Genomic DNA, 72,089 nt, shown 5'->3' with positions numbered 1-72,089 from the left:
ATGGATGTTGTCAACCTTGTTTATTACAAGAGTAATCTATATCGCGTCACCTATACCATAAATTGAAATTACCAAAATTGTGTTGTAATAAAATTCGAAGATTTTATTAGATGATAACACACTCAACAAACACACACACACACAAACATACACACACACACACACAAACATGTGCTTAATAGCATTATATAAATAATCAGGGAAAATGATTTTTGTAGGATAATTAACATTCTTAGCTCGGTTTGGTTTCTACAACTAGAACACTTGCAAAATACATCTTAAGTCCACTCCGGGAGGAATGGGGTGGGGCTCCAGAAATTCAATATTCCGGGGAGAGAGGCGGGCTTATTGCTATCATGGAAATTTCAGGCTAAACTAAAGTTTTTAACCCCTTACGGTCGGGCCCCTTGCCGCACCTTAATCGGTTGGGGGGTGGGGGGGGGCGCTCAACGCCCCCCCCTATTATCTCAGTTCCTATTAGAGCTAGAGGGCTAAAAAAATTTGTGCAAGTCCCCTGTATAGTAATGAATTTCCGACCTCAAGTGAGTCAAAGTCAATTTTCGCTTCCTTCACCTTTTCATTTAACAACCTTTGTTTTTAGGTCCTTTTTCACTTAAAAATTTCAAACGGCTGTAATTTTCTTATTTTCGAAGCTAGAAGAACAATTTTTTTACAGAAAATGTTTATCTTTATGTAAATTTTATATTAGAATTATCAAAACATAAATTTCAGCGGCCGCAGCTGTACTTGGCAGCTGCTTTCCGCCGCAGTCGGCGGGAAAACGGCGGCGGATCTTTATGAAATTTTAATACGTTATGTAGACATGTGAGAAAAGCTTAAGTTTAAAATTTGAAGTCTCTAAGTAAAAAATTGCGGTCACAGGAGCCTTTTAAAGCTTTTTGGAGACCTGGAGGATCAGGACCTGCAGGATCATACCTGGAACCTGAAATTGACTTGAACACCTGTATTTCATATAAGGATGTACTACTAGAGGATAATTTAGTATTTTAGTAAGATAAAATGCTTTGTCAAAAAAAAATTTGCTCTTTACCTGGATCACCCTGCCAGGTTTGCCGGCATCCTGTGCCCGCCAGGATGGAGATATTCAAAAAATTCCAACTCTCAGTTATGTATTATACCCATACTTAAATAGTCAAGCAGTTTGGGCTCTTTATCTTTCACACACAGAAAATGAGAAAAAACCGGAAGGGGGGGCGTTCAACGCGTTCAATCGTTAAGGGTTAAGCGTAGAAGATTCTTTTTTTTATATTATCTCTCAAATAGCGGCTACGCCTCAAGGGCCAATTCAGGGGGGCTTAGGGTTAAATTTGGTAACCTTTTTTATTATAGATTTAAAAAGGAAAAATTTCTATAGGGTTTTTTTTTATAAGGGCAATTTCTCTTTAGAGTTTTAAGAAACCTTCCCCCCCAAAAAAGTTACACACCTTCACAAGATCTAGAAAAAGCTTTACTTTATAAAGGGCCCATGTCAGTCTAGTGGTTAGCCTTACTAATTTATAAAATTGGAAATGGGATAAGAAAAGGTTTGGTGATTATTTGAATAACTTTTTTCTTTTAAAATGACAACACTTTATCTAACCCAACCACCCAAAAGTAAAAAAATCTTTTCTAAATTGGTGAAATTTTCACAAAACTGGACACCTAGATGTATATTTGATATTAGAAATATATTTTAATTTTAGCAACGAATCTACTCTATAACTGACTGTACATTTAATTGATTCAATAAAAAATTCAATTTTATAAAAATATTTAATGTATTATTTTTTAAAATAGTGCATCTATAAAACAGCTAAATAATTATTTGTTTAATATTATGCAAATTTGTGTATCTTATTAAACATAATATATTACCACAATGAATATAAAAAATACGTGGCTATTATTACAAGGGAAAATTTTCGTCAATTTAGGCTGCTAATATAGATATCATTTATTGGTATATTCGTCCATCCAATAGAAGGGGAGGGGATGTTGTAAAGAAGGTGGATGGAGGGGAATTGTTAGTTTTGCCAGCTACAAGTTTCACTTTATTAGAGAATATGATAATCTGGTGTAATATCCACGTAATAATAAATCTATTACTACCACTTCTATTGTTAGTAGCAAAGCAAGGTTTAGTGATTTTCTACTTTTTTTCTATTAGTTTCTTTGGGTATAGCGTGTTCCTTTCGTAACATCGCACCATATGGGGCGATTCTTCGTATTTGTCACAGTAGCTTTTCTCCTATTTCTAGCCTTTGCGGGGGGGCACTAACCCTGCGGGGCCAATTACCTAACCCTGTGGGGCAATCACCTAACCCAATATAACCTAACCTAACCTAAAATATTCTATAAAAAGCCATTTCAAAAATATGACAAATCGCCCCATATGGGGCGATGTCACAAAAGGGACTATTCCCCTTTTTTTTCACTCTATTATGATTACTGAACATCTGTTTTCTAACTCACTTTGTCCGTTTACATCCATTATTTTTTTATGATTTGCTACTTATGAAAGTTTCATTATAAAATGGAGTAATAAGAGACTGATGACCAAACCGTGTATATATAGAGAAGCTGCGCTCCTTCTACTAATGATTGTGCGTCGGTCATAAAGATAATCCTACTTGTAAAAGGACAGCTGTCTCAGGACCAACCCAGCTTTAGTGCCAACCTCAATATTTCCTACGGACCGCCAGGGGAAGGGGGTTTAATCATGTTGAAGACTTCTAATTTATATTTTGCTTATTCAGTAATAACACTCGACAAGTATTAATGTTTGTTTATCCTTCCATCTGATTTTAGAACTTTATTTTATGAACATTGTCATCATAGTTTATAACAAGCAATTTTTAGAATTTTTAGTAAAGCTTTCTGTTTACTATATGTTTATTTTCAAAACTTTCCCAATATTTCCATAAGAATAATGAATGATAGAAAGCAAACCTCATAGAAGTTCTTATCTTACTTTGCTTGTTATGTTTCTTTTTCTAATAATATCTATCTATGGTCCTCCTGATCATAATCAAGGTATCTATCTATCTATCTATCTAGCCAACTATATATCTTACTCTACTTGATATGTTTCTTGTTCTTATAAAATCTATCTATGGACCTCCTAATACTAATCAAGGTATCTATCTATCTATCTATCTAGCCAACTATATATCTTACTCTACTTGTTATGTTCCTTGTTCTAATAATCTAACTATATATGGACCTCCTAATCCTAATCAAGGTATCTATCTATCTATCTATCTATTTTTCTTTGATTGTTATGTTTCTTGTTCTAATAATATCTATCTATGGACCTTCTAATCCTAATCTATCCAGCAATCTCTTTGTAATAATTATTTATACAGGGTGAGTCAGAAAAAACTGAGTTTTCCGATTTTCTGATACAATTAATAGGAATATAGAAAAAACAATTATAGGTTCTTGTTCTCTATAAAAATATACATTAAACTTAGAAAAGGTGTTTTTGAAAATCTCTGAGAACAACGGCGCTTTTTAGGGCATAAAGATTTCAAAAAGTGTGTGTGATGACTTTTTCGGAAATTATTTTGTACTTTTTAGGTAGATTTATTTATAATAAAAAATGTTTAACATTCTAAAAAGATAAACAAACATATTTTGTGATTATTATAATTTTATTCAACAGATTGGAAATATTTAACATCTTAAAAATACAATTTATTTAAATTAAATTATCATATTATAAATCAAACGTTTTGTTGTAATCTATTGTTAAGATTTAACCACCCCATGACCGGAAAACCAGCTCATGACTGGAAATATTTAATCTTGTTTCCTAAATTCCTTCCCTTTCCCCCTGAATTTCCCTATATTTGGTGCAAGACTGCATTTAATCTCCAAAATTTCCGCCCCCTTTTGACAAATTATACTTGTGTGTTATAATTCATCATAATAACTTCATTTAAATAGGGTAGGGTTTCTAAAAGGCATTTTTTTTTTGAAAATTCAAACCTTGATAACTTTTTTATTTTAAGAGATTTTTTTGTCAAATGAAAAGGTTTTTTTTCTTTTTACTATAAGCTACGTTAATATAGAAGATTCTTTTGAACCACATGCATCACAATCAAGAAATATGAAAAAATGACAAATTGCAGTATTCTAAAAATGCTTTTGTGAGGAGCCAAAAAGCATTTCACCTTTAAAACTCATTTAAGTACTTTTCTTAGACCTTTTTCTAAATAAATATTGAAATTTCAAGATTTTTTTATACAAAATAGATGAGTTATTTTAATTTTTATTAATCAACATTTTTCACACAAGGCATTTTTTGACACCATACACCTATCATAGAGGCCGCATTTTTAGAGATAATGAAAAACACCTTTTACAAGTTTGATGTGCTTTTGTACAGAGAACAATGACATATAATTATTTTTTCTGTATTCCTTCTAATTGTTTCTGAAAATCGAAAAACTCAGTTTTTTCTGACTCACCCTGTATATATATTAACCTTATGGTGAGTTCAGAACATGCTTTCTCTAAATTGAATTAGTAACTTCCCATAGTAGAAAATTTTAAAATTACTTTTGGTGATCAAATTTTACTTTTTTTTAGAGTACCTTCACCTAACCCCCTTTATTGCCTTATTTTGTCTTTCATGTTAAATGTTTTAAGAAAAAAAAGTTAATATAGTAGTTATTCTCTATTGTTAAAAAATATTACTTTAGCAAAACAAAATAAGCAATAAGTAAGCATGTAACCACACTTTTGACATTGTAGAAGTAGCAATTATTTCAGATAGCTAACACTGTTATAATAATTTTACAGGCTTTTTATATGCTGAAGTTGAACATTAAATCTTTGAACAATAAAATTATATAATTCCAAATCAATTTGTAATTCTTGTTTTAGTTTCTGTATGACTGTGTCGCTCTGCTCAGGATGCGGATTTACATTTTTTCTTAATTTGTCAGCAGAATAAGATTTTGATGCTCCCTTGAAGTAGCCTGGATCATACAGTATATATTATCAAATAAAATCTTCATATTAATTTTATCAGAAAATATAATATAAAAAAAAGATTTTTGTATTTGTCATAATATGTTCTTTTGTTTATTGTGCCCCCAGCATATAGATAGGCGTAAGGAAAGCAGACATAAATAGCCAAAAACATCCTAGGACCTATTCAAAGCTTTCATATAATAGAGTCATTTCAAGAGTTATCAAAATATTAAGTCACAAACTAATAAAAACAAGGATGACAACATCCATAAAAGCAAGGCTCTGAAACGATATGACAGACGAACATTAACTTTTGTTGAGTGTCAGAACTGAATATACAAAATATGAAAATATAAGGTTTGACAAAATTATACGTAAATTTATTGCAAAACTTCTTAAATACAAAATTCTGTTTAAAAACATACATTTTTAATACTTGATTATAGAGATACTTTGCACATAATATTGTACCTTATTGTAATAGGAATCAGTAATCAAAAAATTAGATCAATCGGAAGTTTTTATCACATAAAAAAGTGTTATTAAAAAAGTAAAAAAATCAACATGTTTAAAATGGACGTACGGACATTCTGGTAACGATTTTAGAGTTGCTACGCTTTCTAAATCGTACTTAACTACTAAAGGTATCACCATGCAAAGTTTGAAATCAATAGGACAATTCTAACATGCCTAAATTAACGAATAAAAGCTAACTATCTTGGACGGACGTACGGACGGACCGACCCTAATTATAGAAAAGCTTCACTTTTAAAAACTACTTCCTAGAGACCTAATGTCATGTAATTCTGCTTCTATTTCAAGTGATCATCTAGAGAACCCAAGTCATCATCTGCGTGTAATTGGATGCAATTCTCTGATATCCATTATAGGATATTAAGTTAGGTAACAGACAACAAACCTTAATCATAAAATATAACTGTGTTCCTGGGATATAATGTTCAAGTAAGAGCATGGTGTTGGCAAAATCTTCCACAATCCCTACCACACTGTATTCTTCTTCTATATGCTTCTTGGCCAACTGAAGAGCATCTAGGGAATGGCTAAACAAAATAATAATTCATTTTATGAATTTTTTCCATAGAAATTAAGGTCTTTATTAAATGATTGTATTAGTTAATATTCTCTAACTTCTTTCATCAACTTTTTGCAAAAAAATTCCTATCATTTGTTTCTTTTGATCTTATTTTTGATTTTAAATATTATCTAATAATAATTTGAGAAACACACTTAAATTATTTTATTAAAATAGGGAGGGGAGATATTGAAGTTCAGCTCTATTGAATAAAACAAATTAATGATATTTTACCTATTTCCACACTCCCAAGCAGTTCCACAAAAATATGTTGTCATCAGTTCTTGAGATTCTCCAAACTTATATAGTGATATTTTTATACCAGGGAACGTCCCCTCCAAAAAAAAAAATAGTTAAGAGTTCAGAATTAAGTGAGTCTGGAATACAGACAGACAATATATTATATTTTAGATAATATTGTTTATAATAATATAAAAACATAGCCAAATTTACCAAAACTTGAAATTTAATTGTATATGTAGTAAGGCAAGCCTCTCTGAGTGAGTTATATAGCATCTTCGCTCCCAAGAGTAGGGATAAACTTAATGCATGTTGTACTGCAATTAAATAAGGACTTGTCAATTATAAAATAAGATTAATGGATTTTTGTAATGCACATGATTTTTCCCTCATCCCTGCCAGAGTCAGGGACAGGGGGATTTATTATCTAAACCTCTGTAATGATCTGAATATTACTTATATTGATTGTAATGATTTGTAACTCATTGTTCATTGTAGTTAGTTCCCTTTAGACGTTTTGATCAAATACACTATATCTTATACATGAACCTGTCTTTGGTTATTCAAAGCAGCGAAGCTGAATACAATATGGTTATAACTATTACACATCTAACCACCCGCTAGTGTCTTCTGTTGCCGAACCTGCCCTTAGTAAGCAGACGTAGCCGCCAGTCTCCTTACTACATATAAAAGCTAAAATTAAACTAAAAGAGTGTATATAAAGATTTTGAAAAAATATTATTCCTGACACTCTGGATCATCAGAAAATAAGCACTCTTCAAGAGTTTTATTGAACCAAGCTTGTGCTGGTCTCTCCAGGGCATACCTCCATAATCCCTCTGATCTCATGAAGTAAAACTGTAACATTACCAATAATAAACACTAGCTAGTGAAGCCTCCTAAATTGATAATCACTGAGGTGAACTTTTCACTTACTATGTTTGTAATTACCCCATCTAAAGTATTATTGGCATTTCCTTTGAAATCATTCTTTGAACTGGATCTCTGACAACATTCATATATATTGGGTTGAAATTAAACTTTTTAAAGTCCACATAATAAATATGGCTGTTCCAAACTAATTTGTCTTGTGTCAATAATTGTATTTGTCCAATAAGATCTTGGATCTCTTGATCATCTAGAGCATGGTTCTGAGTAACAACATACATATCAAATTCATTTTCATCTGATAGATCATTTATGACTTTTGTAACTGAAGAGGATCCACATTTTGGCACGCGGTTGTAGACTAGATATAATGGATCTTTTGTCTTGGTTACATTATCACAAGTTGGTATAATAGGTACTTCTGGTATAGTAGGCAGTGGTATGTTTAGCAGGGGCTGATGGCTATCATTCTTCCTTTTTAATTTTATAATGGTTGCAGATTAAATTTTAATGAATGGATTTGTTAAAAAAATTGTTCGTCAGTCATTACTATGGAATACTATGAAAAGTAATTTGATGTTCATAGCTGCCAATCAAGAACCAATCATCAATGGATATTCCTTTGAAATATGTGCATCAAGTCTAGGCATTCTTTCTTATGAAGGCTGAACATGTCTGCTCCATAACTTATGTTGTCCTATTTTCCTTTTAAATTTTTTTACTTTTACTACTTATGGATGTTGTCATCCTTGTGAAATTACACTGAAATTTAAAAAAATAAATGTATGTAAATTATCCACCATTATCCAGACCTTGCTAATCTAAAAATATCTACTTCATTCCATCCACCACTGAGGTAATTAGCTGGCAGGGTTTTGTTGTAAGGCTTCTTTGCCTAGTAAAAAAGGATGACAACATCGATAAATAGCAAAGCCAAGAAATATTATTCATGAGGTCATCAAGAAAACTTAAATAAATGTTTAAGTATAATTATACTTAATATAATAATTATTGATAGGATAAGTTTTATTCAATTTAACAAGCTAATCCGATACAACAAAATAAATTAAATTATAAATAAGATGCTTGCTCAGTGATATGGACAAACCAAGAACATTCTGATTTCTATCTTATATAGCATTTAAGCAATCATGTTTTAACCACAAATGTTTCTGACTGAAAGACAGTTTATAGATGATTTTTTTTCTAATTTTTGTGAAACAAAATAGTTGAATTTTACCTGTTTAATGAGATGTTTTTTCCCATCTTTAATATTGATATTGATATTTTCTCTTAGTGTATTCAGTCTGAAAATAATAAAAAAAAATGAACTGCCATTTAAAATTTTTTAAATGTCTTTTTGGCTAATCCAACTTACTTTGAGACATCTTAACCCTTAACGGTTGGGGGGGGGGGGGGCGTTGAACGCCCCCCCATCCGGTTTTTTCTTTCTCATTTTCTGTGTGTGAAAGATAAAGAGCCCAAACTGCGTGACTTTTTAAGTATGGGTATGACACATAACTGAGAGTTAGAATTTTTTGAATATCTCCATCCTGGCGGGCACAGGATGCCAGCAAACCTGGCAGGGTGATCCAGGTAGAGAGAAAAAATATTTTTTTGACTTAAACAAAGCATTTTATCTTACTAAAATACTAAAATATCCTCTAGTAGTACATTCTCATATGAAATACATGTGTTAAAGTCAATTTCAGGTTCCAGGTATGATCTTTCAGGTCCTGATTCTCCAGGTCTCCATAAATCTTTAAAAGTCTCCTGTGACCGCAATTTTTGACTTAGAGACTTCAAATTTTAAACTTAAGCTTTTCTGACATGTCTACATAATTTATTAAAATTTCATAAAGATCCGCCGCCGTTTTCCCGCCGACCGTTGACTGCGGCGGCTGGCAGCTGCCAAGTACAGCTGCGACCGCTGAAATTTATGTTTTGATATTTCTAATATAAAATTTACATAAAGATAAACATTTTCTGTAAAAACATTCTTCTTCTAGCTTCAAAAATAAGAAAATTACAGCCTTTAAAAATTTTTCAGTAAAAAAGGACCTAAAAACAAAGGTTGTTAAATAAAGGGGTGAATGAAGTGAGAATTGACTTTGACTCACTTAAGGTCAGAAATTCATTATCAAACAGGGGACTTGCACAAAATCTTTTTAGCCCTCTAGCACTAATAGGAAATGAGATAATAGGGAGGGGGCGGTGAACGCCCCCCCCCCCCCCCGACTGATTAAGGTGCGGCAAGGGGCCCGACTGTAAAGGGTTAAGATTCTGAAAATGTCAAGAAACGGTCCCAGCCAGGGTTTAAAGGAAGCCTGCAAGAAATACACCGATTTAACTGCTGAAAGACTGCCACAGGTAGACCCAATACCCCAAATTTGAAGCCTTTAGCTTCAAAATCCAAAAAAGTTATAGACAATTTAATGACATTTTTAGTTACATGAAGATTTTGAAAGATTTTCTTTACTAATGATACATTTTTAAAAATTAAACTACATTGCATAGAAATGAAATTATAAGCTTATTTTTGCCAGAAAGTTAGTTTGCCTGTAACTGATAAGATTTTTGCAATAAAACACCCATTTTTATAATCAAAATAATTTTCAAAAACTCAGTTTAACTTGCGTTGTACCTAGAATACTGTAGTATTTCTAGCCAATCAGCCCAACAACCAATCACAGCTGAGCTTGCATTAGTTTCATTTGTTTCCGCTATGATTATAACGCTTACAAACACAAATTAAACCAATTTTTTATAGAGATTTTGACTATAAAATGTTGTGTTTTTATTGTAAAAATGTAATCAGTTACTGGCAACCTAAATTTCTGACAAAGATGAGCTTATGATTTTGTATCTATGCGACGTAATTTAATATTTCTATTATTAGAAATGGAAATCTTTCAAAATTTTCATGTAACTAAAAATGTCATTTTGAAATGCTTAAATTTTTTTGTTATTGGAGCTGGAGGTTTCAAATTTGGGAATTCAGCAGTTAAATCGTGGTTTTTCTTGCAGGCTTCCTTTCAAGAAAGAAAAAAAAATTTGGTTCCCTTTTGGTACCATGGCTATTGGACCTAACTCTACAGTGGACAGCAGCCTTGCAATTTAAAATCTTCTCTTCTTCAACAACTAGCTCACAAGTAATACTCAATATACCTATAGCTTAAAGTATAAAACATCAGAATTTGAAGCATTGCTGCTAGAAGAACTAGTGTTTTCCTTTTGGTCAATTTCACATCCATTATCTTTCACTATCATTCTGAAATTTGATGGATGGATCATGATCAATTTGTACCTCGATTTCATAGTTTTCAACTAATTTTGCCTTAAAAATCAGTTTTACCAAAGTGCCTTAATTTTGAAGATTAAACAGACAAACAGACAGACAAACAGACAGACAAACAGACAGACAAACAGACAGACAATCAGACAGACAAACAGACAGACAAACAGACAGACAAACATACAGACAAACAGACAGACAAACAGACAAACAAACAGACAGACAAACAGACAGACAAACAAAAAGACACGCAAACAGATAAACTGGCACTTGATAAACAAACAGACAGACAAATATCCATTAGAAAAACAGACAAAAGGCATTCAAACATCAATCAGACAGTAAAATAGACAGACAAACAGATAGACAAAAATACAAGCAAACATATGTACTAAAATATAAACAGACACCTAAGACAGACAGACTAAATATATGCAGAAACTGTAATACTAATATTTAGTTTATATATTCTTACTATAAAGGTTATTCTGTTCATCCAGTTCTAATGAAGATTAACTTTAAACTGTGTTAAACAATTACTAATCATGTTACTTTCATACATGTACGATGACTAGCAAATTTTGCTATCTATCTATCTGCTTGAAGATAGCTAGGTGGATATCTAGCTAGCAGCTAGTCAAAAGAATGATTAATTATCTATCTATCTATCTATCTATCTATCTATCTATCTATCTATCTATCTATCTATCTATCTATCTATCTATCTATCTATCTATCTATCTATCTATCTATCTATCTATCTATCTATCTATCTATCTATCTATCTATCTATCTATCTATCTATCTATCTATCTATCTATCTATCTATCTATCTATCTATCTATCTATCTATCTATCTATCTATCTATCTATCTATCTATCTATCTATCTATCTATCTATCTATCTATCTATCTATCTATCTATCTATCTATCTATCTATCTATCTATCTATCTATCTATCTATCTATCTATCTATCTATCTATCTATATATCTATCTATCTATCTATCTATCTATCTATCTATCTATCTCTCTATCTATCTACCTATCTATCTATCTATCTATCTATCTATCTATCTATCTATCTATCTATCTATCTATCTATCTATCTATCTATCTATCTATCTATCTATCTATCTATCTATCTATCTATCTATATATCTATCTATCTATCTATCTATCTATCTATCTATCTATCTCTCTATCTATCTACCTATCTATCTATCTATCTATCTATCTATCTATCTATCTATCTATCTATATATATATACTAGCGGCTTCGCCCCTAGCCTCTAGGGGCTATGCCCCAAGAGGTGATAAAAAAAAATAAGGCAAAAATCGTAAAAAGAATAATGAACAAAGGAAATCTTCAGCAAAAAAAAAGAAAAAAAAATGGGGGGGGGGGGGGGGTTTGGTTTTTTGGGGGGTTGGGGGTATCCCACCCCCCAAGAAAATAGCTTAAAACCACCACAGGACCAATAAGTAGATACCCTGAAGAGTAGAATTCGATCGGTTCAGTGGTTACCGAGATCTTAAGGGACAGACAGACAGACGGACAGACAGACATCGTTCTACTTTGTATTATAGATATATCTATCTATCAATCTATCTATCTTTCTATCTATCTATCTATCTATCTATCTATCTATCTATCTATCTATCTATCTATCTATTTATCTATCTATCTATATATATATATATATCTATCTATCTATCAATCAATCTATATATCTATCTATCCATCCACGGTATAAAGTACATTGAGCATGACTCAGCAATTTTGTTATAAGTTGTTTTTACGAACAATGGATGATTAACTATAATAGTTAAGGAAATATGCTGTAATAGGGTTTCCCAAGCCTTACATAGTCCTTTATAACTCTTGGGCTACGCCCCTAGAAGAGGGTTAGGAGTACTATTAAATGAATATAAATTATATAAAGAATATAGAGATGTTTTGCTTAACACATTGATGTTTGTTGTCCTAGGTACAAGTTTTTAAAAAATCGGAACATCGGAAAGTGTCATGTGTAACGTCATAAAATTACTTCTTATAAGGAAGGATGAGAGGAGAAGTGGAAAAGGAAACCAATAAAAAAGAGATGGATAGATAGTATTTTTATGACGTTACAGATTTTTTTAATACCTGTTCCAAGGACAACAAACATCAATGTTTTAAGCGAAACATCTCTATGTTAAAATTTGAGTTGTCAACAAAAATCAGAATAATAGAATAATTTTATCACATACAAAGTTGTTGCAAAAGGTTGAAAATCAATAATTTTTAAATGAACGTACGGGCATTCGGGTAAAGATTATTAGAGTTGCTTCGCTTTCTAAATCGTATATAAATATTACAGGAATCAGATGTACTGAATTTTAGTTTCCAAAAGTGTATCTAGCCTCTGCGTCCTATCTCAATATTTACTACTAGCTAAAAAAGCTTCAAACTTCCAAAAAAAAAAAATTTAAATTTGAAAAATTAAAATTTTGAATGTATAATGTATAAATAATGTATACATTATATTGCTTTTCCCTTTGACCGGAGTAGCTGAAAATAGCGTTTGCAATAATTGGGTTATATACTGTACAACTTTGGAAATTAGTCAAGAAATAGGCAATCCATTTTCAGCACATCAGGAATCATTATGCCAAGTTTGAGTTAAATAAAGATAAAGGATAAGAGCTATGGACGGACTGGCCCTAATTATAGAAAAGCTTTGCTATAAATGAAACAAATTTAATTAATTCATTGTTCACAAATGACTAATGTATAGTAATTTCATATAATTTTTAGACCTTCAAATATCGGCCAGGGATCTAAAGGGACAAGACATTATCCGATAAATTGATGTACATCCCCAATAATGATACACAAAATTACCCCTTCTGTAGATAACAATTATTGGTTAGAACGCTGTGACACCCAACTTAATGAACCAACTAATCAAAATTCAATAAAAGTCCCAAAAGTTTTAAAGCTAACGATAAGAAAACGTTAATATGTCAACACTTTGGGACTGGTGTAATAAGCAGCACATTGCACATTCCCTCAACTTCGCCATGATGATTCCTGTAACAATAAGGCATTTTTTAGAAAGGGTTGCAACTCTATAATTATTATCAGAACGTCCGCAGGTCAATTTTGACAAGTTTTCTGAAAATTCTCTATAAACAAATCGTAAAATGTAAGTATGTCCACATTAAGCATTTTGAATTCCAGCAATTTTATTTTCTGCTTATTAAACTCTAATACTCTGTTATTTTTTCATTACAAAGCTTCGCTTTTATGGATGTTGTCATCTTTGTTTATATAGCATTTTAGAAATCCCCGCCAATACGCTTATCATCAGAGAAAGAGAGAGAGAGAGAGGGCCAATGAGCTGTTTATTACACTATTCCCATAATTTTTATAATCACGTTTTCTTATTTGTTGGCTAGACAACTTTAGAGACTTTGTGAATTTGTTTGGTTGATTCAATAAGTTGAGTGTTCAAACGTTGCAACCATTGATTTTAATTTACAGAAGGGGTAATTTTGTGTATCATCATTGAGGATTTACATCAATTTATCAGCCATTGTCTTATGTAATCAGAATCAGATCCCTTGCTAATCATGAGCATGATTAGCAAGTTTTCGGTTACGACTAATTCATAATTCCCTCTAGCTTGAAAAATATTTTCAATCATGATATGCTACTTTTCTGTAAAAGTTGTATCTTAAAATTAACTAGCTAGCGGCTTCGCCCCTAGCCTCTAGGGGCTATGCCCCAAGAGGTGATCAAAAAATTTGTTTTGGCAAAATTCGTAAAAGGACCAAGGAAATCTTCAGAAAAAAAAATGGGAGGGATTTTTTGTTTTTTGGGGGGTTGGGGGTGTCCCACCCCCCAAGAAAATAGCCTAAAACCACCACAGGACCAGTAGGTATATTCCCTGAAGAGTAGAATTCGATCGGTTCAGTGGTTACCGAGATCTTAAGAGACGGACAGACAGACGGACAGACAGACGAACAGACAGACGGACGGACGGACATCATTCTACTTATTCTGTATTATATATTACAGCACAGCTTCCCTATAAGTAGGATAGGGTTATTCATACCAGGGATCTAAAGGGATTAGACAATGGCCGATAAACTGATGATACACAAAATTACCACTTTTGTAGATTACAATTAGTGGTTGGAACTTTTGGACACTCAACCTAATGAACCAACTAATCAAAATTCAATAAACGTTGTTAAACCAACAAATAAGATGATGTTATTATAAAACTTTGGGGACTAGTTCAATAGGATGCTAAGTTCAATGTATTTAGAAAAATATCCGTTTCATACGGACATGTCTAAAATACAGAAAAGCATTTCTATTAATAATTACAAATTTTTGCTACATAAATCACTTTCTATTAACTATATTTTTACAAGGATAGGCCAATTATTAATAAAAATTATCTTTAGAAAATTTCTTTAAGGTATATCTATGACTTTACTGGGTAATAATTATAAAAAAATTGGGGTGTAGGAAATAAGTGTATCGCTTTACACCCCCCTAATACAGCCAATGGGGATGGGGTTATATATATTCTCCCCCCTTGCACTGAAATTGCACTCCTCTTCTTGTCTATAATTTACCCCGTAAAAGCTCGCACCTCTCTACACCCCCCCCCCTTCGATTTTGAAATAAAAGGGGTGTAAAAGAAATATTTATTTCTTGATGTTGTATGTAAAATTTGCAACAGGTGTCAAAAAGCCACACTGTAAAGGAGAAGTAGGCAAGACAATAAAAGCCTACTAATTTATTTGAAAGAAAACCTTAAAGGAAGCCTGCAAGAAATACAACGCTTTAACTGCTGAAAGACTGCCACAAGTAGACCCAATACCCCAAATTTGAAGCCTTCAGCTTCTATAACAAAAAAGTTCTAGGCATTTTAAAATGACATTTTATATACAATGAAACTTTTGAAAGAATTGCAGTGGTAATGTTAGAAATTTTGAAATTAAACTACGTGGCCTAGAAACAAAATTATAAGCTTATTTTTGTCATAAATTTAGGCAACCAGTAACTAATTATATTTTTACAATAAAAATACCCATTTTTATAATCAAAATCATTAAAAAAAATTAAGTTTAACTTGCGTTGTACCGAGTGTACTGTAGCCAATCAGAAGGCTGAATAAGCTAAACAACCAATCACAGCTGAGCTTGTCTTAGTTTCCCCCTTTGTTTCCGTTTGATTTTCGTTTAAAAATGCAATTTAAATCGAATTTTTTTCATGGATTTTGACTTTGAGATGTGGTGTTTTTATTGTAAAAATGTATTCAGTTACCTGCAATCTAAGTTTCTGACAAAGATAAAGTCATAATTTTGTGTCTAGGCGACGTAATTTAATATTGTTTTTTTCTTTTATAAGCATTGTAAATCTTTCAAAATTTTCATTGTACATAAAATGCTATTTTGAAATGCCTAAAACTTATTTGTTATTGAAGCTGAAGGCTTTAAATATGAGGTATTGGGTCTACTTGTTGCAGTCTTTCAGCAGTTAAAGCGTGGTATTTCTTACAGGCGTCCTTTAGTTAATCACTCTCAGTGATAATCCACTTTTCATTAGTATCTAATTTTCTAGCTTTGTGTGTGTGTGTGTGTGTGTGTGTGTGTATGTGTGCGTGTCTGTGCACTTATGCATTGTCTTTTTGTGTCCATAGAAAAAAATGTTTACATTGTACATATCAATAGCTTAGAGATCAATAATAAAATGATTCTTTGCCTGTTGGCTTTTTACTTGAACTTATATCCAAAACCTTTAGCCAAAATGCCCTTATCTAAATTCAAAGACAGCTCTAATAGTTGATTTGGGCATATTATAATCGTTAAATCAATAACTAGCAATGCATGATGATTCCTGAAATAATCAGATACAATTTGGAAAGTGTACCATTATCATTTCCATTTTAGACATATTATTTTTTTAAATGTTGATTCTTAGGTTGATTAGGCACTATATTACAAGTGATTTATCTTTGAAATCATGATCTTATTTAACATACAATAATATTTAAGAAGTTTTAAGACATTTATACACAGATTTGTCTAAGCTTCACTTTTTATGGATGTTGTCATCCTTGTTTTTAAAAGCGAAGCTTTTCTATAATTAGGGTCGGTCCGTACGTCCGTCCGTCCGAGATAGATAGCTTTTATTCGTTAATTTAGGCATGTTAGAATTGTCCTATCGATTTCAAACTTTGCATGATGATTCCTGTAGTAGTTGGGTACGATTTAGAAAGCGTAGCAACTCTATAATCATTACCAGAATGTCCGTACGTCCATTTTAAACATGTTGATTTTTTTACTTTTTTAACAACAAATTTTCAAGTGTTCTATTTATCCGTTTGATCTGATTTTTGGTATATTGATTCCTGGGACAACAAAGAACAATATTATAAGCGAAGCAACTCTATAATCAAGTCCAAAATGTAAGTATGTCCATAAACATTATCGTATTTTTAAGCAGTTTTTCAACAAATTTACTTACAATTTTGATTCGACATTTATACATTTATGTTCCGATTTTTCAGTTCAGATACTATACAAGTGTGAATGTCCGTTTGTCCTACCGTTTCAGTGCTTCGCTTTTATGGATGTTGTCATCCTTGTTACTAGAATAAATCAAGGAACTGCAATGTCTATAAAGTTTTGGCGATTTCTCTCAAAGTCCCCCTACCACTCTTTTTATTTTTCAGTAATTGAATAGGCCATAATAGTTTCAACTTGCTTTTAAACAAGAATGACACCATCCACAAAATCTTCTAATAAAAGTTCTGAAATTACGGAGGACAAACGAACAATGTAGGCCCTAAGTTTATAAACAAAATTACATGTATATTTGTTGAAAAATTGCATAAATACAGATAACTGTACTTACATTTTCAAAAACTTATAATAGAGAGTGTACTTTATTATCATGAGAATCATTATTCCAAAAATAAGATTAAAAAGACTTACTGGTAAAAACTTTAAACTTGCTACGCTTTATAAATATTCCTAGCTGTCATCACAGGAATCATCATGCCAGATTTAAAAGGATCCGGTTCCAAACTATTAACAAACGATATAATCCTACAGAAGGGGGAATTTTGTAAATCATCATTGTTGATATACATCAATTTATCGTTCATTGTCTTATCCCCTAAGATCCCTGAGTGTTATAAACGTTATCATCTTTTTAAAAAGTGAAGCTTTTTTATAATTAGGGTCGGTCAGTCCGTCCGTAACGGAGAGCTTTTTTCGTTAATTTAGGCATGTTTATACAATTATCCGATTGATTTCAAACTTTGCATGCAGTAGTTAGGTACTATTTAGAATGCGTAGCAACTCTATAGTCATTACCAAAATGTCCGTATGTCCATTTTGAACATGTTGATTTTTAACTTTTTTACATCAAATTTATGTGATAAAATTATCCGATTGGTCTAATCTTATTTTTTGAAAACTGATTCCTAGGACAACAAAGAAAATTGTTATAAGCGAAGCATCTCTATAATCAAGTCCTAAAAATTCAAGTATGTCCTGAAACAATATTCTGTATATAAGCAATTTTTTCAGCAGATTTACTTACAATTTTGTTTCATTCGACTTTTATACATATATATTCTGATTATTCAGTTCTGACACTTTTCGTTTGTCCTACCGTTTCAGAACTTTGCTTTTATGGATGTTGTCATCCTTGTTTATTTTTGTACAATTAGTGCAACAAAAAGCACACAATTGGTTTGATGACAGATAAATTAAGGGTCTGATTTGTACCATGTGAATTTTTTTCGAGTTTTACAATTATTTAAAAAAAAATTACTTATTTTTTAATGTACAAAAAAATGACAAGCTACCGACTAATAATTATTTGTACACTTTAAATTTGAGTATATATTCTCGGACTACTGGGTAATTGTCACCGATTTTTTTTTCTCTGTGTAAGCGCAGTTTGTTCATAAAAGATGTGCAAAAGTATGGGGTAAATCTTTAACTTTCTAAATTGTAAAATATAGTTAGGGGGAGAGGAAAGAATAGAACTTTAAATGCACGTTGTGACATCATAGTTTATATACACTTTACTTCGTGCGTTGGCTTAAAAAGTTTCATGTTTTGCGTTCGAATCTGGATCATTGTCAGGTGCAAATAATTACTATGCACAGTTAGGACTTCCAGACAAAGGTTGTGCAATCAAAGGGTTAGTTGTCTATCGCAATTGTAAGATGTGGAGTATGTTTAATGGTGCGTGGAGAGGTCTAAAACCCGAAATGACGCCAAGCCCACTAGATTTAAAGTTGCACTAGAGGCCTCTAGGGGCATAGACGTTAGTATGCCATAAAGTACAAAAAAACATTATTCAATTAACATGGAACAAGAAGAATTGTTAGAATGTTACCCAAGTACTAAATTCATTTATCTATTATGAATTTTAAGAAGCAATGATAAAATAAAATTATCAAATAAAATTTTTACTCATTAATAAAAATGCAAAAAGGCAAACCCAATGATAGCTTTCTGAAAAATTCAATTTACTAGAGTAAAAGATAAAATTTGTTTTGGGAGACATCATAAAAAACATCATGTGATTTTAACAAAAGCCATTAATATATTTGTTTTAATAAGTTCTATTTTTACTTTAGACTAGCTACCTGAATTTTATTCTATACTTCATAATTCTTAACGCTTTTTTAGCTATTTCATTAGAGTTGATTACGAACTACTGCACCATCCCATTAACTGTTTTTTTGGCCTAGGTACTCAAATTTTCGAAATTGAAAAAAAATTCTAAGAAGATATTACCCAAGCCATACTTGATAAAAATCCTAATGTGATAAAATATTAGAAATTCTGAAAAGCTTTAACTAAAAAGTACTAGGGGCGACACATTGATAGTGGACAAAATAATGCCATTTCACCCGGACATACGCGGTCATACGTCATGTTGGAAGTGTTTTCAGATTGCGCTATTTGATTTACTATTTATCTTTAATTATAAGGTAAAAGCGATGCTTTCAAAATCATTCAATTCTCTCAAATTGCGAAATCTGGGATCTGAAATTTGCGTCACCCTTCCAACATTACGCATGAAGGCGTATGACAGGGAGAAATGGCATTATTTTGTCCACTATCGACACATAACTATATGTTCGTTTTGACGGGAACCAAAAGTTATTACAGCGAAACTACTCTATATATGGTTTACTTTTTGTTACGTTGTTCTTTCGGCATCGAAAAATCTCTAAAAATAAATAATTTTTGACAGTCACTGCAAAAAGTGAGGACCCTGACGAAGACCCTAATTATAGAAAAATACGGATTCCCAGGACGGTTTTAGGCTCTTTCTTTTAGGATTTAAGTCTGGGTATGATATATAAAGCTCTTTTCTTATTGTAAATCGCTGCAATACTGAATCCTAGGACAACAAAGTACATTGTATAAGCGAAGCATCTCTATAATCAAGTCCTAAAAATGTAAGTATGTCCTTAAACAGTTTTTTAACAAATTTACTTACAATCTTCAACTTTTAATAATTTATGTTGTGATTCTGACACTATACAAGTGTTAATATTCGTCTCTCATACAATTTCAAAGCTTCGCTTTTATTGATGTTGTCATCCTTGTTGAAGTAGAAGTAAGTCACACATGTTTAGCAACTTTTGTTCTTGATAAATCAATTGTTTCAACAACTTTCACTCAAATCATTTGAAAAATATCAGGGATCTAAAGGGATATGACAATGGCCGGTAATTGAAGTACATCCCCAATGATGATAAACGATATTACCCCCATTCTGTAAATTACAATTAGTGGTTGAAACGTTTGAACACTCAACTTAATGAATCAATCAAAATTAACTAAATTCCCAAAAGTTGTGAAGCCAACAAATTATAAAAAGATGCTGTAAAACTTTGGGTACCAGTGTAATAAACAGCCCAATGACCCCTCTTTAAAAAATGAGGAGTTTCAAAAGGTTAAGGAGGGTAATCTAATGTATTATTTTATATTTAGTTGATCGTCCAAACGTTCCAACCACTAATTGTAATCTACATTTTTCAATCTTATTTTGTGTATCAATTTTGGGGATGTACACTAATACATCGGCCATTGTCTTATCCCTTTAGATTCCTGCCCTCCTTCAAATCCCGATATTGTGCATTTGGAGGGAACTTAAAATTAAATTTTTTTGGGTGGTTTTAGGCTATTTTAGTACTCCCGACGTATGAAAGACCTTCCGAGACTCAAGGGCGAAGCCGTTAGCCCACAAGAGTGATAAGCTTTTACGTTTTATAAGAAATAAATAATATTTATTTTGGTAATAATTAAAAACAATATTTGGGAAAAATTCCTTAAATTGCTAGCATACTTAACAATAAACCCCACATTTAATAAACTACAAACAATTGGGAGGGAGGGGACATTTCGTTGTAAATTACATTGGTTCCCAAAATAAATGCCAGCACCAGAAATACTTATTTTTTAAAATTATATAACATACTAGGAGCGTAACCGCAATTTTTTTTTACACCTCCCAAAATTTTTACCCCCGGGGGGAAAATTTGCTTCGAGGGGGTAATTACCCCCTGTGAAATCTGTTCGCATGGGTAAATTTTGTTTACCCCCCCCCCCCCCAAAATTTACCCCCGGGGGTAATCACCCCTTTACCCCCCCTCCCCCCTTGGACGTCTATGCTTGTTAGTGAAAATTTTTGGGTTTGTGGGTGGAAAGGGGGGGGGGGAGGAGCGTGTATGAGTTTGTGAGTGCGAGGGTTGGGTGGAGGTCAGGGGTCTAGGTCTATGATTGTATGAAAGTGCAACTATTAATTACAATAACCCCAAGCTATTTTTAAAGGCGAAGCTTTTCTATAATTAGGGTCGGTCTGTCCGTCCCTAATTGAGTGCCTCGCGGACAGTTATCTCTATTCGTTAATTTAAACAGGTTCTAAATGTCCTATCAATCTTTACGAATTAATATTCATTTCATTCAGTTCTGACACTCAACAAGTTAATGTTTGTTTGTCTTACCGTTTCCGAGCTTCTCTTTATTGGATGTTGTTTTGTTACAGTCGAGCCTACCTCAACCCGCCTAGGCGATTGCAATACGTTTTCAAGCTTGTGTAAAAGTGTTCACAATCTAGAGTTTATTAATTCAATGATCAACTATGATGTAATAAAATATTTAATTAGATAAAAGATTTATGGCTTTTGTAATCTAAGTAAGGTGTTGACAAAATAAGATGGCATTTATTCACTAGGCTGAAGCAAACTCTTCCAAAGATGTTGTTGAAAAGATGAAGATTGAACACAAGGACAACAACAGATATTTTTTACTAGAGGGGGGGGCTCTTGTCTTATCCCTTAAGATCCTTGAGAGAATTTTCGGAAAGATTGTTGGCTTTTAATCAGGGATCTTAGGGGATATGACAATGGACAATAAAGAGATAATTAAGTTTTAAAAACAGATTTTGGGAACAGATTGACTGTGTATATCTGAAGAAAATATTTTATGTTAAAAAAAATATTTGATCACAGTAGCCTTTCTGTCTTAGGAGGACAGTGAGCGATTAATTGATATATAATCCATATTATGATAAACAAAATTACCCCTTCTGCAGATAAGGAATAAAGGAAAGAGATTATAAACATTAGGAGTAATATAATCTAAGTCAATTGTCCCTTCCTCCCCTATTTTACAATTTAGAAAGTTGAATTTGAAGTTTTTGCTTGTATTTTGCATATCAATCACGCACTACCAGGTCACGTGTACCTTTTGTACACAATTACCAAGCGCACAGAAAAGGGGCTGACGGGGTATTCAGTAGACCAAAGATGTATAACAAAGTGTAATTTATTTTAATCTTTAACCCTTACAGATCGGGGGGGGGGGGGGTCATATTGACCCCCCCCCCTCTATTTTTTCAATGTAATTTTTTTTGTAGGTAAGATAGAGAGTTGTGACTTCATGACTTTTTAAGTTTAGTAATTATACGCCGGCAAGAGTTGATTTTATTAGGATATCTGGTCTGGTCGGTTGTGGTGTCCGGTCAAAGTCGGTTGGGTAGCACCAAAATTTTTGAAAAATTCTAAATAAATCTTAATTTCTACATTATGACTTTGTATATAAGGTAGAAACCTAAAAATTTTTTGGTGAATACTGAGATATCAATGACCTTATGAGAAAAGTGGTGTTATGACCGTTTGACCGCACCCTGACCGACTTTATGACCGATTTTTAACCGGCTTTTACTACAGACATATATCATGAATATCGTGGCTTCTATTACAGCTAGAGACCTATAAATTTTTTTGGTAAATCCTTGAGCAATAATAAACAGATAAAAATATTAATTGGCGCCGCCAACCGCCGTTTTGCCGCCGTAACCGCCGAAAATGGCGGTTTCCGTTATTTGCCGTTTTTTGGCGATGATCAGAAAAAGTAATTTTTTTGTTATGAAAAATAAAAGTTCGTCCTAAAATTTGGTCATCCTAGCTGCAAAATTGGCCGCTCTACAGCTGTTTTAAAATTTAGCGGCTGGCCGCTAAAAAGCGGCTAAGGAGCGGCCTGACCGCTATGACTAGAAAAAGTAATTTTCTCTAAAAATACACATGAACCACCAGAAAAAATTTTACGTCTTTATCTGTAACAGAAGCCGAGATAGAGGGGGGGGTCAATATGACCCCCCCCCCCCCGATCTATTAAGGTGGGAATAGGGGCCCGATCTGTAAGGGTTAACATGTCAATATTTCATACATTTAAAATATTTATTTTTTTTAGAAAATATTAGGAAAACTGTATAAATTTTGTGTACAAATCAGACCCTTCATTTGCCTGTCATCCAACAACCTGTTCGCTCTGTCTCACGCAAATAGTAACAAACAAGGATGACAACATCCATAAAAGCGAAGCTCTAAAATGGTAGGACAAACGAACTGAATATTAATGCATATGTCTATACAAAATTGTAAGTAAATTTGTTGCAATACTGATTAAATACATGTTACTGTTTAAGGACATACTGACGTTTTTATGATTTTATTTTAGAGATGCTTTGCTAACAGCATTGTACGTTGTTGTACTAGGAATCAGTATTTTTAAAATCTACTAAAGGAATCACCATGCAAAGTTTTAAATTGATAGGACAATTCTAACATGCCTAAATTAACAAAAAGAGCTCTAATTATAGAAAAGATTTGCTTTTAAAAACTAGGATAAAACTATTCAGGCATTTCTTACGGGATAAAAGTAAGTTGAAATGAAAATTGAAAAAAAATTTCCCTCAAATTGCCAAGTTAAGCATCGACTACCCCTCCCTATTTAAGGCAGGTTGAAAAAACATGAAACTAGTGTAATTTTTAGATCAGTGTCTCCCCCCCTTACATAAAGTTGTTGTCATAGAGTTAAAAACCAGAATGCTTTTTACAATTACAACAATTATAGAGTTGCTACGCATCCTAAACTGTTGTATGAATAATCATGCGAAATCAATTCTTACATACATATTACAAACATATCTAAATTGCCGAAAAAGGGATAACTGTTGTGGATTGACGGACTGACCAAATTATAGAATAACTTTGCTTTCAAAATAAAATATACGTTATTATTGTTAGAATTATATATTACAACTAGCGGCTTCGCCCCTAGCCTCTAGGGGCTGTGCCCCAAGATGTGATAAAAAAAAATTTGGCAAAATTCGTAAAAAGACCAAGGAAATCTTCAGAAAAAAAAATGGGGGGGGGGTTTGTTTTTGGGGGGTTAGGGGTGTCCCGCCCCCCAAAAAATAGTCCAAAACCACCACAGGACCAGTAGGCATATACCCTGAAGAGTAGAATCCGATCGGTTCATTGGTTACTGAGATCTTAAGGGACGGACAGACAGACGGACAGACAGACAGACGGACAGACATCATTCTACTTTGTATTATAGATATGCAGTTTTTATGTAACAAAATTGTACACTATGATCGCTTGAAAGTTTGTAAGAGAAATTATTTTTAACCAAGGTACCACTACTAAATTCAGTTGATTATCAAAGTAAAACAGGGATGACAACATCCATGAAAGTGAAGCTCTAAAAATTAACACTTGTAGAGTGTCAGAGTGTAGAGTTGAAAGTGATAGCACAATTTTAAAATTTCTAAATTAATGACAACCATTTTGGACTGACGGACGGACTGACCCCAATAATAGAAAAGCTTCGCTTAAAAAAATTATTGATTATTATTGCATCTGTGAAGAATTTGTCTGGCGCACGGCTGGGGTAATGGAATGTTGATTTTTGGAGTACTTGTCCCCTCTCTCTCTTTCTTTCTTGTATATGACCCAATATGACCTTGTATAAACACTAGTGTGTGTGTGTGTGTGTGTGTTTGGGTATTTGTGTACCTGTGTAAGTGTGTGTGTGTGGGCATGAGTGTGCACGTGTATGTGGGTGTGACTGAGCGTAGACTAAATGGATATTGAATACATGGATATTTGTGACAGGGTTAGGTTGCTAATATAGATACTGGTCAATATGTTCCTCCATGGTCATTGGTCAGCGAAGGGGAGAAATATTTTATCAGGGTATGCAAGAATCTTTGTACAATATCCACATATTCTATATCCATTATGCTAGCAGACATTCTACACATGACCCGGAGTTAACTTTCACACATGAAAATTTTAAAAAGTTGTAAATCACAGATTTTATAGGTTTTCACTTTCAAATTCCACAAAGTACAAGGCCTCACACTACTCAGTATTATATTATTTGTGAACTTGGTAACATGGCTAGGCTTAGCTTAGTGAGTTAACTTTTTAAAAGCCAAGCTTTTCTATAATTAGGGTCGTTCCGTCCGTACGTCCGTCCGTCCGTCCGTAACGGATACCTTTTTCGTAAATTTATGCATGTTAGAATTGTCCTATTGATTTCAAATTTTGCATGGTGTTTCCTTTAGTAGTTAGGTACGATTTAGAAAGCGTAGCAACTCTATAATCATTACCAAAATGTCCGTATGTACATTTTAAACATTTTTTACTTTTTTTACAACAAATTTTTATGTGATCTAATCATCTGATTGATCAAATTTTTGGTGTATTGATTCCAGTATAAAGTATGATGTTATAAGTGAAGCAACTCTATAATCAAGTCCTAAAAATGAAAGTATGTCCATAAACTTTATCCTGTATAAAGTAGTTTTTCAACAAATTTACTTACAATTTTGCTTTGACTCTTATACATTTATATTATGATTATTCAGTTCTGACACTATGTAAGTGTTAATTTCTGTTTGTCCTACCGTTTCAGTGCTTCGCTTCTATGGATGTTGTCATCGTTGTTAATTGTTTACTTGGATATTAAGGGATAAGACAATGGCCACTAAATTGATTAAATCCCCAATGATGATACATATAATTATCCCTTTTGTAGATTACAAATAATAGTTAAAACGTTTAGACACTCAGCTTAATGAAACAACCAATGAAAATTAAATAAAAGTCCCCAACGTTGTCAATTCAACGAATAAGAAAACGTTATTACAGTGTTTTTTTTTTATGAGAACTTTTTTGAAAGCAATTTTACCCCACTTATAGTTATCAGAATTTGATGATTAATGGCTTATTTTCTTCGTTTTTTAAGGCAATTAATAGAACAACAAAAAAATATTTCAGTTTTTATTTAAAAAGTACAGTAAAATCTAAAATTCAAAACTTAGGTGTCAACATCTAAAAATGGTTTTAGCGCATTTTTCTTATGCTCAAATAATCAACCTTTTGCAAGAATGGCTGCTAAACACTTCAAAGTTGAGATATAGAGCTAAAAATGTATACAGATACTATTAGGAACATGTACTAGAACATATCAAAGTTTGAAGGTCATATCTCAACCAGGGAGGGGGTACTTGGCCCGCAAAGTTGACTACAGAAAATCCATTTTTTTAAGAAAAATGCGCTAAAACCATTTTTATATATTGACACCTAAGTTTTGAAATTCAGATTTTACTGTACTTTTTAGATAAAAACTGAAATATCTTTTTTGTTGTTCTATTAATTGCCCTAAAAAAACGAAGAAAATAAGCCATTAATCATTAAATTCTGATAACTATAAGTGGGGTAAAATTGCTTTCAAAAAAGTTCTCATACAAAAAAAACACACTGTATAAAACTTTGGGAACGAGTGTAATAAATAGCCCCCTCCCTCCATGAATCTGTGAACTTATTAACTTCACCAGGCTTAACTTAGGGAGTTAAATTTTTGATTTGTTCAGCTACTCTATGTCTTTTTTTTGCAGAGAGAGAGAGGGGACAATGGGATGTTTATTGCACTAGTCCCCAAAGTTTTATAATAACGTTTTCGTATTTGTTAGCCTATCAACTTTGGGGACTTTCATGAATTTTTATTAGATGGCTCATTAAAAGGAGTGTTCAATTGTTTCAACCACTGATTTTAATCCACATAGGGGGTAATTTTGTGTATCATCATTGGGGATATATATCCATTTATTGGCTATTGTTTTATCTCTTTAGATCCCTGATGTCATGTCTTTCTGTTTTTTAGTTGTGAAGCAACTCTATAATTCAAAATGTTTGTCTGAAACGTTCTGGAGGAAACTTGATTTTCTCGGCTCTTTATTAAAGATAGACAGCTGAAACTTCTTGTCAACATTCCCATGAAAATGTAGCATAATTAAGTATAAAACAGCGGTTGGACTGCTTTTAATATTTCTTACAGAGGTCTACATATCTTTTTTTGATTTTAAAAACTTTTATAATTAAATTTCCTATTGTTCTGAGCATCCAGTATGTAATTTTCTTTGTCAGTCGTCATAAAAAATATTGAAAAAGTTTTTGTTATTTTTTTTTCTTGAATAATATTAATTTTATCAATTCCTCTTCAAATCTCCTTATCAGTATTCATATCCATAATTTTTGTGTGCTTTGCTATTAATGGATGTTGTCATCTTTGTTAAAGTTAGAAAATATATTTCATTACAATATCTATATTAACCCTTAATGGTCGGGGGGGGGGGGCGTTGAACGCCCCCCCATCCGGTTTTTTCTATCTCATTTTCTGTGTGTGAAAGATAAAGAGCCCAAACTGCTTGACTTTTTAAGTATGGGTATGACACATAACTGAGAGTTGGAATTTTTTGAATATCTCCATCCTGGCGGGCACAGGATGCCAGCAAACCTGGCAGGGTCATCCAGGTAAAGAACAAAAATATTTTTTTTGACTTAAACAAAGCATTTTATCTTACCAAAATACTAAAATATCCTCTAGTAGTACATCCTCATATTAAATACAGGTGTTCAAGTCAATTTCATGTTCCAGGTATGATCCTGCAGGTCCTGATCCTCCAGGTCTCCAGAAGTCTTTAAAATGCTCCTGTGGCCGCAATTTTTGACTTAGAGACTTCAAATTTTAAACTTAAGCTTTTCTGACATGTCTACATAATGTATTAAAATTTCATAAAGATCCGCCGCCGTTTTCCTGCCGACCGCCGACTGCGGCGGCTGGCAGCTGCCAAGTACAGCTGCGGCCGCTGAAACTTATGTTTTGATATTTCAAATATAAAATTTACATAAAAATAAACATTTTCTGAAAAAAAATTTCTTCTAGCTTCAAAAATAAAAAAATTACAGCCGTTTGAAATTTTTAAGTAAAAAAGGACCTAAAAACAAAGGTTGTTAAATAAAAGGGTGAAGGAAGCGAAAATTGACCTTGACTTACTTAAGGTCGGAATTTCATCATAACATAGGGGACTTGCACAAAAAATTTTAGCCCTCTAGCTCTAATAGGAACTGAGATAATGAGGGGGGGCGTTGAACGCCCCCCCCCCCCCGACTGATTAAGGTGCGGCAAGGGGCCCGACTGTTAAGGGTTAATACAGTTATTCATTAACCCTAATTGACACCTTTCATTATTTTGATTCTATATTAAAAAGGATGACAACATCCATAAAAGTAAAGCTATAAAATCAGTAAGGAAGGACCAACAAACAATAACTCTTGTAGTGTGTCAGAACATAATAAGCAGAACATTAATTTGTAAGTCTAAACAGAATTTTACATAAATTTGTTGTAAAATTGCTTAATTACAGGATACAATTAAAGGACACTTTCATTTTAGGATTTGAAAATAGAGATGCCTTGTTTATAATATAGTACGTTTTTGTTCTATAAATCATTATTACAAACATCAAATGAATAAGATAATTATATCATACAAAAATTAACGTCAAAAACTTAAAAAATCAGCCCTTGGTAGTACTCTCCCTAAAAATAAACCATATTGGTTCAGAGGTTAGCAAGATCCTTTGGTACAAATAGACAGTCATCAGACTACCAGACATCTTGTTTGGAGTGAATACATCTTTCTCCCCCTAAATAAACAAACCACTGAGGACCCAATCTTTAATGGTTAATAACAGCTTCTAGCAATCAGAGAACTTGCTCAAAATTAAAAGTATTTATTTTTTAGGTTTGTTTAGTATTGTTTTTGGGTAACAGCTCATCAAGCCCATTTCAACATGAAGAACCAGGTAAATATTTTTGTGATTCCATAGTTTGGCAACAGCCAAACAATTATTTAGAGGGGTTAATTTTTCTTATATGGAAAATCTCATGGAAGGTGGTGGTAATCATCCTCAAAATAGTTATAAATATGTAAATGTAACGCTATACTATCAACCCACCCACATTTTTTATATTTAAAAAAAATTTATTAAATTTATTAGGCCGTGTTTTTAGGGGCGTTTTTGAAGGATTATAGAATAAGTAAAGCACATTTGCTGGTTTGGGAATTAGGTATAAGTAGACTTTAGTTAAACTAATTTGATTTTTTTAATATTTAGATGAAGATTGTTACTATGGTTATTCTGGTAAATATTCTTATATGAACATAAATTAATCTTTTAGCCCATCAATAAATGTACTAGTTTTCTTAAATATATGATCAATTACATTTTCTCCTTTTGTCCACAAATATTTGCTTGGTTAGTTGACCAATAGCAGTGGTGAGCAGAAGATATCCCAAACCATTCTAAAGTAGTCATACAGTATTTCATAAAAGCCTAACTACTTTATAATATATGTAAGGAAGATTAATATGTGATCCTGTTGAGCAAGAATATGTGCAAGATTATGTGCCTTATGTGCCATATGCGATTTTTATAGATGAAGATGGTAAGCATTTCCTTTTTACCTTCTTGTGACTATAAAGGGACTGTGCACAAATAAAATTTCTCATCTGATTATCAAACCTTAACATCATCTCATTCATAATATCTCAAAGGCTCTTATTTCCTTAAAAAAAAATTTTTTTGCCGGTTTTTACTTAAGCCAAGATTGGAAGAAAAAATTATTGTGGAGTATAAAAATGAGCATTTTATTGTATTTTTTCCTTCTAAAGCTAAAACTAAACATTTGACATAGTTCTCTTTTTTTCCAAACATGTAAACCTACTTTTAACATATACCTTGCAATAATGCAGAATATGGTCAATATTTTTGTAATACATAAGTTAAACCTGGTTTTTATATCTTTGAATAGGATACAATGGAGGTAATGTGAATGAAAGGAATAAAGAAGGTGAGCTTTCCTGTTTTATTTTCTGCCACATGAAAATATTACAGATATTTTTTTTTATCAACTAAAAATGTGTTTTGTTAACTAAGAGTAAACCATCTGTTCTGAATAAAGTACCATTTATAAACCATAAAAAGTCAAGCTACTACCCACTTTAACCTAATTGATTAGAGGGGAGGTAGGAAGGAGGGTGGAGGGTTAATAATTATCACCTTTGAAAACACCTATTTGAACATTAGCGCCAAAGAAACATAAAAGAGATAAATTATAGTCTGAATATCTTTTTGATTCATTGTTAGTATATAATAATTAAAATATATTTCTTTCAATCTATCTTACCCTTTTCTATGTATAAACATAACTGTACTCCACATAATTATTCATATTACCTAAATATGATAGACTCCTATTTAGGATGGACCAGTCTCATGTATGCAGCATATCATCAAAACAATGAAGTAGTAAAATGGTTACTAGAACATGGAGCTGAAGTCACTGCTCAGGATGTATATGGTGAGCTTTATAAAACATAAAACATTAAAATGACTAATTTAATACCAGCAGCTATGACCCTAGAGGCCTCTATGAGCACATTAGGGGGAGGGGGGTTGGTTTTGACAACACATTTTTTTAGTTTAGATTTAAAAATAAAATAATTGGGATGCAACTTTTAGTTTTAAAGGAAATTTTTAAAAAAATTTGGGAGGGGTTGATTTTTTTTTGGGGGGTAATTTCTCTTGGAAAGGGTTTGGTACCCTCTCTCAAAATAGTTATAAACCTTCCTTAGACCCATAAGGAAAAAAGGATAAGAGGTTGAATACTCACCCGTTTTTCATTGTAAAATATTACCATCCCACAGAAATTAATTTGTCTGCTACAAGGATAACCCGTTAAGGGCTTTTTGCATTTTAATCATAACCTATTCTATATAGGTAAAAAAAAAATATAATATATCTTATAATTATTATTATTCTATAATTTATTGGGTTTTAAACAAACATATAAGGAAAATCATTAAAATACAAGTTGATTTAGTCATGAACCCCCCCCAAAAAAAAAAAAAATCACCTAAAAAATAGGTATTATATACTATGCTGATAATGACACACAAAACAACAATAAGGGGAGGGTGTTGGACTTTCATACACCTTGGGGGTGAAGCCCCTAGATGCTAGTAACTTATAAGATAAAATATTTCAAAAATAAATAATCTAAATTATTGTATAAAATGTAATTATATGCACATTTTTTCAACATAATATAAATTTTTAATTATATGTATGGATTTAGATATACTTTGACATTTAATAGTGATGTTATTTAGCCCTCAGGGTTAGTCCCTTAGTTAATGAAAAATCCAAAACAAGAAAATACACACAAAATAAAAATAGATGACTGCTATGATATACTAGTTCTATATCAAAAGCTAGATAGCACTGAAAAGCTGATAATTGTAATTTAAAATCAAGTGTTTGTATCAATTTGTAAAAACTTTTATTTATTAAGAAAAAAAGTTTTAATATACTGCAATTTAGATCCTAAAAACTGATTGTGTGTGTAATGATTAAAGTCAGTAGCAAAGTCTTAGGAGAAATTCATAATGATAATTTAATATTCTTTCACAAGGTCTTGTCAGAATTGATAATGTTTCAAAACAATTCTATATCTTCTTTTAAAATCAGATGCATGCTTCAAACATCCAATATAGTTTTCTGGAAATTACATCTAATTTAAAAATACTTCTATATTTTAATGTGGTGGAATTTTTATAAAATTCATTGCGGTAATAGCGCAAAAAACAGGCCTCTAGGCCCACTGGCTATTTTAGTCCTCCAAATACCTTGATTCCTCTCTTTTATTATTTTCTTTATGCTTGGACCTATAAAAAGCTATCCAGTAACGGAGAATCATATTGGTTCAGCTTTTGGCAAGATCCAAACAAACAGGCAAACATACAAACAAACTTTATTATAAGGATATTATACATTAAATTAAAATATTTAACATACATACACGGTGTTTCAAAAAAAACTGCGTTTTCCGGTTTTGAGAAACAACCAGAAGGAATATGAAAAAAAGGATAATAGGTCCATATTCTATGTAAAAATGTACATCAGATTTACTTAAGGTGTTTTTTGATATCTCTAAAAATGCGGCTGTACTGATTGGTACATGTAGGGGAAAAATGCTTGATGTTGAATATGAGATATTAATTAGATTGAAATAACTTGTATATTTTGCAACATATTGTTTCAAAAGTACAATATCAAAGTAGTAAAAGCTTAAATCAATATCCCCATATGAAATTTTTTTATATATTTTCTTTTTTGGCTCCATGCAAAGACCTTTTTAGGTTCTTCAGAATTTAGTTTTTTCTATTTCTCTATGACAAAGTCATTTTTAGAAAAAAATCTCTATTAATACTGTAGGCATTGACAAATAAAACAAGTCACTTTTTATTTCATTTCAATATCTTTAAAAATAAGCAAGTTATCATAGTTTGAAATTGTTCGTAAAAAGTGCGTTTTCATTAATTACTCATGTTTTATAAGATGATCTCTTATAATCTGTCAATCAAATTAAGAGATTAAGAGATTAAGGGGGGAGGGGTGAGGAACGAATATGAACAATTTTAATACTAAGAATTAAAATCCAAGCAAAAAGAATATTGATTTTTTATTTTAAAAAAGGCATTTTAAATTTAGTTTTAAATGTAATTATAAGATTATTTTGAAGTTTATGTTATAATGTTGTTTTCAAGTAAAAAAAAGGATTAAATTCAACGTTATAGCATAAAATTATTAAGAATACAATAACACACACACATTTCGAATTCTTTGGGCTCTAAAATGCGCTGTTGTTTTAAGAGATATTAAAAAACGCCTGTAACAAATTCGATGCATATTTTTATAGAGAATATGGACATATAATTATTTTTTTTGTACTCCTAATGGTTGTTTCCCAAATCTGGAAGACACAGGTTTTTTTTGAAACGCCCTGTATACAATTAATCTAGGATTCACCAGTTTTCAGCTTGTCAAAGAGAAATCACAAAAAGAATATAGAGATGGTAAGGATTGGTGGTTTGTTTTTATCCTGGTCATAAATACTATGTTTCTGTGTAGACACTGTAAACAAAGACACAAAAAGTTTATGAAATCAAATTGACAATAAGCCATATGTTTTATGATTCACAAAGCTTAGTTTTTTAGCTTTCATCACTCTGTGTCTATTCTTTTACATAATCATTTAAAATTTTTTGTTAAACTTTGTGTTGTACTGTAGTGTAAAAATTAAAAGTGTAATTTTAATATAAGGTCAAAAAATTAAGTAGCATATTACAAATGACAGGACCTACTATTATTAACCCTTAACGGTCGGGGGGGGGCGTTGAACACCCCCCCATCCGGTTTTTTCTATCTCATTTTCTGTGTGTGAAAGATAAAGAGCCCAAACTGCTTGACTTTTTAAGTATGGGTATGACACATAACTGAGAGTTGGAATTTTTTGAATATCTCCATCCTGGCGGGCACAGGATGCCAGCAAACCTGGCAGGGTCATCCAGGTAAAGAGCAAAAATATTTTTTTGACTAAAACAAAGCATTTTATCATACCAAATTACTAAAAAATCCTCTAGTAGTACATCCTTATATGAAATACAGGTGTTTAAGTCACTTTTAGGTTCCAGGTATGATCCTGCAGGTCCTGATCCTCCAGGTCTCCAGAAATCTTTAAAAGGCTCCTGTGGCCGCAATTTTTGATCTAGAGACTTCAAATTTTAAACTTAAGCTTTTCTGACATGTCTACATAACGTATTAAAATTTCATGAAGATCCGCCGCCGTTTTCCCGCCGACCGCCGACTGCGGCGGCTGGCAGCTGCCAAGTACAGCTGCGGCCGCTGAAATTTACATTTTGATATTTCTAATGTAAAATTTACATAAAGATAAACATTTTCTGGAAAAAAATTTTCTTCTAGCTTCAAAAATAAGAAAAATACAGCCGTTTGAAATTTTTAAGTAAAAAAAGACCTAAAAACAAAGGTTGTTAAATAAAAGGGTGAAGGAAGCGAAAATTGACTTAGACCTATAAAAGGTCGGAAATTCATTATCAAACAGGGGACTTGCACAAAAAAATTTAGCCCTCTAGCTCTAATAGGAACTGAGATAATAAGGGGGGGCGTTGAACGCCCCCCCCCCCGACCGATTAAGGTGCGGCTAGGGGCCCGACTGTAAAGGGTTAAGATAGTTGTGACCTAACAAAGGAAAATGCTGATTTTTTTCTAAAACACTCTACACATATTATCTAGGAGATGCCGGTATCATATCAGCACAAAATGGATCAAGTGATGTTGGTAAGGAATTAAAGGAACATGGCGCTGAAACTAATTCAAAAGATGAGGGTTAGTCACATTTTTTATAATAATACTATCTTTGTTACTAACTGCCCATTTATGTAAGTATCTAACCAACCCTTTTTTTAGCTGTCTATCTATCTATTTAATAGAAATCACAAAGCCACAATTTAGATTTATATATTGGGTTGACCAAGAAAAAAGGTATGCATACCATTAGAACTGCTATGAACTCTAGTTTTAGGAAATATAAAAATGATTTCTGTGCTACACATTATTATTTCTAAGCTTTGTATGATTTATGAGCTACGTGTCTTTTCTCACATTTTTTATGATTCAACATAGCTCCTAAACAATAAATAGTACAAAAATGGTAGTTATATTTACAAAAAACTAGAGCTTATGATGGTTCTAACAATATATAGCATTTTTCTACTATTAACACAAGCCATGCAGTTTTAATTTAAAAATGTATGCGTTTTTGCACACCCTTTTCTTTAATGATTTACCCTCAAGTCAAGTCTTAAGTCAGTATAAACATTTTACCATGTAGCTACTAAACTACAAGTAGCTCTGGAATTGTTATTATATTTTTTAAAAACTAGCTCTAGTGGTTCTAATGTTATGCATGACTTTTTTTTACTATTAACACAAGCTGCCCAATTAATATTTTAAAAAGGTATGCATTTTTAATAAATACTTTAATCTTTAATGATTTACTCGCAAGTCAGTTAGGACATTTTAACACATAGCTCCTAAACTATGCGTAGTACATGAATCATTTTTATATTGCCTAAAATTAGAGTTCATAGCAGTTCTAATGGCTTGCATATTTTTTTCTACTATTAACACAAGCCACGCAATTCGAATTTTAAAAATCTACGCTCACCCTTTATAACATATACAATATATAATATAGTATATCTTAATATTTAATTTTAGGAGTTGGTATTCTCTTTACTGCAGCAAAGAATGAATTCAAAGATGTTTTGAAGATACTATTAGAACATGGTGCTAATATCAATGCTAAGGATGAAAATGGTAAGTTACTAAGAAAGAAAAGTCAATTTTATGATTTAAAAAACAATCAGAATCACAAAACAGTAAAAGTAAAACCTAAAATTTCAACTAATTATAATAACAACAGGCATCAACAAGATGAAATACAACATTTAACCATTCTAATTATTTAATAAATCAAGATATTAGGATTTCAATCTACTATTTGTGTTTTTGATTTGTATAATTGTATCTTCCCTAGTTGTTCACTCTTAAACTTGATTATTATAATTGCATAATGCATGGAAAATCACCATTAGAAAATCTCTATAGTAATCAAGTTAGAAGTATTTCTAACGTATAAACTGTTAGGTAGTTGACTTTAGAAGAAAAAACTTCTATAAAAAAAACTTTAGATTCCTTAAAAGAATCAAATATTTAAAACAAAAATTAAAAATTACTTTTGGTTTTTGATTAAAAAATACTTAACTTTTGATGTTCTAATAACCTTAGTTTTGTCTGAACTTCTTAACAGGGAAAAATGGAAAAAAGATTAGCAGGGGTCCAAATATTTCAATAGGGTCAAGAAATTTGAATATGCAATCATTAATAACACATGCTTGAGTGTTTCCCAAAAACTGCAGTAGAAATTGTTTTTAAACTTATTGAAATAAATAAACAAAGAAATGTACATAAGGACATCCCCAAAATGAATAAATTTATTTGGATAATTTAATACGATGGAATAATGGATATTATTAATTCTTTTTTTGTGAGCAAGGATATTTATTATGATAATATTAGTGGTTAGTCAACTGTAACTGTGGAAATTCTAATCATTTGAACTTAAGCATCTTTCTCAAAATTAATTATCATTTTTTTGTGATATCATCACAAAGAATTAATATGATGTTCACAGTAACTTTAGTTACTTTTTTCTATTTTAATTTTTTTATTACATTACAGAGCAACCCCACGCCTGCATATTTGTTTACATATACAATAGAAATAGAAGAATAGAAGCATATTCTGAACCCCTTTTTCGTCAAATCTAAGAAGGAACATTTCTAGCAGACAAAAGTATTGTTTACTTTCGACTCAAGCTGATGTGGATTCTTGAAAAATTATAGACTCGCTACTCGATAGTGAGGCAAAATTATTGTTGTGAAAAATCATCCAAAAGCACATTAAAAATCTACAAAAATTAAACAAAATCATATGTTAATAACCCTTTAATATTTTATTTAATTTTTGTAAATTTTTTTATACGATTTTGGAGGATTTTTCACAAAAATAATTTTGCCTCACCAGCGAGTAGCCAGCCTAACTTGTTTTTTAAGAATCCACCTCGTTTCGAAGCTTTCAAATTTAAACGAAATTTTTGGGCAATTAATTCTGATTCCACAAAGCTTTCTACTAAGAAAATATACTGTTTACAGCTGACTTTTAACTATGTATGAAATGAAAAAAAACATGCATTCTTAACAAGATGTGTACAAAATGTCAACCAATGAAATTAAATGTATGTACCGATGCGATTCTCCTATTGGCTCAATCAGACATTCCCTCTCTTTCTTAGTACCTTTATTACATATACTATTTATAGATTTGTAGTATCTTCATATGTATATGCAGGGATCTTAAGGGATAAGACTATGAACATCCTTAATGAGAATAACAAAAATACTCCATTGTATTTTAAAATTATTGACTAAAAAAATTAATACTGTCACTGAGAGAGCCAAATAATAAAACTTTGGGTACTATAATAATTTATGTATCAATACCCCCCATTCCCTGAACATTAACTTCTTATTACTACAGTCTAAAGATGCTAGAGGGTGTGTGTGTGTGCGCTTGGGGGGAGGGGTGGGTCAGTTGACCTATTGGTAAACTACCCCTTTTTTTACTACACCTACGGACGCATTTATTATATTTCCAATGTGTGGTGTTCTTAAAAAACTTTGAATTAAAAAAGTAATTATTTAGGTGAGTCTAGTTGATGTAAACTGACTTTTTCTACAACAAATGCTAAGTATGGGGTTTACTCTCTCTTTAGACAAATAATATTTTTTGTTTATGTTATCATCAAACTAACAACTGAACTGAATACATTTTTGGGGAAGCTTCACAGCCTCTAAGAGGTATGTGGACTGATTAAAGTGATTAAAATATTACTAATTTTTCTGATAAATTTTATTTGGGATATTAAAGGAAAGATAAATTCTTTTATACAATTTCATGGTAAATATAGTATTTGCTCTCCAATAATTTGCTTCTTTAGAAAAACACTTTAACCCTTTGTGTAATAAAGGTACTAAGAAAGAGAGGGAATGTCTGATTGAGCCAATAGGAGAATCGCATCGGAATTTACATTGGATCTCATTGGTTGAAATTATGTACACATTTTCCTACGAAGGCATGTTTTTTTTCATTTCATTCATACATAAAAGTCAGCTGTTAACCCTTACAGCTCGGGCCCCAATTCCCACCTTAATAGATGGACAAAAATCAGTCATAAAGTCGGTCAGGGAGCGGTCAAACGGTCATAACACATTTTTTCTCAGAAGGTCATTGATATCTAAGTATTCACCAAACAAATTTTAGGTTTCTCCTTATACACAAAAGTCATAATGTAGAAATTAAGATTTTTTTAGAATTTTTTTCTAATTTTAGTGCTACCCAACCGACTTTGACCGGACACCACGACCGACACAGACCAGATATCCTAATAAAATCAACTCTTGCCGACGTATAATTACTAAACTTAAAAAGTCATGAAGTCACAGCATTCCATTCTACCTACAAAAAAAATGAGATTGAAAAAACTAGAGGGGGGGGCTCTTGAAGCCCCCCCCCCCCCGATCTGTAAGGGTTAACAGTATATTTTCTTAGTATAAAGCTTTGCAAAGTCAGAATTAATTGCCCAAAAATTTCGTTTACAATTTGAAAGCTTGAAACAAAGTTGGATTCTTAAAAAAAAATTAGGCTGGCAACTCGCTGGTGAGGCAAAATTATTTTTGTGAAAAATCCTCCAAAATGAAATAAAAAAATTTACAAAAATGAAATAAAATCTTAAGAGGGTTATTAACATATGATTTTGTTTAATTTTTGTTGATTTTTAATGTGCATTTGGATGATTTTTCACAAAAATAATTTTGCCTCACTATCGAATAGCGAGTCTATCATTTTTTAAGAATCCACATTAGCTTGAGTCGAAAGTAAACAATACTTTTGTCTGCTAGGAATGTTCTCTCTTAGATTTGACGAAAAAAGGGTTCAGAATATTCTTCTACTCTTCTATTTCTATTCTTTGTGTGAATATTTAGGCGGGCGCTGTAAGTTTAGTTTATTGTTAGACATGAAAGGTTAAAGAAGAATGCATTCAAGATTTACATAGAAACAAACAAAGAAAAAAGAAACTCTTTAAACTTGTTTAAAAGTCTGAACAGTGTATATTTTTTTCCTAATACATATGTAATTATTAGGATAAAATTTATAATTGTTCATGCTTTTGAATCTCTACAATTCTGCACATTTTTCTGATATACGTTAATAAAAATAAAAACCAATAAAAAACTTGAACATTTCCTTATTATAGAACTTGTGTATGTTCTGAAATAAGTATCTGTTTATTATCATCTTTATTGGTAATAAATTTAACTATATTAGAGTGAAAATGAAACTATTAAACAAACATAGCTGTTTAAAATAAATATTATAGCTCAAAAAATAACTTCAATGATGTCATTCAAAATTAAGAATTCCAATTGTTTCTGATAGTACATGTTAATGTTTTTTTTGTTTTTAATTATTATTGCTAAAACTTTATTTTTATGAAATTTACATCTTTATTAAAATAATTCTTAATTAAATTTTTGTTGAAAGATATCGTTTTTTAAAGGTGGAGTAAGAGGAAAAGGGAGAGGGTAAGCTTATAAAAGGGGTAAAATATAAAATGAAAAAGAGGGAACTAAAGGCAAGATGACAAACAGAAGCGTGCATAGATTGGTTAGGGGTAGGTGAGCTTTTAGGAGGCGTTCATGTTATTGGGGGGGGGGGCAGGGGGACGGGGGTGTCACCAATGCAGCTAATCAGGATAAAGGAGGGGGGAACATTTTCCTGAGAAAAAGGGATGATTTATGAAGGGAGATTAGTAGGGAGAAGAAAAAGAACAGGAAAAATAAGGTGGGGGGGGGGGGGGAATTGCAAGGGTAAAAATTAGGTGCAAGCAAAAGGGAAGGGGTGAATTTTTGTCTGGGGAGGAAACTTAAATTACTATTATAAAATTTTGGCATAAAGAAAGTAAATAGAAATTTGAGAACACTATGTTTATAATAAAATGCAATGATATTCCCTTTAATAGACTGACATTGGGGATATTTGGCACCCTGCTGATCTCTGAATTAAACGTCTTATACTACATCGGGGTAATATTATAAAAAATGACTAGTAAATTTCTGAAACTTGATGACTATTTTCATCTTTAAAGATTATTGTTAAAGTATTCTACTAAATTTCTAAATTCAAATGAGTAGGGTTCTTTTCTGTGCTCTGATTAGTGAAGCCACATTCTTTCTTCAAAACATTGGAAATGTCTATCTCCCTTTATTAACTTACTTAAAAGTATTAATATATACACAGTGTCACAGCCAAACAAACTGTATTTTCCAGTTTTGAAAAGCAACCTGAAGGTGAATAAAAAATTTTCATAAGAAGGTCCAGAATAGGGATCTATAATTATTTATATCATACTCCTTCTGGTTGTTTCCCAAAAACTAGAAAATACAGTTTTTTGAGTGCACCCTGAAAATTCCTATTTTTCTTGTAAATGGTTAATTTATCAATTTTTGCATTACAATACATTTTTTTGTGTGAATCTATAATTCTATTTATAACTTGACAACATGTTATCATAATCTATTCATGTCTAGACAAGACCAGTCTTATATGGGCAGCAGAGATGGGACATGCTGATGTTATGAAATTTTTGTTGGAGCATGGAGCTGATGTCAACACAAAGGATAGAGGAGGTTAGTTACATAATATTTTAATAATACAAATAATATTATAAGTTGTAACAATGTTATTGAATAGCTAGGTTACCAAAACTAGTAATGATTCCAAAACTTCATGATGAAAGGACAAGGTTATATAATTATTTATGTATTCCTTCTGGTTGGGCCAGAAATTTGTAAAGTACAGTTTTAATTAAATAGCGCAATATGAAAAGTTACATAGTCATGCTATATTAGTCATGCTTTATCTTTCACTAATTTAAAATGAGAGGCAAAATAGTTTAGGTGGGGGGCTTAAATACTTCTTACCCCCCCCCCTCTCCTTTAGAAAAAAATATTCATACTTCAATATAAAGGTTAACACAATATCTAAAATTATTTTATAGTAAAACAAAGCTTTTTTTACATCAGTTTTATAAATGCTAATAATATGTATATGTAATTTTTCAAGAATTTTCAGGAGTCCCTCCAAATTAATCTAAATTTGTCAAATATTTTTATTTTAGGAAACACTCCATTGCTTCTTGCTGCTAAGAATGGACATGAAGATATTGTTCGTTTGCTCATACAAAATGGAACTGATATTAATGTTAAGAATGAAAAAGGTTAGTTTTCCATTTTTATCTTATTACAATTTATTTTTGCCTGAAGAAAAGCACCTAATTTTATGTCCTTAAGAAAATTAATACAACATTTACACAATTCAAACTTTACTGTATGAAATACATATGATTGGTATTTAAAATCTTTAATATTAAGATAGCAGTGAAGTTAAGGAGTCCAAACAATCACAACTTTCTTTGATCTCCCTTCTTTCTTCTTTTACATCTACTGGATATGAATAAGGACATTAGAACCAGCCAATAAAATATATATTTTTGAAGTTTTAGGAATTGAAATATATGAATAATGTAAATATTTTAAAACTATTAGTTTATATATAGGATTTTCATACATAAAATGTTGAATAACATTTAAATCATTTGTTTATTTTTTGATTAATAAAATATTATTTTATTTTGTTAAATTTTTATAATTAAATTTAAGACCTCTAACATAACTTTATAAAGGATGGACTCCAATGCTGGCAGCAGCTTTAGGAGGGCATGAAGCAATTGTTAAGATCCTTATCAAACAGGGAGCCAATGAAAATGATAGGAAAATGTTAGGTAAGTTTTCTATCTCATTTTTAAAAAAAACTGTAGAGACAATTATTTTCTTTTAAATAAAAATATGTGTACTAAAAAAAATAAAGTAAGGTGACCCACCACTAAGCCAATTTAATTTTTATAAAGAAGCTACTCCATTGTTGTCGGCGGCTCTAAAAGGACATGACAAATTTGTAAAGTTCCTCAACAACCAGATAGCCAATGCAAATGAACAGAATGACTGTGGTAAGTTCTTTATTCTATTAAAAAACTATGGTTTGACATATAAATAACAAAAATTTGAAGGAAATTTATTTTTATGTTTTATAATTTTGTAATCGTTTACTAAAATTTGATTGATTAAAATTAAACTTTCTATTTACTATCATAGCCTCCTCTGTATGTATCAATAACACAACTTCACATTACACAATATATTCTAATACAAAATATCTCTTCCTAGGCAAGACCAGACATTTGTTTGCAGCATTTGATGGATACACTAAAATAGTTCAGTTATTATTAGAAAATGCAGCAGATGGCAGTGTTCAAGGTATTTATGGTTAGCTTTATAATATCATTTTAATGATTTATCTATAACATTTAATTGATTTATATATATATATATTATGGGGCTATGCCCCTAAAAGACTCTAGAGTTATGTAAAAGTTTTCTCTTCAATCTATGTTAAGATCAGCTGTTTACCAAAAAAAAATTTTAAATCTGCTAGATGGGGTTATTTATATTTTTGTACTTTTTTATATCTCTTGGGAGGATAGTGGTTCTCTCCCCCAAAATAGCCATAAACTTTCCCAGGACTTATAAGAAGCTACCCTGTAAAGGAGAACTATTTCAGTTTAGTGGTTAGCAAGATCCTTTGGTACACACACACACACAGACAGATAGATAGATCCTGTTACTTTATTTTAAGGAGATATATATAATATATACATATAATTTAATCTAGGATTTACAAGTTTTCAGTCTGTAAAAGGGAAAAGAAACAAAGATGTAATAAAGTCTCCATTAGAATATGAAGATGGTAAAGTTATTGATGATTTAATGTGTTTTAGGGTACAGGCAATAAAGATTTGTCCATTGATATTAGATTTTAATCAATGAAAGGAATATTCTTACAAAAATCAGATTGTAACTGTCAATATCTACTTTTTATTTATTCCTTGTAGTTTTTGAAAATTTAATTTAAGAATTTTTTCAACTTTTTCCATAAAAATGTTCAGTTGTAAGCTGCCAAGTCCTTTTAGTTAAATAATAGCTTAAATATAATAAGGAAATATTTAACAATTGTTTTAATAAAGTAAAACTTCATTGTATACTCTTCCAACCAAGGAAGCTAAAAAGTTAATAAAAAAACTTTTTATTCATGTCTAGGAATTTCTGAACCCAGTCTTGTAAATGCAGCAAGGTGTGGAGACACTGATGTTGTGAAGTTTCTATTAGAAAATGGAGATGATGTCAATGTTGAGGATAATGCTGGTTAGTTACATGATATTTTAATTCCATCATACTTCTCACTTTTAATAAAGTACTTTAAAAAGTCAATTGTTTCACATAATTCAAGTAACCTCAACTGGACATTCAAGTAGACTGGCTCTAATTGTAGAAAACTTTGTAAGCATATGATATTATAACAAAGAAATTTAGATGATAGAAATATCCATAAAAAAAATTATGTCAATTATGACATTCCTAAATTTTTACACATTATGAAATCAGGCCAATCTTTCAACAAGTAAAGCAGTGTAGTACAAAAATTAAAGCAATAAATTTTTTTATATTTAATTTTAGGAGAGACTATACTTGTTACTGCAGCAAAGAATGGATACAATAATGTTGTGAAAATACTGTTAGAAAATAGAGCTCAGATCAATACTAAGGACAGAAATGGTGAGTTAATTCTATCTAAATTTTGGAAAACAATCCGAAGGTGTATTTGAAAAATTTTAGATTAAATTTAATGAGATAAGAATTTCAACTGTAATGAGACAGAGTGAAAAAAATTTAACATAATCTCATGCATGATATCTAAAAATGATATCTTCTTCCCAAAAATGGCTTTTTCTGCCAATTTTAGTTAAGCCTGGTTTTGAAAATTTTTTCTTGCATCTAAATACTAACAATCAGTATAGCTAAAGGTGCTTAGAAATTGTGTTTTCTTTCATTCCTTGTATTTGTGTCTAAATTGTCTGTATTTTACCCTCATTTTAATAGTGGCTTTAAGAATATTTGGGGTGGGACTAGAAGTTGACAACCCTGGAAGTTTAATCATTAATCCTGGAATTCTTTAATAAACTTTAAATGAACCATTTTTAGGAAACACTGCATTGGCTGTCGCTGCTCATAATGGACATTTAGATGTTGTTGAAGAGCTTATACAGAATGGAGCGTATATTAATGAAACAAACAAAAATGGTAAGCTTGCCCTTTTCTTCTTTCTGCCACATGAAAATATAAAAAGGGGATGTTACTAAAGCTTATTGGATTGGAGGGGGGTATTTTTTCACAACACCCTAAAAATGAACCTAACCTTAACTATCTCATAAATTATTTTATATTCAGAGTAGATTTTTTTGACTTTAGTTTTAATGGATATAAACTAACATTTAGTTTAGAAGTCATGTATTATAAAAGATTGGAACTTGATAAACTGAAGAGGGGAAGTGAGCCCACCTTTTCTAACCCCTCATGAGCTGAAATTTTTGTGTCTTTATTTTTGTCTTATATAGAAATTGATCTACACCCTAATTTTACCTTTTTACATGATACCTGAAAATATATTAGAGTGGGTTGATTTTGGAATTTCACATTTGTAGATATTGACAAGGGTAACTGGGCCAATATAAAACCCTGTGAAACTTGAAAGAGGTTTTTTAATCCAAAATGCAACGGGTGCATGGGGGGTATAAAATGTGCCCGCCCCCTTATGAAACCAAAAAATGAAATTCCTTCAATCACAGGCATGTTGCATATCAAAATGACCGCATTAAAATGCTGATTACAGATCTGAAAACTGTTTTAAAAAATATTGATTTAGTCTGAAATGATTTTCAAATAACCTACCAAAATGAACAATTTTGACTAAATCATCTGTTTTTAGGTACTAAATGAGATCTTATTCAAACTATTTTTAAAAATAGTTTTCAGATTCGTAATCAGCATTTCAATGCATTCATTTTGATATGCAACATGCCTGTGTTTGAATTTTAATTTTTGGTTTTATAAGGGGGTGGGCTCTTTTTATACCCCCCGCGCAACAGCAGCCATAAGAGCCAAGTCACTTGAATGGGGCTTATCATACATATATATGACTTTCACAACTTATGATAACAGTAAAATCTAAAAAAAGGGAGAAATGGACCCACCCTAAAATATATCTAAAATTTTTGGCCAATTATATTTTTTTCCTACAGAATTTCTAACTAATATTATTGATGAAACATTCTATTTCTTTTTCTTTCCTTTTTATTATGCAACCTTAGTAATACATATAACAATCACTGAATTAAGGATGGACTCCAGTAATGTTGGCAGCTCTTGAAGGACATGAAGCAATTGTAAAGTTCCTCATAAATCAGGAAGCCAATGGAAATTATATGAATGTATCAGGTAGATTCTTTATCTTATTTTCAACAAATTAAAATATAAAGTGGGCAATAAAATGCTTCAATCTGTTTATGGGTTAATTATAAATGCAAAATTAACTTACTTTTTATTCATCATATCCTTCTATAAATAACTGTATTTTACATCATAATATTTGAAAATATCATATATCTCTATCAAGGATGGACCAAACTTATGTATGCAGCATATCAAAAATACATCAAAGAAGTAAAATTTGTATTAGAACATGAAGCTGATGTCAGTGCTGATGATGTTTTTGGTTAGCTTTATAATTTTATTAAGATGTTCTACATAATTTATAATACATTATATTTTTCAATCAATCTATCTTTACATACACCTAAAAATGTATTTAATCTAGGATTTGCCAGTGTTGAGCTTGCAAAAGAGAAAAGACACAAAGAAAATATAGATGGTAAGGAGTAGTGATTAGATTTTATCCAAATAATAAATACTTTGTTTATATAGGTGCTTCTATGTAAACACTGTAGTTTAAGTTGCTTTACATAATTACCAAAAGAGTTTTTTTTGTTAACGGTAATATAAAGATATTTTACATTATGAAATTAAATAGAATTTATAACTTATAAAGAGAAGATAGTGGATGGTTTTTTTCTTTGTGATTTACAAACTTTGTCTAAAGCTTACCTTTTGTACAAGTTTTAGCTTCTATCTTATTATTAGTAGTAAATTTTATATCAATTTAAAATTTTATGATTTAATTGCATTGATTTCATTTGTATTTCCTAAATTTTTTTAACTATCATAAAAAAGCCACACATGCTTGACAATTTTACAACTTTTGTAAGTAATAAAAAATAATTGGGTATTATGATAACTTACATGTTTCAATATTGCAAAAAAATTAAATTTATTATTTATTATAATTAAATTTATTTTATTATTTGAATAGTTTTGTTGCAAACATGAATTTTTTTTAATACCATATATATTATTCATAGGATATAGCAGTCTCTTATGGGCAGCACAAAATGGACAAAGTGATATCGTGAAAATGTTATTAGAATATGGAGCTGATGCTAATTCAAAATATGATGGTAAGACACATATATAAATACTATCTTTTTATATTTCTTTCTTAAACAGATTGTGCAGCATTTTTTTTTAACTTAAATAAACCATAAACTTTCTATTATCAAAAATATCAAACATTTGTGACTTTTTGCAGATACTTGAGATATAAAGAAATATTTTACTTCTCATATTTAGTGGAAAGAAATTCCTAAATCTTAAGGTTTTATTTTACAGGTTGCAATTGCAAATGTTTTAAATGATAGTATTTGGGTAAATGTATTTTAAGTTTATATTATTGACCAAAATCTTTTAAAACTATAATTTTAGGGGTGGCTATTCTTATTACTGCAGCAAAGAATGGAACTGAAAATATTATTAGAGAGCTTATACAACATGGCGCTGATGTGAATGATAAAAATAAAGATGGTAATCTTTTTCCTTTTTATCTTTCTGCAACGTTTTTCTTATTTATTATTCATAGCTTTTAAGTATCCAGGTTTAACTTTTTAAATATTTTTTTTTTTTGGATTAATTATTATTTATCTTTTATACTTTATAAATTTCCAAAAAAAAGCATTAGTAATACCAAATTTACTAACAAGATTATTTTTTTTTAAAAGTTTTATAACATGATAAAAAATAGTACTATTAAATCACTTAAAATTCACCTACATAACTTTATAAAGGATGGACTCCATTGATGATGGCAGCTCGCAAAGAACATGAAACAATTGTAAAGTTCCTCACTAACCATGGAGCCAATGTGAATGATAAGAATAGGGAGGGTAAGTTCTTCATCCAATGTACAGGGTGTCCCATGTAAACTGTTTTTTTGAAACACTTATGACTCCCTTAATATTTGAGATATCTTAGTAGAATAAAAAATATTTGGCAGCCTACTACTGACCATTTTATGGGGTAATGATGAAAAATCCACAAAATAAACAGGAAAAAATCTATGAGGTATTACATAAAAGGTTCATTTTATTGAATTTAGACTAATCCACAAGAAAATATTTGCTTTGTGAACTTTAAGATTAGTTTGGGTCCAAACTGCTGGTCGCTCAGACTTTCTAAGCACAAAAATAGAACAATCTTGACATGGCATACTAGAAATTCTCAATATTTAAGAATCTGAAGTGTAATATAAATGAACAATATGTAAAAATAGGCATAATATTGATCTTCTTTGTTAATTTTTCATGTGAGCTCGCTTTAAATGCACACAAGAACCTGAAATATACCAGATTTTTTAATTAGACTACAATACCAGTTCTTATAATGTCTGGAGTAGGTCTTTGTGATCCACCGGTTAACCAGCTGCTTTTAAAGTTAACTAAAACATATTTTTCTTGTTGATTAGTCTTATATTCACTAAAATCAGACTGTTATGTATTACCTTGTAGATTTTTTTCTGTTAACTTTGCCGATTTTTCATCACTATATTATTAAATGGTCAGTAGTTTGCTGCCAAATACTTTTTATTTTACGAAGATATCTCAAACATTAAGGAAGTAATAAGCGTTTCAAAAAATCAGTTTACGTGGGACACCCTGTAAATATATGGTTTAACATTTATGAAATGAAAAAGTGTGCAAATAATCTTTTGATTTTATAATTAATTAGTTTTCAATATAAATTGAAATCAAGCTTTCTCATTTATATTTGTAGAGAAAAAAAGCACTGTAGATATTATTTATTAACTAGTTCTTGTAAAGGAAACACTCCATTGCACCATGCTGCTAAGAATGGAAATGAAATTATTGTCAAAGAGCTCATCCTACATGGTGCTGATGTGAATGATAAAAATAAAGATGGTAAGTTTTTTTTCTTTTATTTTCCAAAAACAGAGAAATATTGTAAATATACATTTTTCTAACAAAATCTTTCATCTTCTGTGTCACTTATATTACATTAATTTGGAAGAAAAAAACATAATTTTGAGACTGCCTGCTCATTTCATTTCCAATATTTAAACTTTAATAATCTATTATATATACTTGTTCACATTTTTACATTATTTAATATTTGTTGAAAAATTATGATTTCCAAAAACCTAGAATTCAGTAATCCAAAATTTATTTAATAAATAAAATGAGTTTTGGTTTCCTTAACCTCAATTTTATTGACATTAAAATATCACTAAAATCCTTCAACACAACTTTTAAAGATTGGACTCCGCTGATGTTGGCAGTTCGTGATGGACATGAAGCAATTGTAAAGTTGCTTATCAAACATGGAGCTAATGTGAATGAGAAGAATATATCAGGTATGTTCTTTATCTCATTTAAAAATCTATGGCTTAAAATTTATTAATAAAAAAAGTGTGCAATTTTTTTTCTTTAATTTCTTGATTTTTTCATATAATTTATTTCTTTCTAACTATCATATATTTCTTGATGTATAAACAAATAGGGTTCACATTATACAATTAATTCTAAATATTATATATCTCTATCAAGGATGGACCAGTCTTATGTATGCAGCATTTTATGGACTCACAGATGTAGAAAAGTTTTTGTTAGAACATGGAGCTGAAGTCAGTGCTCAGGATCAGTCCTTCTAATCCTGTTAAGAAAATTTTGTACATTAATAACAAATAGTGTTTTAATAAATGCAAATAATATAATATATCCATTTAGATATTAAAAATTTAATATATACATTTTATTGATTTTTTAGCTTTGAAATATTTGCTTTACTTTGAATATTGAAAATTTTAATAACTACATACAAGATATTAATAATTACTTATATAATTCTTATATTTTTTTTTATTTAAGAATTTGTAAATATATGCAGATTAATTCTCTCCCTCTCTCTTATTTATTTCTTAACTAGAATTGTGAGCAAAATAAAATTATGTTAAGAGGTATTAAGAGGTGGAAAAACAATATATTCTTGAAATAGTTTTATAAATTAGACTATTGAGGTTAGAAATATATTGATTTTACAATACATCTTTGGAAATATTTCTGTTCTTGTATACAATTTTAGTTCTGTTTTTATTCCAATCCCTTGCATATTGATGTATATTATGATAGATAGATGCATAATATAGACCATGGTCTTAACTACAATAAATTTATAATACTTATCATTAAGTCAGTAATAACATACTAATATAGTCATAGAATAGATATTTATTAATGTACTTTTTCACAAAGAATTTCAGATATAACTTACATAGCAACTGATAAATTTAGAAATTGGAGTTTATACCTAGAATAGCTTTATTACTAGAAATATTTTATTTTTCTACTATTCAAAACAATTTAATTGTCCTTAGTTGTTTCATTTAGCTTTACATATTTTTAACAAGGACAAAAATGTCAGCTTGGATTGAAAAGAAACAAAGGTAGTCTAATAAAATGAAAATAAAGAGCTGATATCACAAAATCTTATATGCTAACATATTTTCACATTGTTTAAAATGGACAGAAATACAAATATTATATAGTAGCTGTGCTAGTAAACCTCCATAATTTCATTCACCAAACACAAAAGACATAAGCAATAGTCTATCTATTCACTATCTATTTACTTTATTTTATACTTGATATTGTAAACAAAATTTTCATTTTTATTTAAATCCTAGTTATTATTACTTTGTTTGCATGTAATTCCTTCCATAGGTTAAAGACATGTCCATTTACTCAATAAATATCTCATTATATAAAGTAGCAGGATTTTTTTGTCTGTAGCAATATAACAAACTGCTGAACCAGAGAGTATCCCCACCCTGCCAATAAAAAATGACCCTCCCCCCCAAAAAAATGTTTTTAAAAATTATTCTTGCAGTGCCCCTAGATGCTTCAAGGGTAAAAAACTGCTAGTGTAATAGAGCAATACTGACAGACCAAGTTGTCTTCACAACAAATTAAGTAATCTATGTCTGGGATAAGACAATGGCTTATTCGATGAAAGTCCCGGAAGTTGTTAAGCCAATGAAAATTGCCACCAAAACATGACGCCAAACAATAAAATGAGAGGGCCAGTATGAATTTACCAATGGTCAATCAAAATGCATACTGGCCTATCATTAGTTATTTGATTGTGTGATGTCATTTTTTGGAGGCACTTTATACTGTTTCTAAGCCAACCAATAAGTAAATGGTAAAATAAAACTTTGGGGACTAGTGTATTAAACAGCCCTCTCTATCTGAATCTTGGCTAGCAGGTAGAATGTTATATTTTTTTGTTGATAGTATACTTCTGTCATCTTTGGTGCCCCAAAAATATTTTAGTAGTTTGTAAACTCCATTATACCCTTCCTAATTATCTTTTTCAATTATGCAATTTGTATTTATTGTTTAAAATCTATGCATTTATGGCTTAAAGCAGTCTTGTTTAATATAAACTAGTCAGTGCTTTCTATGACCTTTTACATGGGATATATATTTTATTATGGAAAAGATGAGCTTTTAAAATCTCCCTTCAATTGATGAGGGGGGAAGTAGCACCACTTGGCGCTTCAAGGATAGTGCTTAGCATGAATTTGAAATTGATATATTATCTTGTTATGTGAGCATGTGAAAACAAATATAAACTAAATAGATTTTCTTTTGTGAGAAGTAACAGTAAATATTAATTTGAGTGTCCAAACGTTTCAACCACTAATTGTTATCTAAAGAAGGGGTAATTTTGTCTTCAACATTTGGTATCATTATCAATTTATTGTCCATTGTACAGACAATAAAGTGAATAAAGTTTAATAAATTTGGAATACAAAGAAATAAAATCGTTATTTTATTTAGGGATATACTTCTTTATTCTGGTTGTTAAAATTCTTGATAAGTATATAAAATCCTGTTCTATCTTATCCTATGTGTCTATGTATTTTTGTGTGTATTTTTTCAAAAGAATAATAGATGTGGGGACAAAGCCACAAGTAAAAAATCCTACAATTAGTTTAAATTCAATATTTACAATCTTGGAAGCTGTATGTGTGATTGTACACATATTTGGAACTTTTATGGAACTGTTATTGGTTGGTTAATTAAGTTTAGTGTTTTAACCACTAATTGTAATCTAGGTAAGAGGTTATTAATTGGATATATACATTAGTTTATCAGCTATTGTTTGATTCCTTTAGACTCCTGCAAAAGCTTGAGAGCGATAAAATGTGTTTGTGTGTGAGATAAAGAGAGAGATATTTTAGAAAAATGAGAGTATAACAGACATAAATAGAGAGAAAAGGAGAGAGAGGAAGAGAGATAAAGGAATGATGGACAGAAATTGATAGGTAGATAGATAGATAGATAAATAGATAGATAGATAGATAGATAGATAGATAGATAGATAGATAGATAGATAGATAGATAGATAGATAGATAGATAGATAGATAGCTAGATATATAGATAGATAGATAGATAGATAGATAGATAGATAGATAGATAGATAGATAGATAGATAGATAGATAGATAGATAGATAGATAGATATATAGATAGATAGATAGATAGATAGATAGATAGATAGATAGATAGATAGATAGATAGATAGATAGATAGATAGATAGATATATAGATAGATAGATAGATAGATAGATAGATAGATAGATAGATAGATAGATAGATAGATAGATAGATAGATAGATAGATAGATAGATAGATAGATAGAATAATAGATAGATAGATAGATAGATAGATAGATAGATAGATAGAAAGATAGATAGATAGATAGATAGATAGATAGATAGATAGATAGATAGATAGATAGATAGATAGATAGATAGATAGATAGATAGATAGATAGATAGATAGATAGATAGATAAATAGATAGATAGATAGATAGATAGATAGATAGATAGATAGATAGATAGAATAATAGATAGATAGATAGATAGATATATAGATGATAATTAGGATAAATAGGTTTAAATACTGCTAGTTTGTACTAATCAATCCAATAAAATTTTTTAAGTTACAAATGAGATAAAGTGTTTTTAAAACTTTGGGTACCAGTTCAAATTACAGTCCAATGTCCCCCCCCTCTTCCTACACAGATTTGACAGTTGATGATTGATTGATGTTAACTCTGCCAATTATCTATCTATCTATTTATCTATTTTATTATCTATCTATTTATCTATCTCTCTATTTATCTATCTAACTTTAAGATCAAATATTGTTTTACTTTTAAGTAACTATCTATCTATGTATCTACCTATCTATCTATCTATTTATCTACCTATCAATCTATCTATTTATCTATCTTATCAATCTATCTATCTTTCATACATTTTCAAAAATTATTACCACAGTCTGATTTCAACTATTTAATAATATAGTTGCTTTATACAATTTAATCTAACATTTTAGAGAGGTTTGGTGATTAAAATTTAGAGATATTTTATACTAAACAAGGATCTTAAGGGATAAGACAATGACTGATAAACTAATGTACATTACCAATGATGATACATATAGTTACCCCTTTTTTAGATTACAATTAGTGGTTGAAACGTTTGGAAACTCAACTTAATGAATCAAAAGTCCCCAAAGTTGTTGAACAAACCAATAAGAAAACGTGAAAATAAAACATTGGGAATGAACAACCCATTGTCACCTCGGGACCTCTCTCTCTCCCTGCATCTAGAGCATTACAGACGGACTGACGGTCATTTATAGAGTAGATGCAGTGGTCATTTTTATTAATACAAATATTTCAGAAAGGTTTAGTGATTTTTAATGTACAAAATACCATAATCTATCTATCTATCTACTTATCTATCTATCTATCTACTTATCTATCTATCTATCTACTTATCTATCTATCTATCTAATTATCTATCTATCTCTCTACTTATCTATCTATCTATCTACTTATCTATCTATCTATCTACTTATCTATCTATCAATCTATCTACCTATACATCTATCGATCTATCTACCTATAATCAAATTTAACAAAGGTTTGGTGATTAAAACATTTGGATCCAGCGCAGTTAGTGGTAAAATGTTTCTAGATATTATTACAAATATGTGATTTTCTTGGCTGCTATTGAAGATTTAATGAGGATTCCTTTTCTAATGCATCTTAGGTTTTGTCCATGCTTCAACAGACATAAACCTTAACTATGAAGGTTTTGTGATATTCTTTGAGTCTTTTTTCATTGTTGTAAGAACTGAACATATGCTCTGAGAGGTACAATATACAGAGAAAATTATTTTCATAAAGGTAAAAAACACAACCAGCCCCCCTCCTCTCCCCTTTCTATCAGAATAACTTAACCCTTAACAATCAAACCAAGCAAATGATCAATATTAATGGGATATCCATCACATGTTTAATATTTAATATTCTAATAGTAAAAAAAGTAAAACATCTTTTCCCTGAAAATACAACTAATTTTTTTTATTGAATAAAGTTAAAAGAGTCTAAGAGGGTGAAACTTTTCTTTACATGTATTTGTTTGAAATAATGCAGAAAAAGAAAGCTGTGGGCAACTGTTAAAAAATCAATGTTAATTAAGTTGATTGAAGTGAAATTGTGCACCTATTGATAATGGTAATAAAAGAATAGATTCAAAATGAAATTGTACACTTATTGCTTAGTTAATAAAAGAATAAATGCAAATCCTACTATTTTTAATTAGTTGTATATTGATATGCAAAGGGTAAGAGATATTATTTTATACATATTTGACAAAATATAATTCTATCATTGAAATTATTCTTATTTTTTCTATTGTTTATGTTCAATTACCTTCAATTTGGTAATGGAAACATCATTTTAAATATGAATGTATGATAATTATGTAAATAAATTTAGTTGATATTGTTATGGCTGGTTTATGGAGGAATAAACATTCCAGGGAGCTATCCTCAGCTGATAAATACACAAAGAGGAGTTATGCAAAGTCAGTTTCATCATCCTGGAAATATACAAAATGCAGGTTTATATAATATATGTTTATAACTGTTTTCTCTTGTGCAATATTGTGTAAAATTTAAAATTTGTAAAAATATATAAAAACATAAAAAATAGAAAAAAATGAAAATCTTATTTTTGGGTGGGTTGGGGGTGTTCCACACCCCAAGAAAAGAGCCTAAAACCACTTCAGGATCAGTAGGAATATTTCCTGAAGAGTAGAATCCAATTGGTTTAGTGGTTACCAAGATCTTAAGAGACAGACGGACAGACATCATTCTACTTTGTCTTATAGATGAAAATTTTACATATTCAATATTGAGTTTGTAATTATGCAATATGTGCCAGGCATGCCCTGGCAAGGCAGCCAGTGGACTAATCAGCAACTGGCACAGTGGTATTGGTGGCGCAACAACATGATGTTAAATAAAAAAGAAGAAGGTAAAAATGTCTAAGCAAATATAAATCAAAATCATTTTCTTAACCATAGATCTAACAAACCCTCAATCTCGGACAATTTTGCTTCATCAGGACATAAATAAATTATATACAGTGTGTTTTTTTATGAGAACTTTTTTGAAAGCAATTTTACCCAACTTATAGTTATCAGAATTTAATGATTAATGGCTTATTTTCTTCGTTTTTTAATGCAAATAATAGAACACCAAAAAAATATTGCAGTTTTTATTTGAAAAGAACAGTAAAATCTAAAGTTCCAAACTTAGGTGTCAACATCTAAAAATGGTTTTAGCGCATTTTTCTTATGCTGAAATATTCAACCCTTTGCAAGAAAAAATTGGATTTTCTGTAGTCGACTTTGGGGGGTTAGTACTCCCTCCCCAGTTGAGATTTGACCTTCAAACTTAAATATGTTTTAGTACATGTCCCTGATAGTATCTGTATACAGTTTTAGTTTTATATCTCAACTTTGAAGTGTTTAGTAGCCATTCTTGCAAAAGGTTGAATATTTGAGCATAAGAAAAATGCGCTAAAACCATTTTTAGATGTTGACACCTAAGTTTGGAACTTTAGATTTTACTGTACTTTTCGATTAAAAACTGAAATTTTTTTTGTTGTTCTATTAATTGCATTAAAAAACAAAGAAAATAAGTCATTAACCATTAAATTCTGATAACTATAAGTGGGGTAAAATTGCTTTCAAAAAAGTTCTCATAAAAAAAAACACATTGTATATTATTATATTGGCAATATGATATGTTAGATAATTATTAAATAATTTTGTTATATTGTTACAATATCACAAGTTACAGGATGGTTTTTATTTTTTTTTCCATCTAATCATTAGACATACTAATTGAGATTTTAATATAATGAAAAAATAATTTCAACACAATGATTAAAATAGTGCAGACATTGCATGTTGGATCATTCAGGTAGCTCTAAAGCTGGAGCACATTCATGATGGTGTTTTGGTGCTATTACTGGCCAAATAACCCAACTTATGATTTTGACTGTTTGCTGTTATATCAATCAAAGTAAAATCCGCTATTGTGCTATTAGTATATAAATTAACATGTATTGCCAGCTTTATTTTAGTCCAGGTTAAATAAATAGGTAAACCATACAGATCCTGTATGAATGGCTAATAATGCATTAATGCATAATCAATTAATTGATATTTGATCAGTGTTTAACAAACACTTTATGTTCTGGAACATATGAATAGCCATTTCTTGCATTGTATTATAAACTGCTTTCTACAGATATAAAATGTACAATTATAAGATTTAATCTCAAATTTAATCTTATAATTGTACACTTATTCATAGAAAACTGAATATCATACGGTGCTAGACCTTTTTTTTTTGCTTATGAATGAGAATCGGTTCTCATCCACCGGATATTAATCAGATAATGATTACAAGAAAGGAATTGTTTTTTTCCAACATGAAATAAATTTATTTAGTTATGTTTTTTAGCATATGAATGTAAAGAAGGTTGGACTGAAAATCTTGAATCAGGTAAAGCAACAATAAATTCTAAATTTATTTTAACAATAAGTTTAAATTATTTCCAGAATCATGCTACAAAATATTGGAAGAAAGACTAGACTGGCAAAGTGCTAAAACAAAGTGTGCCTCACTAGCCAAAGGATCACAATTGGCATTTGTTCTCAACAGCCAAGAAAATAAATTTCTAAAATGTGAGTTGACAAAATAAAATAATACCTAACATTTAACTTCAGATTGATTTATTATGGGATATTTCAGTATAAACTTTCAATGCTATTGTCCTACAATAGACATTGACAAATATTTACAAAGTTTGTAGAAATCTTGTTTTTTCTGAAGTATAGTTTTTTTTAGGTTATTCTGTTCTGGCTATAAAATGTTAATTATAATCTAGGTTTTTTAGTTAATTCAAACATAGCTAGACATGAAAGACATTTGTGGCTTGGAGGAAATGATATCACAAGAGAGGGTATTTGGGAATGGGCTGACGGTTCCCAAGGTAAATTTTAGGAATCTAGATTTATAATACAGAATTTTATAAATAACTAATTTATTATAGTAAATTTTACTGATTGGCATACACATGAACCAAATGGAGACGATTGTTTGTTGGTAAAATTTTTAACTCTTATGGACCTTATCTGTTGAAAAGGGAGTTCATTGATCACCACCAGTATTTTTTTACCTGCTATATTAAATATTTATTGAATCATAACTATGGCTTCATGTGACTCCCTGAAAAGGCCTTGAGGAGTAAAATCAGGAACTTTTGTCCGTTTCAAAATGTCTTGTTCACAGCCTTAGAAATGACTATAAAACAACAATTTTTTGGGGGCGGGGGGTTTATTGAGAGTTGTCCAATTTGTAGAGGTTTCTTTGAGATTTTCTCCAGCTAATAACAAGATAATTTGAAACAGACAAAAGTTTCATATTCTACTCCCCAAGATTTGTTCAGGTAGCACCTTGAAGCAATAGTTCTGATTAAATAAATTGTTGACTCCCATTCAAAAATAGGTATACAATTGAATGTGTGGTCGCCAACGATTTTTAAACTTATAATTTTAAACCATCCAAAGGTTTATTATGCCTTTATAAATCAAGTGCAAGTTCTTGCTTAGGTCTCAGATAAAAATATCATAAATTGACCCACCCTAATCTATACTATATATATATTATAATAGAAAATCATGAATTTTCAGCTAAATTAAAAAACCTTTTAAATAGTTTAGAAAATTCAATGAAACTTCTTGCATGATAATTTTTAGGCGCATCAACATTATAGTTGGAGTTGGATTGATTTTTCATGTAACCTAAAAACCTATGCTTTGTGCAAGATGCCAATTGAATCTTAAACTATTTCCTTTCTGATAAAGTATAATAGTGCCAATGTTTTTGATGAGAATGATTTTTTATAGTTTAAGAAATAAATTTGTGCTGCGCAACATTTCAATGTTTTTGCTTTAAATAACCTTGTATATTTTGTTGTTTTTTTTCCATAAAAAACAACTTTTACATTTTTCTAAGTCTTTTTCTCAAAACAGTATGCCTGTCTTAATAAATCACTATGTATATGTAAAAGTATGATGTTAAAGCTTATATTTTTTGTGTATATTCCTACACCAGAAGACATGTTTCTTCCAGCAATTTGCATCAAAAACCTAAAAAAAGCTAACAACACTTTAAATTCTAAACTTGATAAAATAAGCTACTCGTGTTGTCTTTAATTGATTTTAGTTTAATTGGAGTGTAAAAATTTTAGGTTTTTGCTTCCACCTGGCAAATACTTGTGAACACCACTTTGTAGATAATAGACAGATTTTAAAGTGCCATTGGAAGTTTTTTGTAGATGTTAATATAACTTTTAGTTACTCTATAATTCACTATGCCTGTTAATTTAGTATAAAATTTTGGACTGATTTTAGCAGGCTTTTGGCTATTTTTATATCTATTACATTTCCCCTCTTTTGGTCCAATTAAAAAAATTCTGTAGATAAGAGTAACAAAATTAAACATGTAGAAGAAAGGACAAGCAATTTTTTTTTTAAAGTTCATATATTTTTTTTGGTCCAATCAGGGGTAGCTGATCTAACCAACAATTCTACAAAAAATCACCAAACCTTACTAAGTATCTGGTGGTATATTTAGTTTTTGTCATGTATCTAAAGAGGGGTGGGAAAAAAGGGGAAAAAACTAATGGCTATGGACAATATTTTTGTCGGGTTTTTTAGAGATTTTTTTTAGGATTTATGGGTTTGATTATAATGTATAATGTTGAAACGTGTTGGGGTGGTGTCCTTTTTTTAATTATAAACTTTAGTGTCAACAAAATCTCAAATTTTTTTTAGATGCGTAGCATACAGAGAGAGAGTGGACATTGGGCTGTTTATTACACAAGTCCCCAAAATTTTACAATAAAGTTTTCTTAAACAACTTTGGGGGATTAAGTGAAGTTTAATTTTGGCTCATTTAGTTGAGTGTTCAAGCGTTGCAACCACTAGTTTTAATCTACAGATGGGGTAATTCTATGTTTTATCATTGGGAATTTACATAAAATATCGGCTATTGTCTTATCCCTTTAGATCTCTTACATTACGTTGTTATAAGAGTATATTCTTTTACCAGGGAGGAAATGGACATTGGAATGTAAATTACAATTTTACATGCTTTCTCATATTTTGCCAAAAAAACGTTAGGTACTTTATTCATTACTGATTGGTTTCATTTCTGACCACAACCCACCCAAAGGCATGTTAGGTTAGAAAAACCCCCCCGCAGAAACGGTTTACAGAGTAATGTAATCTACTAATTCTAGTAATTTTTCTAAAAATAGTTGATTGGCCTTTTAAATTTTTTATAACCTTATGAAACAATATTAGTTTTTGCCACCTTAACTAAAAAAACATTAACAGTAATTAAGAGACTTTCATGGATGATCTCACATATAATAAAAGAAACAATTTATTCTTAGGCCACATTTTTTTGTTAATATACACTATTAGGTACTCTAAACTAGTACTGAGATTTTTAAAAATAACAAATCATAATTAATTATGAGTTTCTTGTACCTAAAAACACCTTGTACATTATCAAAATGCCTTAACAGTGATTTTTAATTAAAATTAAATTACATTTGTTTCTTTGATATACATTTTAGCCTTCTCCTGTTGACTTATAAAGTCTCAAAAAGTGTGGATTTGGATTGTCCATTGAATGTAGATAGTTTTAAGCACCTTAACTGTCCAATTTGGTCAATTTGGAGCAAAATTATAAAGATTTATATGACGATACATGTAATTTATAATAACTTATTTCATATTTCAACTTTTTGCTGTGTAAAAAATGATTTTATAGTAATACTTTGAAATAAGATAGCTAAAAAAGTATTAGAGCTAGAAAAATGTTAGAGACTGTTTTAGAAAGCTCTAATATCTGTCATTTCAACTCTAATGTGAGCGAATTTGCATAATGAACATGAAACACAAAATAAGACAATAAAGCAGGTTAGGTGAAGGTAGTCTAAAAATAAAAATAAAATTTGATCACCAAAAGTAATTTTCAAATTTTCTGCTATGGGAAGGTACTAGAGGGTGTTAAAAAAATAACCGATCGCTCACAATTTGAACCACAAAATAAGACAATAAAGCACGTTAGGTGAAGGTAGTCTAAAAATAAAAATAAAATTTGATCACCAAAAGTAATTTTCAAATTTTCTGCTATGGGAAGGTACTAGAGGGTGTTAAAAAAATAACCGATCGCTCACAATTTGAACCACCATAAGTACTTCAAATCTTGGAGATAGACCCTATAATGTTTAGAGTTTTTGATGTGGCATGTAAAGACCTTTATTTAGACACCTTAACTAGGTTTCTAACTCAATCTATGCCAATTTGACATAAAAAAGACATTCCCATCCAACTTTGAGGCATGATGGCTCTGTCTATTCCTAGTTCTTGATGATTGCCAGGTCTTTCTTTTTGATGCCAAATTGGCTAAGATTGTGTTAGAAACCTTGTTAAGGTGACTAAAGAAAGGTCTTTACATGCCCCATCAAAAACTTCAAACATTATGGGGTCTTTTTACAAGATTTAAGTACTTATGGTGGATCAAATTGTGAGCAATTTGTTTTAAAAAGACAAATTTGTAATAAAATATGCACTTTGGGCGTAGGGCAAATTTCTCTGCAAGGGCTATGTCTTAAGCTCTAGGGCTCTGGAAGGGTGAGTAGATTCAAAATTCAATATTGTTTTCTCATTGTCATTGCTTGGGCATGAATTGTATTATTTTTTATTAGTTTTGGACCAAAACTGTAAGGTTTATATTGAAAAAAGTAAAGCAATTGGTTTTTATTTTAACACCCTTTAATTCAATTTAGGAAAAGCATGTTCTGAACTCACCATAAGGTCCCAGTACATCCTGTGAAAACTGTTTCCTCGGGATTTTTTTTCTAACTTAACAAGCCTTCGAGTGAGGTGTGTGACCAATTTAACGTCCATTGTGTGGCTACAATATAACTAATTTGCATTGGTAATTGAAAATAAAAGCTTTTCTGTCTATCTCTCTCTTTCCTTCAATTTCCCTAACTATCTTTCTATATTCATAAATCTATTTAATTCATAATACACAGTAATCTAAAGGAAAAAGACAATGGCCAATAATTTGATGTAAATCCCCAATTATGATACACAAAATTACCTCTTCAGTAGATTACAATTAGTAGTTGAAATGTTTGGACACTCAACTAAATGAATCAATTAATTATTAATAAATTTGATACTTAATTGATAAAAGTCGCCCAAGGTTGTTAAGCTAACGAATAGGAAAATGTTAATTTAAGACGTTGGGGACTAGTGTAGTAAACAGCCAATGTCCCCTCTCTCCCTGCATTTTAAACCTAATGATTGCATTAATAGTTAATTATTTATCATATCTTACTGTCAGCGGACATTAATATATAAGATTAAAACCAGTATTGTTAACCCCAAGGGGACAAAGGCACAGGCTAACAAAACTGGTATTAACCCATTAGTGACGAACCAGGTATTAAAACCCGGTTCTGAAAAATGGGAAAAAAAACAGTTTCCAGTCTTCAAATTTCATCATCCTTTTGTGAGCCTCCCCTTTACTTTGTTCTTTATCTATTGTCCCCTTAAAGCTATAGTTCTGATTAAATAAATTGTTGACTCCCATTCAAAAATAGGTATACAATTGAATGTGTGGTCGCCAACGATTTTTAAACTTTTAATTTTAACCCTTACAGATTGGGGGGGGGGGGGGTCATATTGACCCCCCCCTCTAGTTTTTTCAATGTCATTTTTTTTGTAGGTGAGATAAAGAGTTGTGACTTCATGACTTTTTAAGTTTAGTAATTTTACGTCGGCAAGAGTTGATTTTATTAGGATATCTGGTCTGTGTCGGTCGTGGTGTCCCGTCAAAGTCGGTTGGGTAGCACAAAAATTAAAAAAAAATTCTAATAAATCTTAATTTCTACATTATGACTTTTGTGTATAATAAGGTAGAAACCTAAATTTTTTTTGGTGAATACTGACCTTATGAGAAAAGTGGTGTTATGACCGTTTGACCGCACCCTGACCGACTTTATGACCGATTTTTGTCCGGCTTTTACTACAGAAATATATAATGAATATTGTGGCTTCTATTACAGCTAGAGACCTATAATTTTTTTTGGTAAATCCTTGAGCAACAGTAAACAGATAAAAATATTAATTGGTGCCGCCAACCGCCGTTTTACCGCCGTAACCGCCGAAAATGTTGGTTTCCGTTATTTGCCGTTTTTCGGCGATAATCAGAAAAAGTTTTTTTTTTGTTATGAAAAATAAAAGTTCGTCCTAAAATTTGTCATCCTAGCTGCAAAATTGGCCGCTCTACAGCTGTTTTAAAATTTAGCGGCTGGCCGCTAAAAAGCGGCTAAGGAGCGGCCTGACTGCTATGACTAGAAAAAGTAATTTTCTCTAAAAATACACATGAACCACCAGAAAAAAAATTTACGTCTTTATCTGTAACAGAAGCCGAGATAGAGGGGGGGGTCAATATGACCCCCCCCCCCCCCAATCTATTAAGGTGGGAATTGGGGCCCAATCTGTAAGGGTTAAACCATTCAAAGGTTTATTATGCTTATATAAATCAAGTGCAGGTTCTTGCTTAGGTCTCAGATAAAAATATCCTAAATTGACCCACCCTAATCTATACTATATATATATTATAATAGAAACTCATGAATTTTCAGCTAAATTAAAAAGCCTTTTAAATAGTTTAGAAAATTCAATGAAACTTCTTGCATGATAATTTTTAGGCGCATCAACATTATAGTTGGAGTTGGATTGATTTTTCATGTACGCTAAAAACCTATACTTTGTGCAAGATGCCAATTGAATCTTAAACAATTTTCCTTTCTAATAAAGGATAATAGTGCCAATGTTTTTGATGAAAATGATTTATTTTTTAGTTTAAGAAATAAATTTGTGCTGCGCATCATTTCAATGTTTTTCCATAAAAACATTTGTAAACATTTAGGTACATTAAAAAACAACTTTTACATTTTTCTAAGTCTTTTTCTCAAAACTGTATGCCTGTCTTAATAAATCACTATGTATATGTAAGAATATTAAGTTAAAGCTTATATTTTTTTTGTGTATATTCCTACACCAGAAGACATGTTTCTTCCAGCAATTTGCATCAAAAACCTAAAAAAAGCTAACAACACTTTAAATTCTAAACTTGATAAAATAAGCTACTCAGGTTGTCTTTAATTAATTTTAGTTTAATGAGGGTGTAAAAATTTTAGGTTTGCTTCCCCCTGGCAAATCCTTGCAAACACCACTTTATAGATAATAGACAGATTTTCAAAGTGCTATTTGAAGAGGTATGGAGATGGTAATATAACTTTTTAGTTACTCTATAGTTCATCATGTCTGTTGGTCCGTCTGCTAAGGGTAAATGTGATATTCTTGTCTGCCATTATTTTCTTGTTAACATTTTCATCATTATGGAGAATAATTTACTTTAACCCATTAGTGCTGAGCGCCACTTTTATGGACCGATCGAGCTGAAAATCTCAGGGAAGCTTTATAATGGTAAAAACGGAATTCCAATTTTTTTGTTTTGCTCTAGTGGCGTGCACAGGAAAGTTGCAATAAAACCCGGTTCTGCGCGAGTAAAAAAACCTTTCGGTATTAATAACCGTTTTTGGCGTTTTTTGGTGCTTTCCCCCGGCATTAAAGCCCGTTTGCGACCTAAATACCCGGTTTTTTGGCCCAAAAAGTTAAAAATGTAATTTTTGAACGCCTAAAGTGAGATGAACACTTTTTAGAACTTTGATACGATCCGTAATTGAAAACATCATAACCTCATGTAATTGATAGAGCTACAACTAACATACAAAACAATTTATATCATATTTAAGATTTTGGCTATAGGTGTCGCCGTTTTCGGTTAAAAAAGCCCATTTCGAGGAAGTTTTAAAACTTTTGCTAATATTTGTATTGATAATAATGGGAGGGATATTGATAATGTAATTTTTGAACGTCCAAAGTGAATTATAGAGTAGCAACTATTCTAGTAGTATCAGTAATTGACAAATATATAAAAAAATATAATTTTTATTGATAAAGAAAAGACTAGAAAAGACTTATTACATATCTTTGGCCTAAAGTATTTAAAAAATATCACAAACAAAAGAATAGAATAATACAGTAATATCAAGATAACAAAAATGGCCTAAAACCATCAAATTTGCATAGAATACTGGTTAGTTATGCCCCCATCCTGTGGGGAAATGTCAAGATAAGCAAAATGGCCTGAAACCATCAAATTTATATAGAATACTGGTTAGTTACGCCCCCATCCTGAAGGCGATGACAAGATAATGAAAATGGCCTAAAACCATCATATTTACAAGTAATAATAATTGAATTTTCGTGTGTTATGCCCCCATCCTGTAGGGCTATGACAAGATAATCAAAATTTAAAATAGTATTGTTTTTTTTTGAGAGAAAAAAAACATATCCCCCCCCCCCCACCCCTTAAAAATATTTATGTAATAAAGTCTAAACCAAGATATATCTATCTATCTGTCCATCTATCCTTTTATTTATCTATCTAACAATTGTTGATTATCATTGGGAATCTACATAAATTTATCGGCCATTGTCTTATCCCTATATATCAGTCTATCTATCTATCCATCCATCCTTTTATTTATCTATCTAACAATTGTTGATTATCATTGGGAATCTACATAAATTTATCGGCCTATGTCTTATCCCTATATATCAGTCTATCTATCTATCTATCTATCGATCCTTTTATTTATCTATCTATCAATTATATTTATCATTGGGAAATAAAGAAATTTTTACATTTGAAGAGAATAATAAATGATAAAAAATATCTAATATATCTAATGGTTGAAAAGTTAAAACCGGGTATTTTTACTCACGCTTCTCTCTTGGGGGAATTGAAAAACAGCGCAGTATAGGGTAGGCTCATGCAAGCATGATTCAATCCTGAAACTGAAAACCAGTTTTTTTTGGCATTTTCTGGAACCGGGTGTTAAAAGCTAGTTCGTCACTAATGGGTTAAATCATCCATTGAGGTTGGACTGATTTTTAGTAGGTTTTTGGCTATTTTTATATATATTACATTTCCCCTTTTTTGGTCCAAAAAAAAAATCTGTAGATAAGGGTAACAAAATTAAACCAATCTTTGTTTTCTTTGGCACAATCAAATTATTTTTTGTGGATTATAATATCAAAATTAGATTCCTCATTGCTATGAGCAATCAGTATGTAATTTAATTTGACCATCATTCTGTCAATCATCATACAACATATGTGAAAATGGATTCATTACTTTTTCCTCCATAAATCTATTATTTATTTCTACAAAAATTAATAAATACTTTTTAAATCTTCTTGTCTATTTTTATTTATGATTTATTTTATGCTTTGCTTCTTTAAAATGTTCTCATTTTTGTTTTTATTAAATAATAATTTTTTCTTATTAGGAAGATTTTTTGTAAATTATCTTTATAATGTGTGTTTTTATCTCCCCACCTAATTTTTTAAGGGAGTTTGACTTCCAACTGGGTTGGTGAGAGGATTGATTAAATTTTCTTCTGTTCACTTTTTTCCTAAGATGCCTTATAGCTCCAAAACCTTCAGTCAATGCACAATGGTCTGGAGGGGTCAACAATTCAATTTTTCCTATCCATCAATTTAGGCAAAAGTTGACCTGCCAGTCTTCCAAGACATCCTGGGCCACCTTTATTTTAAATATCAACCCATGTTGATAATATGTTGAAATAATTTGGGGCCAAAGTTGAAGTATCCTAAAATCTAAGAAGGTATTGTTGACATAAATTGGCTATACTTGCTTAAATTTCATAAAATCAAATATCTGTATGTTGGAAATTATCCAACTAAAATAAGTCCTATATAAGTTCAAAAATTATTTATAACACAAAAAATGATACAAAATGCAAAAATGTGGGTTTTTTTTATCAGTTTTTTCAAATATGGTAAGTTTAGTAAAACATTTTTAATGTAGGTAACCTGATATTTATTAAAGATAATTTTGTCAATTTTAATCTGGCTATCTCTACAAAAAAAATTTAGGTTCCATAATAATCCAAAATGAAAATTATCTTAAAAACTAATAGATCAATTGAATTTCATTGATGTTGTAATTTAAAATTATGAAAACATATGAAATAGCTAAATAGTATAAAAATCTCTTATATTTCATATAGATTAGTTAAAATAAATTTTTAAATGTCAATTTAATTGTTTTATATTCATATAATTGATATTATTCTTTCAGCCTCTTTATATGTCTTCGTATGTCTGTATACTACACTACGCCTAGCGAGTACTTAAACTGAGGTTATCCTTTCTATCTGAGGTTTTTTTTCTGTCTCGAAGGATCTCGCTAACCCCTTAACCAATATTGTTCTCCTTTACAATGAAGCTTCTTAGAGGTCCTGGTAATGTTTTAAACAATTTTTAAGGAGGGTGTCTTCACAACCCTCCCCCCAAATAATATTTTTAAAACTCTTTTGAAACTCAAATTTAAAATGGGATGAGGTCGACTTTTCCCCCTCCTACCAGTGCCCTTGAGAATACATACACAAATTCAAAACATAAACAATTAACAAATGCATTCATTGGCGCGCCAAAAATCCATCATTTTATTTATTAGCCTTTAATGCAGGAATAACAATTGATTAAAATGATTTTTAAATGGATTAAATCAAGACAATATAGATTAAATGATCAAGATATTAAAAAATTAAAATCGCGCAAATATTTAAATTCAGCTGGTGAAAAAACAGTTAGACGTACAAAATTTTTTACTTCACATGAAATTTTGCCAATACAATTGTCTTTAAATATTTCATAGTCGTCTTGATTGGACAGCTCCTTCCCCTCCTAAATGTTCAATAAAACCTCGGGAACGGCGGAAATCAGACTTTAAAGGTCATTTTAAAGGTCTTTGACCTTCGAGGTCATGTATTTTTTTTCTCATAAATGGACTCCTTGACCCCTAAAACCCCCAATTTGCCGTATTGGGCATAAAAATTGGCCAAAAGACGACTGAAAAAGAATTATAAAACTGGGGGACTAGTGTAATAAACAGCCCATTGCCCCCTCTCTGCCTTAATACCCTCGCCCCACTCTGTAGGCATACTGAAATAAGTAAATTAAAATTTTTTTATCCATCCACATGACTTTCTGTCTGTCGGTATGTCTGTTGTTTTTCTGTTCATCCATCTGTCTGTCTGTCTGCTTATCCATTTGTTTATCTGTCTACCTCCACCCTCCAAAGAGAAATCGCCCCTTAAAAAGACCCCCCCAATACAAGAAAAAATAGAATTAACTTAATGAAATTAAATCTTTTTAAGTCTAAAATAAAAAAAAAGGATAAATATTGTTGTTGAATTCAATGACCTCTCCCCCTCTCAAGTGCCCCTAAAGGCCTCTAGGGGCGTAGCCACTAGTACCAAATAATTATATTCTGAATTGTTTATACAGACAAATGGACGTACAGACAGACACTTATTGTAGAGTATCTGTGTTATGTATCTTTATGATAAAGTAACAGGTCATACATTCTACATGTGTCTGTGTGTACTAAGGGATCTCACTGACCACTGAAACAATATGGTTCTCCTTTACATGGTAGCTTATCAAAGGACCTGGTAAGGTTTATAAATATTTTGGGGGAGAGTACCACAACCGCCCTAGGAGAAATCACCCTTAGAAGTACTTTGAAAAAAAGAATTTTTAAATCAAAATAAAATCAAAATCTTTTTACTTTGAAATATGGTGTACCTAATTGTTTGAGAGTTTATGTACAACTGAATTATTTATTGTAAAGGAAGGGGGGGGGGGGAAAGGGTTAGCAGATGAAAATTGGCGGTCAAACTTTTCAACAGTGGTAAGAATTTATACAACAACTAGGAAGAAAATATTCAAAATTTTGGTTGGGTTAGCATTTTTAAAAAATATTGCAATTTGCAAGTCAAATAGGTATAAATTATGTTACAAGAAAAAACAACATGTATCAGCAAAATTTACTTTCATTAACAAAAATATATAATAATAACAATAATTTTAAATTTTTCTGTTCAGCCCCAGGTGCTTTGTTTCAAATTTATTGATGAAGAAGGATTCTCAACATTTTCTGTACATGGCTGACTCCTGCCTGCAATTTTCTATAACAGATACTTTCATGTTGGCAACACTGTGTCTAGGAAGATTAAAATGTTCCCCAACTGCAGTTTTATTCAAGTTTTCATTTGAGATCTGACACAATCTAAATGTTGTTTGAATCTTTCTTTAAGCTGTTTCCCTGTTTCTCCTACATACTGTGTGTATTTGCATTACCTCCTATCACATGTTATAACATAAAGGAGATTTTTTGTAGAGCAGCTGACTGGTGTAGAAATAGGTACCTTAAAATTATTTGCCGAGCTGTAGACAACTTTGGCTTCACGGACATGAGGGCAGGAGGGACAGTTAGGTAGGTTACATCTCTTCATACCTTTGACACTTGATTTTTTTTGATTTTTTCTTTTAAAAACTGTACTTGAAAGAGGGGGTTTGACTCCCCCCCAACCCAAGGGTCCCTGGATGCCTCTAGGGGCATAGCCGCTGCTAGTATAGTGTTCCATACTATAAAATAGTAAGGTTTTCTGTCTGAAGCTAAAGATTATAGAAATTGCGGGTCTGAATTGGTTTTACTTATCAGGAAAGCTTTATAAATATCTTGGGTTGGTTTTATGCTATTTTTTTGACATTCCCCACCCGCCCTAGAGGTTAGGGGCGAAGCAATTAATAGATTATACAGCAAAAGCCTACGATGATTAGTCCGATATAGTACAAAATAGATGCATAGGAAAAATGATTGGTCCGGATGCGTCGAAAACGACGCAAAAAAAAAACTTCTTTGGTATGCCACAATTCAAAAAATCTAAAAATACAAATGTCTTACAATCCCTTAAGGAAGCTGTGTTTAAAATTTTATGCAATTCTGACGACAAGGGGGAGCTTTGGTACTAATATGTAAATGTTATTTTAATGATATTTTGAAAAAAATACTCTTCAAGATAAATTGTATTCAATAAAACAAGCATATAAATAAGTATGAGTATAGAATGATAATTGTTTTGTATCACAATCCTAAATTTAATAACAAAAAAGACAAAAATAACGGTTATTCTTTTCTAAAAGCATAATAATAAGTAACTTCCAAAATGATTTTTTTGTCAAAAAGGGGGAAACTTTTGATTTATAAGAAGAAGAGTAAACAAGATAAAAACAGCCTGAAATTCACAAATCACCATTTCAATTTGTCACATTTTTGTCATGAAAAATTGATTTTTTTTGTGGAATAAAAAAGAAATAATTAGTAAACTTGTTTTTCTTTGTATATTATTGTTCACTTATCAGAAAAACATTATATAAGAGCTTTTAGAAACTTTGGCCTTAAACATCTTTGTTGATATATTCCTAGAATTAATATTTTTTTCTTTGTCTTGTGTAAAATTGTATAGAGAACAAGAACAGATGCTACTTTTGATGATATATCAAGAAATAAGGGCTGTACACCCTAAAAAATACTTGGTTTCACCCCTAGTATATAGGTACAGGGAAGATTTTAAATAAAATTTTATAGATTTTTTGTTTTAAATATTTTTTTATATCTTTTCATATTTTTATAATTCTTTTTTTTTTCTATATTTTTTTTAATTTTTAAATTTTTTCTTATTTTCTGTGTCTTCCAAATTTCTTTACATTTTGCTTTTTGGGGCTTTGCCCCTACATGGAAAGGGAGGTTTCCCAACCTTTTTGAATATAACCCATTTTTTCCAACAACTCAATATAAATAAGCTTATTTTAGCTTTAAAAACTAACAGGGATGATATATTAAAATAGATGTTGAAAGATTATTGCTAAAACTTTTATTTTAAAAATATCCTGTTATATAAAGTAGTAAGATTTTTTGTTTGTAGCAAAGGATCTCACTAACAGCTGAACAAATGTTGTTCTCTTTCACAGAAGCTTCTTATAGGCCATGGGAAGGTTTTGAATATTTGACCCTCCCAATAAAAGATTAATCTTCACTTTTCTTTTTAAAATTCAAATTGAAAAGGGGGGGGGGGAGGAAATTTTCATCATCCTTCCTTAAGTGCCACTGGAGGCTTCTAGAAATGTAGCCACTTGTTATAATGATAAAGTCTACGGCCATACCATGTTGAAAGCACCAGTTCTCGTCCGATCACTGCAGTTAAGCAACATTGGGCCAAGTTAGTACTTGGATGGGTGACCACCTGGGAATACTTGGTGTTGTAGGCTTTAACATTTAACCCGCGACCGTGGCTCAACACGTAGCGCATCCACTTGTTGTCGGGAAGGTGTTAGGTTCGAATCTCGGTTCGACACCGCGTCATAACTAAAGACGTTAAAAATTGTTCCCACTGCTACTATGTCAGATGTGCGACGTAAATAGTTAGAGTGGGGGGAATGCCTTGGCCCAAAACAGGCGCAACTCGTTACCATGCACATTTAGGACTTCTCAGACAAAGGTCGTGCATCACAGAGAGTTTTGTAAATAAATAAAAAAAAACATTACCTAACTCTAAACCTTTTAGTTTACTTATTGTAGGTATACCATCAGGAGTAGGAGAAGTTGTGGAACAGGATATACTTTGATGTGCAAGGACCAACATGAAAACATGAAATAAAGAAAGAAAAAAATTCAGCAATAACTAAAAATATGATACTTTCTTTTTCAGAAATTTATTTACAATCAATAACTTGAATTTTAAAATACATGAACCTAAAGTTTTAAAACATTCTAAAGAATTCTTAATGGGAAAAATTCTGCTAAACAGTTAAACAATAGCCTTGTATATAATCCTTAGCATATATTGGCCCTGCAGGTTTAGGGAACCACAAATATAGACCCAACAAGGTTACAGCCTCTCACAGGTGTTAGGTATATAACTAAAATAAACTACTTACCCTCCTAATGATTTTAAATAAACAGTTTTCAAACTAATTCAAATTTTGAAAGGTTTATTAAAATATGATACTTAGTATTTTCTCAGAACAAATTGTTGCAATATTACTCAAATAAAGGATACTGCTAAAGACATACTTACATTTTTAGGACTTGATTATAGAGATGCTTTGCTTATAGCATTGTACTTTGTTTTCCTAGAAATCAGTATTCCAAAAATCAAAAGAATAGGATAATTACATCACATGAAATTTTTTTGTCAAAAAAGTTAAAAATCAACAAACTATAAATGGATGTACGAACATTCTGATAACCATTATAGAGTTGCAACACTTTCTAAATCATACTTAACTGTTGAAGAAATAATCATGCAAAGTCTGAAATCAATAGGTCAATTCTAACCTGTTTATATTAACCAAAAGAGCTAACCATTGCAGATCGACGGATATACAGACTTACCCTAATTATAGAAAAGCTTCGCTTTTAATAAATAATTAACTTTAACATACAAAATTGAGTCTTCTCATGTTAATAGGCTGGTTCACAGATGATGTATTACTAAAACCTGTATCTAGCACTAATGTGTGGTTATGCAGGGAGGGAGGGGACATTGAGCTGTTTATTACACTAGTACCCAAAGTTTTAAAATACAGATTTCTTATTTGTTGGGGACTTTAACCAATTAGTGCCGAGCGTCACTTTTATGGACCGATCGAGCTGAAAATCTCAGGGAAGCTTTATTATGGTAAAAACGGAATTCCAATTTTTTTTGCTCTAGTGGCATGCACAGGAAAGTTGCGATAAAACCCGGTTCGGCATTGTTATAAATAACCAACGGGCGTAGGGACCCGTTTTGGGGCGGTTTCCGCTGGCATTAAAACCCCTTTTTTTCTAAATACCCGGTTTTTTGGCCCAAAGTGAGATGAACAGTTTCTAATACTACGATATGATCTGTAATTGAAAACTACATAACCTCATGTAATCTATAGAGCTACAAGTAAGCGATTTATATCACATTTAGTGTTTTGGCTATAGGTACGACCCTTTTTGGTTAAAAAAGCCTGTTTCCTAGGAGTTTTAAAATTTTGATATCTATATGTAGAAGGGCATTTATAACCAAGTTGAGCAGGGTAAATAAAACAGATGGGCATTTATATAACCAAGCTGAGCCGGGCCTATGTAGAATGTAAAAAAACGATAAAAAAATCATATAAAAATAATAATTTCAATAAAACAAATTAACAAATGGATGTACTTGCCAATAAACTTTAGATTTCACGAAAAGAATCAGCAACTTTACTATAAAAACAAAAAAGTTAGAAGGGGTATTTTGAATTCACCTCAATTTTTGTGGTTTTCAAATTTTGTTGAGCTATACTGGCAAACGGAAGTAAGCAAAACTGCCTGCTCCAGGGG

General features: G+C 30.9%; 3 protein-coding genes and 1 non-coding gene across 5 annotated transcripts; 3 read left to right on the top strand and 1 right to left on the bottom strand.

The window, feature by feature from the left end:
- Window positions 1-7,269: 7,269 nt before the first annotated feature.
- LOC145325546 (heparan sulfate 2-O-sulfotransferase hst-2-like) lies at window positions 7,270-10,474 on the bottom strand. The gene is made up of 4 exons (XM_080168524.1): window positions 10,370-10,474; window positions 8,442-8,508; window positions 8,014-8,096; window positions 7,270-7,675 (listed from the first exon to the last, which is right to left on the bottom strand). Exons 1-4 carry the CDS (start codon window positions 10,453-10,455, stop codon window positions 7,270-7,272), a joined length of 642 nt encoding a protein of 213 aa, XP_080024650.1. The 5' UTR covers window positions 10,456-10,474.
- A 14,781-nt stretch (window positions 10,475-25,255) lies between these two features.
- LOC145325336 (uncharacterized) lies at window positions 25,256-48,964 on the top strand. 2 transcript variants are annotated; one of them, XM_080168336.1, is made up of 27 exons: window positions 25,256-25,302; window positions 28,980-29,040; window positions 29,353-29,379; window positions 29,597-29,683; window positions 30,050-30,088; window positions 30,500-30,598; window positions 33,102-33,155; window positions 34,393-34,485; window positions 35,380-35,478; window positions 40,371-40,469; window positions 40,961-41,059; window positions 41,525-41,623; window positions 41,750-41,848; window positions 42,066-42,155; window positions 42,571-42,645; window positions 42,996-43,100; window positions 43,413-43,511; window positions 43,938-44,036; window positions 45,132-45,230; window positions 45,409-45,507; window positions 45,610-45,663; window positions 46,211-46,306; window positions 46,611-46,709; window positions 46,970-47,068; window positions 48,002-48,100; window positions 48,454-48,552; window positions 48,746-48,964. In XM_080168336.1, the coding sequence occupies exons 1-27, from the start codon at window positions 25,285-25,287 to the stop codon at window positions 48,847-48,849; spliced, it is 2,289 nt and encodes a 762-aa protein (XP_080024462.1). In that variant the 5' UTR covers window positions 25,256-25,284; the 3' UTR covers window positions 48,850-48,964. The 2 variants fall into 2 exon arrangements, with proteins under 2 accessions (XP_080024462.1, XP_080024463.1); XM_080168337.1 differs by lacking the exon at window positions 25,256-25,302 and having other exon boundaries at window positions 29,601-29,683.
- Window positions 48,965-53,365: 4,401 nt separating this feature from the next.
- On the top strand, window positions 53,366-62,624 carry LOC145325545 (galactose-specific lectin nattectin-like). The gene is made up of 8 exons (XM_080168522.1): window positions 53,366-53,371; window positions 54,061-54,184; window positions 54,508-54,600; window positions 56,100-56,141; window positions 56,198-56,323; window positions 56,527-56,631; window positions 56,692-56,744; window positions 62,443-62,624. The coding sequence occupies exons 1-8, from the start codon at window positions 53,366-53,368 to the stop codon at window positions 62,527-62,529; spliced, it is 636 nt and encodes a 211-aa protein (XP_080024648.1). The 3' UTR covers window positions 62,530-62,624.
- Window positions 62,625-69,887: 7,263 nt separating this feature from the next.
- LOC145327320 (5S ribosomal RNA) lies at window positions 69,888-70,006 on the top strand. Its single transcript, XR_013882150.1, has one exon. It is a non-coding gene; the product is annotated as a 5S ribosomal RNA (ribosomal RNA).
- The last annotated feature ends 2,083 nt before the right edge of the window (window positions 70,007-72,089 follow it).

Source organism: Acartia tonsa, chromosome 8 (assembly GCF_053477335.1).
Source record: "Acartia tonsa isolate MP-2025a chromosome 8, ASM5347733v1, whole genome shotgun sequence".
Lineage (NCBI taxonomy): Eukaryota > Metazoa > Arthropoda > Copepoda > Calanoida > Acartiidae > Acartia > Acartia tonsa.
This window is presented reverse-complemented; position numbering and strand designations above follow the sequence as displayed.

Excerpts from the sequence above, each read along its gene's own strand:
- LOC145325546 (XM_080168524.1), bottom strand. The coding sequence starts at position 10,455 with ATGGATGTGAAATTGACCAAAAGGAAAACACTAGTTCTTCTAGCAGCA. Across the intron at positions 8,097-8,441 it reads AAAAACATCTCATTAAACAG|GCAAAGAAGCCTTACAACAA; the intron begins GTAAAATTCAAC and ends CTTTTTTACTAG. Across the intron at positions 7,676-8,013 it reads GATATTTTTAGATTAGCAAG|GAAGAATGATAGCCATCAGC; the intron begins GTCTGGATAATG and ends AAAATTAAAAAG.
- LOC145325545 (XM_080168522.1), top strand. Across the intron at positions 56,632-56,691 it reads ATGGGCTGACGGTTCCCAAG|TAAATTTTACTGATTGGCAT; the intron begins GTAAATTTTAGG and ends AATTTATTATAG. Across the intron at positions 56,745-62,442 it reads ATGGAGACGATTGTTTGTTG|GCGCATCAACATTATAGTTG; the intron begins GTAAAATTTTTA and ends GATAATTTTTAG.
- LOC145325336 (XM_080168336.1), top strand. Across the intron at positions 29,380-29,596 it reads TTGTTACTATGGTTATTCTG|GAAGATTAATATGTGATCCT; the intron begins GTAAATATTCTT and ends AATATATGTAAG. Across the intron at positions 33,156-34,392 it reads ACAAAAAGAATATAGAGATG|GAGATGCCGGTATCATATCA; the intron begins GTAAGGATTGGT and ends CATATTATCTAG.